The 67,651-nt window shown below is 38.7% G+C and overlaps 3 protein-coding genes and 1 long non-coding RNA gene across 5 annotated transcripts in view; 2 read left to right on the plus strand and 2 right to left on the minus strand.

Moving 5' to 3' along the window:
- Nucleotides 1–11,235: 11,235 nt before the first annotated feature.
- On the minus strand, nt 11,236–15,270 carry LOC122872094. Its single transcript, XR_006377014.1, has 3 exons — nt 15,134–15,270; nt 14,406–14,459; nt 11,236–12,030 (listed from the first exon to the last, which is right to left on the minus strand). It is a non-coding gene; the product is annotated as an uncharacterized LOC122872094 (long non-coding RNA).
- Nucleotides 15,271–25,660: 10,390 nt separating this feature from the next.
- atp1b1b (ATPase Na+/K+ transporting subunit beta 1b) lies at nt 25,661–34,960 on the plus strand. The gene is made up of 6 exons (XM_044187905.1): nt 25,661–25,904; nt 29,601–29,729; nt 31,648–31,803; nt 32,279–32,463; nt 33,016–33,099; nt 33,291–34,960. Exons 1-6 carry the CDS (start codon nt 25,814–25,816, stop codon nt 33,549–33,551), a joined length of 906 nt encoding a protein of 301 aa, XP_044043840.1. The 5' UTR covers nt 25,661–25,813; the 3' UTR covers nt 33,552–34,960.
- An 18,438-nt stretch (nt 34,961–53,398) lies between these two features.
- Nucleotides 53,399–62,405, plus strand: LOC122872129 (cyclic nucleotide-gated channel cone photoreceptor subunit alpha-like). Its single transcript, XM_044187908.1, has 8 exons — nt 53,399–53,633; nt 55,412–55,465; nt 55,681–55,779; nt 57,134–57,190; nt 58,864–58,956; nt 59,876–59,977; nt 60,060–60,166; nt 60,262–62,405. Exons 2-8 carry the CDS (start codon nt 55,416–55,418, stop codon nt 61,617–61,619), a joined length of 1,866 nt encoding a protein of 621 aa, XP_044043843.1. The 5' UTR covers nt 53,399–53,633; nt 55,412–55,415; the 3' UTR covers nt 61,620–62,405.
- A 1,408-nt stretch (nt 62,406–63,813) lies between these two features.
- The window catches only part of LOC122872128 (ubiquitin-protein ligase E3A), a 24,302-nt gene continuing 20,464 nt past the window's right edge, over nt 63,814–67,651 (minus strand). For both annotated transcript variants that reach the window (XM_044187907.1, XM_044187906.1), the window contains exon 11: nt 63,814–67,651. This exon is cut by the window's right edge and continues 750 nt beyond it. The gene's annotated coding sequence lies outside the window, so the exon portion shown is untranslated.

The raw sequence follows: 67,651 nt of genomic DNA on the forward strand, positions 1-67,651 counted from the left end.
AAGAATAGCCAACATTTCCCCTGTGAATACTGAAAGGTTGTTACTTACTCTTTTATTTGACATTACATTTAACTCTGGGATTATGAATGCAATTCCTATTCTACTATTTCCTGCTTTTGACGCATCAGTATATATTTTCGTATACTCAGCATATTTTTCCTCTATATATCTGTAAACTTGTGTCCTATCTATGTTCCTTTCTTTCTTCCTTTCCAGAAGGTGCATGTCCACCATTATCTCTCCAAATAACCAAGGTGGGACTACGGAGACCGGCACCGTGGGACTTAACACTATATCCTCTATCCCTATTCCATTGGCTGCCTTTCCTATTGTCCAACCGAAGCTCTTGTTCTGCCGTTTTCCTTTCTCTTGGCATGGTCTCAACACCTTCTGAGTAGGGTGATTTTCCTTGTGGCCCTTTAAGTTTGCCCAGTATGTTAATGCTAATTGGTTTCTCCTGATTTCCAGTGGCATTTCATTCCCAGCTCATTACTTCTTCTTCTTCTTCTTCTTCTTCTTCTTCTTCTTCTTCTTCTTCTTCTTCTTCTTCTTCTTCTGTATGTGTATTGGCGGATCGCAAACCAACTTTATAGGTGCATACCGCCACCTACTGTGTCGGAGGGTACATATTCATGGCATATCATCTGAAACTATTTGTTCTAAAGAAAAAAAAACAAAAAACAAAATAACCTAACAAATAATAAAAAGTGAAAGGTCACACCATAATTCCTAATCCTGCCTGTATTATATAGCCTATCAACCCCTTTTTGATTTCCCTGAAGTCCTGTCCTGTGCTCAGTAGTGATTTTAAGCTCCATTCCTAGCCTGTCTTATGTACTATATTTCTTAATATCTCTCTTTCTAAATACTATTTCCTACAATGCATGATAATGTGTTCTACATCTGTGTTACATTTATGACAGTGTTACACCACTGACATAAATTTGATAGGCTATTCTACATATATAACGTGGTGTGAACACCTGCATACCCTAACCTTAGTCGTGTGATGATTACCTCCTCTCTGTGGTTATGATATCCTCCTTTAAGCTGTTTAACATGAACTGACTTCTGTATATTATAATAATGTCTCCCTTTATTGTCTGTATCCCATTCCTTCTGCCAGACGTGGCTGTTGTAATTAAAGACTTTGCCTCTCCCTTACCATAAACTACTTTAATCACTTTGTTGTCATATACTTTAAGAGACTTCTTTGCCAATTTATCTGCCTGTTCATTACCTTTAACACCCATATGTGCAAGGACCCAACAAAACTGCACTTCTATGCCCATCCATTGTAATCTTAAAAGCATAATGTGAATCCTATCATTACATCTTCTCTGACCATTTGCCTCGATGACAGACCTCTGAGAGCTGCTGCTAAATCTGAGCAAATGACTGTTTTTACTGGCTGTACTTGCTCTATCCACTGAAGGCCAAAAATGATTGCAATAATTTCTGCTGAAAATACTGACAATTTATTAACATTAACATTAAATTCTGGTATATATACCTATTCTCACATGTCTATCATCAGGATTCTTTCTTTAACAATGTGCTGAATGTCTGACCAATTCTTCTTGTCTTCTAAGTGCTGAAAATTAACATATGGATCATATGAATAACATATGAATCCATGGGGGAACATTACTTAAAACAACAGATGGACTGTAGTCTAAGTCTTTTAGACCCTTCTTTTCTGCAGTCTTACCTATATTCCATCCAAACCCTCTGCCATTGATCTTAGTATACTCCAAGCATTCACTTAAAACCTCAGTGGTGGGGTGTTACGTTCCACATCCTTGAAGTCGCACCCAGTATGCTACTGATAGTTTCCCTCATCTAAGATGTAACAGTAACTCACCAGCTCACGTTCTACTACGTGCATCTATTAGAGTTGTTCTCATAGCCCCTAAGCATAGTCTTCTCTGTTCTCCTGTCTAATCTTTGTAAGATTGTTTTATATGCTTTTCCATATACTATACATCCATAATCAATAGTGGATCTTACCACATCCATTCCACATCCATTCCTCATGAGGTTTATAGCTTTCTTACATTTTGTTTCTATGTGCTTAGAATTTTACGTGTTCTTTTCATCAAACCATAACCCTAAATATTTGAATTCTGGCACTCTCTCGAAAGGTTATCCATATAGAAATAAGTCACTGGTGATTGGTGCGTTCTTTCGTGTAAACAACATGTAACATGATTTAGCAACTGATTCCTTGAAACCCCAGTTATATGACCAATTTTCAACAATCTGTAAAGCACTCTGCATATTTTCAATCATATGATTAACATTTCTACCTCTTTTCCAGATTGCCCCATCATCTGCGTATAATGAAGCACTTATATCTCTATTGACATCCCTAAATATATTGTTTATCATAACATTGAAAAGGATAGGGCTAATTACATTCCTTGAGGAATTCCATTTTCTATATCTGATCCCACTTTAACCCTGAAAGTACGATGTGATAGAAAATCTAATATCCAGTTAGACATCCTTCCTCCAATGCCAAGCTGACTTATTTTAATTACTAGCCCTTCATTCCACATGGAATCATATGCCTTTTCAATATCTAAGTAAATAACTGCCATTACTTCTTTCATATGAAGAAATCTTTCAACATCATTACTCATCTTCACTAAAGCATCTAATGTGGATCTACCTCTACGGAATCTGCTTTGACATGGGCTTAGCAATCCTTTATGTCCCTGTAGTAGCTGGATCCTTACCTGGTTTAACAAAAGGAAGTTATCAACGCACTTGTCCACCCACTAGGGAGTTTTCCTTCATTCCAGATTTTGTTGAACAAATCTAAATTAACATTCAAAATATTATCAGACAAGTGTTTAAGTTTTGCATAACATACTTTATCTTGTCCAGGAGCAGTATAACCACTACCAGCCAGTTCCCTTTTCAGTTCAGTAAATTCTAAATCTAGGCAAGAATCCATTCTATCTCTGATCCCATTCACTTCAGAGTTTTCTCTTAATATCTTCCTTTTCCTCTGTCTATGCTTGCACACTTGCAAACATTTTCCCACGCAAATGAGCTTTTTCCCCATTAGTTTTCGCTAATTGTTTACCATCAACTAGAACAGGAATTTGCAATGATGTTCTTTTCACACTCATTGTCTTTAACATTGTCCGTACTTTTAGTTGGATTTCCCCTCTTATGCTTGAGCAAAATTGCCTCCATGCATTTCTCATTGTTGATTTGATTTTAATTCTCCTAACTTTAGCTCTCTTTCTTTGGTAATTCGTTCTCACCATTTTAAAAGCTTGATTTCGTTCTTCTATAGCCTTGCTACACTCATCATTCTACCATGGTACAACTTTCCTTTTATCACATATTTTACTTATTGGAACATACATTGATGCTGTATTTATTATCATATTTGTAATTGTATCTGTGCATTCATCTATATTACCTTCTCCTTTCTAATTCTGCACTAATTCTTTTAATTCATTCTATTTAGCTTTAAGAATGCACCATCTACTGTGAGGATTACCTTTTTCAGTAAATGCCTTTATATTTACAGAGCATAAAATTGGGAAGTGATCGCTACCAACTGTGGATATGGTTGAGACTTTCCATTCACTTGATCTTGCTAAATGAGCACTCACTAGTGTAAGATCTAAGCTTGTGATCACATTCCTTACTTAGTCTATCATATATCAGGTCTTCAATCACTGTATTACTGTTTCCCCATAAACTGTTATGAGCACCACAGTCTCCACATCATATTTCTCTTTTACTGTTCTCTCCTGCTATTTCATGGAACATTTCCAATGTTAGTGACTGGCATGGATTATATAAATTAACCAGTTTAGTATTTCCTTTTCATCTGCATATTTCAATAACCACACGTTCATATTTATTTAGACAAGATCATTTCCTAAATGCCAGACCTTCCTTAATGAATGTTGCACCTCCCCCTACCTTATTTAATGTTTCTATCATATCTCTAAAGTATATCCTGGTATTATAAAGTCTAAGTGTGGATTTAGCCAGGTTTCTTGAACACAGATTGCATATGGTAAAACATCTAGTTCATGAACATTCTTGTTTACCTCTTGACCAAATGTTATTAAACTTCTAGCATTCCCCTGGAGAATGTGGATTACCGTTATGATATAGATCAGAAGTTATCACAGTTCAGTGGACTCAGCATTTTGTGTATTGTCTCCCTCAGTGCCTGTGATCCCTAGATAGTTCCTTGCTGCATTAACAATTGTGTCTATTCTTGCCCTTCCATCTTCTTGTTGGAGAGCTGTATAAGCCGTTACAACAATGTAGTGATGTGTCATGCGCAAAAGATGCGGCTCTGAGAGCCGATGCTTTGTAGTGAATCAGAAGAGCTGGCTCGCAGTTTTTTTCCTTTTGCTGCTTACCTCAGTGCTCAGCCTGAGCTCTGCTCAAGGCAGAACTTTGTTTTGATTGGTCAGCAATGGCATCTAGGCCAATCAGATGTGAGGATATGCAACATACTATTATGTAAAAACAGAGAGGGGGGACGTGGAGCAGCGCTCCACTCAGTGTCGTTAACTTGCAGTGGACTCCACTGCAAGTTAGGGTTAGTTAGGGTTACAGAATAAATGCACAAATTTAGGCAATTTGAAGGATTCTCATAAAAACACTGCACATGAAAGGGTTTTCAACACACAAACCATTAATTTTTGCAAAGTTATGGTAAAATAAAGGCCTACAAAAAAATCCTAAATTAAGAGCCGTTCAGGAGTCGAAAGAGCCGGCTCTTCTTTGGGAGCTGAGCCAAAAGAGCCGGCTATCTGAAAAGAGCCGAACTTCCCATCACTACAACAATGTCAATAGTGGAGGTCATGGAGGTCTGTGTTCTTCTTTGTGTTTATTGGCGGATCGCAGACCATCGCAGAAGGTGCTTACCGTCACCTACTGCATTGGAGTGTGTAGAATCATGGCATTAAATAATCTGAATGTTGATTGTTGTAAAAAAAAACAACAACAAAAAAAAAACTCCTACACCAAATGTCATCAAATATCATGATTTGTCTTCATCCTAGACCTGCTCTCTTTCTTTTCATAAATAGGCCTAGTTGGCAGCCAGTTTATAGTAATTGCATTACCGCCACATGCTGGTTGGTGTAGAACATGGACAGGTAGATTTGGAGGAAAAGCTGAAAAGCAAGAAATCTCTCATAGATCTGTTTTCTATGATGCCTTCACTTGCAGTTTTCTGACGAAATATTTTACTTCTTCAAAAATCATTATGCTTTGGAGCAATCTAAGTCAAGTGTTTTCAAATGCAAGGATACAAAATATATGCAAAATATACAGTACCTTGAAGATTGAGAATTCTAAGTAGCATTTTGGTCCTACATCAGCATTTTTTATTAATAAAAAAGTATTTAAATTACCAAAAATAATGCCGTCTCTGCAGATTGGAGATCTAATTCAGCAAGCAAAGCAGTTTGTCATGCTTCCAGGTAACATGCAGTGCAGTTTGACACTCACTAGGTGGTAGACACGCTGCCTCTGCAGGCATCACCACAACTGCTGATTATGACACAGTAATATGTATGTGTATTGCTTGAACAGCCTTAAGAAACCATCCTCTCTCTCTCTCTCTCTCTCTCACACACACACACACACACCCTCATCCATCAAGTCAGAAGGAAGGTCATATTCACAGCACTGCGCTCTCCATAATGAATTACGCCTGAAAGCATCATCCACTACTCGGGATTATACAGAATCTAAATACTGAAACTACTGTAATAATACAAATACAACTGCAACCATAAAAACAAAAGGCCATCTTGCTCTGGTCAAACACAATCATTTATGTAGAGAATGAACATAGGCGCTGGCTTAAACCTTAGAGTCATGTGGACATACTACATTAAAGATAAGTAAAGGTATAACCAGATTAACCTGCTGCTGGGTCCGTATGAATCCCTCTGTTCTCCTGCTTTCTGTGCGATGTATACAGTTTGACTGTGCTACACCACTACCTGGGCCCAGGTTTGTTGTGGGGTTATTTGAACACATTAATTAAGTAACATTTAAACAATAATGAATAATGAAGGTTATAAAACTAGATTTTGACACAGGGCCCCTCCAAACAGGGCCTCAAGAGCAGGTAATACAGCTGTGGTTGAAAAAGTACCAATACAACAAGTTTTGCATTCAAAATCCTACTTAAGTAAAAGCACACTAGTTTTAACAACAAAATGTACTTACTACATCAATAATAAAAGTACTTGTTCTGCGGTAAATTTGCCCCTGTGACTGATATATTATTCTATATGACATCACTAGATTATAATGCAGATACATTAATGTGTTAGGAGCATTTTACTGCTGTAGCTGCTTGAGGTGGAGCTGGTTTTAAGTACTTCATATACAGTTATAATTGTTCTAATCTTTGCGTTTTTGTAAAATATTGCATATTTTTAGACTTATCGGAACCGCTAAAAACTCATCGACATCTGAAACGTGACAAGGACTCCCAACTACACACTGATTTTATGTGAGAGGTTACAAGTCAAAAAGGTTGGTTTAATCTTTGATAATGCATTGTATTTTGTAATCTTACCAAATGTTTTTTAATGTAAAATTTTAATTTGAAAAGTAACTTTGGCTGTCAAATAAATGAAGTAGAGTGAAAAGTATCACATTTCCCTCTGAAATAAGGAAATGCTTCACTGAAGAGCAAGTACCTCAAAATTGTACTTATTTTTCACCACTGTAATAAAGCCCTCATGATATCAACTGACCTTGTGCTTTAGTGTTGTATACTCCATGTTATATAACAAATTAAATTTAACTTAAATTACCACAAAGCAGTTGACCCAATAAGCCAGGAGCTTTTGGGGCCCCTGGAGTTCTGGGGCCTGGTTGGTTCTCCTGGTTGGTACTCCAGCTTTTACTGAAGGGAATTATCATAACTCAACAATGAAATATGTTTTCATGTAACAAGAAGAAGGATTTTTATAAGTAATGTCCTTATACACTGATGAAAAATAAGCTTATGGTTCGTGTGTTTTGCGGGCCCCTCTGTCAGCTGGGGCTGCAGGGAAGGGTCCACCACTCTCAGGGTACCACTGCCAGGAAAAACTAAACAAACACAAAATGAAAAACTACTATGAAAGTATGAGCATGAAAGGTAAGGTCATTCTTAACTTTGGAAATTGTAGTTTAACAAAATAAACTTCATTCAAGGTCTGCTTACTTGCCCTTTCCAGAGCTTTCAAAAGCATCTCTTGGTCTTCATCAGCAAGTTGAAGGTGGCTCAGTTGTCATGCCAACTTCAGCGACAACTGAGCCACCTTCAGCTTGCTGATGAAGACCAAGAGATGCTTTTGAAATTTGAAGCCTGTGTTACAAACTGGAGGTGTGTAGTTTGAAAGACATGGCCTTTTATCAGATATTGATGGTATTGTAGTGTTTTTAAAGCTTCACCCATACTAGGGACTAAAAGTCAGGATGTCTTGATTCCTGCTGCACAGATTTTTTTTTCTTTTTTCTTCTGTATCTCACAAGCACCCTGACATGATAAAAGTGCAACACTGAATCACTTGACTCCTTTAATGACAGTGCTTTCTATACAAAAACCTGGAGTCAACTGTGTTTATTAATGGGTGTGTGTTCAGTTTTGTAAAAATTATTAAACAAATGTGAAGTTTGAGTGAGAAGAGACAAACAGTGCTGATGTGTTTGATAATAAGGGCCCTTTGGATGCCAGTGTGACTGAATGAAGATGTCATAGAGCGTATTGAGTACATCATGACACAATGTGGAATAGTAAAGTGCAATGAACTCATTCGCTGCTCGTGCAGCAGCTGAAAGAATGTCCCAGTCAGCAGTTTTCTCAGTCAGAGAACAGCAGCAGAATGTAAGAACAGGAGAGAAGAGCGTGAAAGTGAGGACAAGCTAATCATTTAATCCTCTCTCCCGCAGAAGGATGTGATGCTCCGCTGGGTACTTTTCCGTCACCAGTGACATCTGGAGGACACAGCCTCCTTCTGGAGCACCCACTGCAATCTGATACTCTCTCTCTCTCTCTCTCTCTCTCTCTCTCTCTCTGTTTCTGTATGTGTGTGTGTGTGTGTGTGTGTGTGTGTGTGTGTGTGTGTGTGTGTGTGTATATATATATATATATATATATATTCTGTCTTGTATGTGGAAATGTTTTGTTGCTAGTAATAACACTTTTTATGCTGGTAAAAAGACCAGTGTGTGTGTGTGTGTGTGTGTGGCTGCAGGATCTTTAATCCAGTGATTACAATGACAGTGCAGTATGTCCTCAAATTTACTGCCTGAGCCGACACGTGTCAATATGATGAGGAGCTGTAGAGAGATGAATTCCACTCGTCTTTTATTTTCTTCTTCTGTCTTTTCACACCCAACAGCAGACCTCTGCTCTGTATTGTGTTTCACTGCGAATTGTAAATGTGTCTCTGCTTACAGATAAGCATGATTGAATTTGGTCATTGAACTGATTCTTATTATAATCTACCTGTCAGATGCTATCTTATGGTATGCAAAGAATGTATGCATGACTGAGACGGTCTAAAGTTGAAGGTGAGCATTCGAAGGACACTACACTTGCCGCAGTCCTTATTTCCTGGTTCACCACTCAGGTGATCTACAGGGGGTGGAGATTACTGCAGCTCCTCTTGTGGGACGGCCTTGCAGAGGAAAACTGCAATAAACTGTACAGTAGAGAAGTAGCTGTGGGAGCATAACTGATGTACCCTGTTTCTATGTCAAACCTCCAGAGGTCAGTGTGGCCTCAATCCCACGTGAAGGGAGCAGAGCCAGGATCAGTTCAGCCAGTCAGCAGACTGCAGGTGTAGTAGTGCTGATGTTGTCATGCAGATACATAGAGGAAGTAGTAGTAAGGAGGGGGCTGGACAGAGAGGCAGGAAGAGGAAGACAGGAAAAGCTGCAATGTTCTGCAGGGACAAGGTGACTCCTCTGCAGGACAGGTCTGTTCATGAGTGAAACCTGAACAAATTCCACATTTCACCTGCAGAGTTAGAGGGAATGTTTGTATCACGCACTACACATAGTTTTAAGATGAACAGTTCACCAGATTAATTACTAATTTCCTAGCAACACAAAATGGTCAGATGAAACACAAAGGTAAGTACATTAGTAATACTTTGTTACAAATTTTATTGACCTCATGATGTGATTGGCCTTCTAATGAGGAACAGTAACTCAAGATATTCCTATACTACATCTCTATATGTATCACTCTGCCTGATTTACACAACATGGCCAAATGTATGTCAGCACTCAAATATTATAGCTGTATGTGATTGTTGAACATGTCACTCCAAAACCTTGGGCCCTAAAGGAAAGGATCCTTAACAAGTATTGTGTGTGTATCTAAAGCCTGATATCTTATTCCTCTGTGCCATAGAGCTCCATTGTTTTCTAGAAACTATTAAAAACCCATAAATGTGCTACAGAGTTGCACTGGGTGACATGTTCCCTCAATACCATGAACACACAGTGGTTTATTTTTCACTCAGTCATACATACACTGTCCTGCTGCCCCAAATACTCACTAGAGCACCAAATGTGGATTAATCCACCGCTGAAAATAGTCCCCAACAAATGCACTATTTTCTCATGTTTGAGCAACATTTGATAAAACATTATGAAATGCTTAGTAAACAAATCTATTGTCTGCCTCTCTGTGGCCTGGTTAGATGACGTGCAAGGACCACATGGCCTGAAGATAAAAGCTGAAGGTTTAATGCAGTGTGATGGAGAAATATTATGAGTATGGTTTCAAAGCCTCACCACAAACATTCAGTCACAGCAGATTAGTCAGAGCATGCTGGGAACATTAGTCTTCACTCTCTGCACACATGAAACACTGACAGACCATTGTATGATGGTAGATGTGAGCTTGGCCATAAAGAAAGAGGTCTGTGAACAAATTGGTAGTATATATACTGTATATGTCACTGACCTGAGTAGGTATGAAATAATCAAAATATCCACAGATATAGTCAATTTTATATATATAGCCCCAATTCATAACAGAAGTTATCTCATTGCACTTTTCCTATAGAGCAGGTCTAGACCGTACTCTTTATAATATTATTTACAGAGACCCAACAAATCCCACCCTGAGCAAGCATTTGGCGACAGTGGCAAGGAAAAACTTCCTTTTAAGAGGCAGACTCAATGGTGGGCGGCCATCCGCTGCTGCTGTGTTAGATTTTGAGAGAGAGAGAGAGACAAAGACAGAGATAGAGATAAAGATAGAGAGAGAGTAATAATGTAATGGTAGTGGTAATGTTAATATTAATAAGTTAATAGTAATAGGAATGACAGTCATAGGAATAATAATGACAGTGATAGTAACAGTGCCAATAACAACAACTGTAGTAGCAGTTGTCGAGCAGGAACACGGGGGCAGCAAGTGGCCCACAACCACAGATCCAGACTCTGCAACTCTGGAGGCAGAAATACCTGCTGAAAGTGACAGAAGGAGAGAGGATTGTTTTAATCCTGTTTTGTGAAACATATTTGTATGAAAGGTTCTATTCAAATAGAGTTATTATTATTATTAGGATTGGGTGTCTGCCAATAAGTCAGTATCAGTGCCGATGCCACTCCAGTGTAACAGATTTGTGCACCCCCACTCTCTATACAAATACTGTGAAATACACACTGTGTGTTAATATTGACAGTGCCCTGTTTGGTGCTTAGTTTACAAGAAATTTAGGTACTACACTATTTTGTAACAGGATCAATTAACAGCACAACTAACAGAGCTTTTTCTGGAATTGTGTAATAAAATAATCTAAGCATCTCATGGTCTCCTTCAGTGAGTAAAGTAAGCTTAGGTGTCATCACATGACTTAAGTGTGAAGCTTGTTATCACGTGACCAAATTGACGATGATGAAGACTGTGACATGGGGCTCAAAAAACCCTGAAAAGCTAGCAGGGGGTGGTCTAATTGAAGACCTGACAACTGATCCAACCACATGCTGCCAGAGACAGGTGAGAGCAAACAGGTGAAGGGCAGGCCAGAGGGAGATTTTCCTCCTCTAAAAACACACTTTGTTGACACTGTGTGCAACTGACTGGTGATCCATAACAATGAGTTTGTTGTCGTCACAATAGAAGCTGATGACGTCCACTTTACTACTCTGATTCATCTACAACTCTTATGTTGGGTAAACAGATAGATAGACAGACAGACAGACAAACAGACAGACAGATATATACTTTATTTATCCCTCTTTGATGGCCAACGGAGGAGATTTAGTCTACAATCAGGTCCCTCGTCTTATGTTCAGCTGCAGATGGTTCAATCTGCACCACACAACAAAGTCATCCACCAAGCCTCTGTATTCCTCCTCCTGTTGTCCACTGATACACCGTACAATGGCAGAGTCATCAGAGAACTTCTGCAGGTGGCATGACTCCCGAGTTGTAGCTTAAGTCAGAGGTGTATAGAGTAAACAGGAAGGGGGAGAGAACAGTGCCATGGGGGCCCCCTTGTTGCTCATCACACTTTCTCAGTCTTACAAATTGTGGGCTGCCGGTCAGGTAATCCAGTTATCCAGGACACAAGTGGAGTGTTCACCTGCATGGCACTGAGCTTGTCTCCCAACAAGAGCGGCTGTATGGTGTTAAAAGCACTGGAGAAATCAAAGAATACGATCCTCACTGTGCTCCCAGCTTTGTCCAGGTGGGAATAAGCCCAGTGTAGCAGGTAAATGATGGCGTTGTCCACTCTGATGTTCTCCTGGTAGGCAAACTGCAGGGGTCCAGCGCTGGTCTGACCAGGGGCCTGAGGTGGGAGAGTCTCACAAGGGTCTTCATCACGTGGGATGTCAGGGCCACTGGTCTGTTGTCTTTGGGGTGCCCAGTCTTGGGTACCAGGACCACGCATGATGTCTTTCAGTGTGGGGACCTTTTCCAGTGTCAGGCTAAGGTTGAAGATGTGCTGCAGGACTCCACACAGCTGCTCAGCACATGCCTTGAGCACCTTCGTGCTATCAAATCTGTTAAAAAGCAGGTTCAGCTGATCATAGAGCTCAGATACGCTTCATCATCACTGATTTCATGAAGTGAAATTTCATGCAAAAGCTATTTCAGGCTGATACCATCATGACAACTTTGGTTGTGCTGCCTTATAATAAAAACATTTCAATGTGTTTTTCATTGTAATAAACAATAGTGAGTACAAGATTGTATGTAAATGAGTACTGGAGGACTGTGAGTGAGCAGGACTCAGTTTGACTGTTCTTATTTACAGCATAACATTCCCTTATCAATCCACCTGAGAGTCTGTTAATGGTTGTGTGTTTTATATGACTGCAGGTCAGATCGGCTGTGACAGGATGTGTAGTGTTACTTTCACCTTGTGTTTCAAGGACATCATGGCTTCACTTAGATTCACAGTGTTTCCTTTGTCTCTCATGTTCGGCCAAATACTCTGCTCTACCTTTCAACAGGTGTTAATAAAAGGTCACACTGCTACAGTGTGAGTCTGCTACAGAGGACTGGGATCACTGTGCTTTACCTGTATGAGATGGAGAGGAAACACTCCAAGCAATGTCATGAAGTCAAGGTTAGGACTCCATTACCCACCCATCCTCCCACCCAGTAAAAAGCAATGGGAAAATTATCTTTTTTCAAAATTCCGGCAGTAATAACAGAAAACTGACCACACTGTTGTTATTATGAGTTTTCCTAGACAGTTGAGATGCCCAATTAGAGCAAAAGTGCCCTTCAACAATCTGCATAGATTAATCTCCATTACAGTGAAATACAAGACATTTCACATTCCTTTTTATGGACAAGAGAAATGTGTAAAACCCAAGAAATTTTAAACATATAACATAAACATGACACATATTTTTAATAAAAATAAATAAAAGAAAATAAAAAATGACCAATGTCCACAACTGCTTAATTTAGTCTTTGTTTTATCATTATTAGCAATATGAGCAGTATCACCATGGATTTACCTGGTTACTGACTGTATCTTTTTATATCATCTGTATCATCTATAAAATGTCCAAAAGATCATACTGATACATACAATACAATAATACAATGGAATAGCATTTATCATATTGACAACATCTGGTATTCCATGGCAATATTCAGTTTTATTAAAACAATGTTAGCAATACCACCTTTACCATTAATGGACATTTCTTCTGATTGGTTGAGCAAGTTTTTAAAAAATCATTAACTTTTTTGGTGTATTTATTTAGCTCTCTGAAACTAAATAAAAAATATGGTAACATTTGAAAACTCCGCCATAAACATGACATATTCTGAGAGAGTTTTTTGGAAGAAAAACACCTGAAAAGGTCTGGATTTTGCCACTACAGTGTGGGAAATTTAGGCCTAATGTACTTCAAACACGCGCCATAGATGGCTCAACCAAGTTGGGTAAAGTACAATAAATTTTCCAAAAAGATATCCCAACTCAAAATGTCCTTAGAGAGAAAAGCATTGAAAGGATCAGGTAAAGGGAGAGCCTCAGAGTGTAGACAGAGCTCAAACCTGGCAACAACACTATGAGGACAAGTAGCTCCAATGTTACCTGTTGCTAAAACCACAATCACGTGACTTTGGGTAAAATTGCAAACAAGCAGATTTTCCAAAAATGCTGAATTGTTGCCTTCTTAGAAGAGTTTCCTCTTTGAAACAACTCTGAACTGTGATTGAGCACTGGGCCTTTACCTCGACAAGACAAGTTTCATAACCTTCATAGTGTGACCGCATAGCGCTAAATTGCTCCCAGTTCAAAGAGCCTGAGTCTAATTCTGTAGATCAGGTTATCTATCTGGCTCAAATATTAACCATCACATGAATTATTGGATGGAATGAGTACTAAACTTTGTACTTGGGTAAGCAGCAGCTAAATATGAGTGAGATGTGGATTAATTTGTAACCAGTGCAAAGTTTCGCAAGAGCATATATTTCACCACAGCATCACGAGATTGGCCATTCAGGATGTGTGATCTTCATCGCACAGGTTTGGAGCATTGTGACAGCTCAGACAAGAGAGAAAAACAATGAAAGTTTAATAGGGAGGGTGTTTATTACACAGTCGACATCAGCAGCTGGCCATGTACACCTTCTGCTTTAGATTGTACTGGCAGAAGCAGAGGCTATTGGCATATGGCTACTAGCAAAAAGGACTTTATAAGACAATAGTCTTAGCTTCAAATAGGTGTTTTGTGGTGTATTTGAATGTTTATCATACAGGCAAACTCACTTCTAGATTCCACTTTGCACCCACTTAACTTCCCACTGTTACATTTCCTTCATATCCTCTGTATCCCATTTATTTCCAAATATGCATATTGATGACAGTGAAGGAGCTGATGAAATGCAAGTAGCCCTATCTAGTTCCCACCTTCACTCTGTCGTGACATCATGTCCTGCCCTCAGGGGATTGGGTAACAGAGTCCTACAAAGAAAAACATTCACTTGAGTGTATCAGCAACAGAGCGACACAAATGCAAGCAAATCAGTAACACAGAAAGAGATCACACACAGATTCAGTTCTGTGTATGTTTTGCAATATTGTAATAATAATAAGAGTTGAAAATGTATTAATTTATCTATTCAATGCAGTCATGTTTAATATGTAGGCTAGACATATGTTTTGTTATTCAGCTATATCACTAAATAGCAAAACCAGTATTTCACTCAATACTGTTTAGACAGAGAAGGAACACACACAGATATTTTGTTTAAAGGTCTGCTGTTGTTCTGTGTTTCTTATTGCCAACAAATTCCATTAAAAGACACAAACCAACCATATGTTAGTTCATCTGTCAATACTCTGACTTCCCTACCCTGTCTGTGGCACTCAAACCAATTGGTTCCTACTGAAGACATAAAGCTTTATCTTATCTAAATATTTTGCTTTTCAGAATGGGATATGTTGACAAGAAGAAAAATATATAATATCACCAGACTTATCCTAATACATATGTCAGATTCAGTATTGACCTCTCATTTAGCATTGTCATCAAATCAAAACCAACACTTTGACAAGGCATTCAGAACTGTACTATATGTTTCAAGACACACTCAATACTCTGCTCTTCAATACTGATTTGGTTTGTCAGGTCATACCTGTTTGATTGTTGAGGCTGTTGATGTCTAACTACATCACTTATATTCATGTTCAGTCAGTCAGTGATCTTTTCCACTGCAAACCAACAAAACTAATCTGAGATACGATCATAAACACACTAGATATCTGTCATCTTTGCTGTACTTTGACCATACAGGAAGCTACAGATTGAAGGTCGGTAGTTCGATCCCGGCTTCCCCCAGCCCACATGTCGAAGTGTCCTTCGGCAAGACACCGAACCCCAAATTGCTCCAGAGGGCTGTGCCTTCAGTGTGTGAGTGTGTGTGTGAATAATTAGTTAGTTTCTTTGGTCTAATAAGCAATTAGCATCTACCATCATTGTATGAATGTGTGTGAATGAGATATGTAGTGTATGAAGCGCTTTGCATGGTCGGAAGACTAGAAAGGTGCTATACAAGTACAGCCCATTTACCATTGACTGATGGACTTTAACCATCAATTATCATTATTGTTCTTACTGAAATTATCCTTTGTATTTAATTGTTCACAAAAGTACAAATGCTTGTTTTCTTTTTGTTCACTTCACTTATGAATTGTGAGGTTCTGGCAGTTGGGAGCTTGGTTGAATAAGTTAAATGTAACTACAGATTCTTTATACAACTCTGACACATTAACCAGTGCCACTGAGAGAGGACATTAAACTTTCCATAATGATCTCTGTCAATTATTGACCTCTGGGGCATTATGGTGTGGCCTTGGGTTGTGACTGACAAAAGGACTTCAGACAGTCTTTATGGCAAAGTTAAAGGGAAGTACAGAGAGGCTTTACTATTGACATGGTCGTGTCGAGGTGTAGAAGGAAAAACATTACTACTGTGTCAGTACTCTGTGCCCTTTATCCTCAGCCTGAACTCACACAACACACAAAAATAAACAAATGTTCTCATTGACCAAACTAACTTTTCTGTCAAACCTTTACAATCCGTCCTCCATCTTGTCCACGCACACACACACACACCACGAAGCCCCTCAATAAACACACACACACACACACACACACACACACACACACACACACACACACACACACACACACACACACACACACATACATTCTCTATTTTCCTTTTAGAGGATGAAGAATGGAAATACACATTAGGACTGTATCTCCAATGATGAATATGATTTGAGCACGACTGTCACTTCTTTCTTTGTTGCCGAACGTGATTTCTTGCCCTCGGGGCAGCGCTACTTCTTCATCCTCTTATGTTGGACGATAGGGCAGACTGGATGCTACAGTGACTCACTATCGCCGCTTGAGGTACAAAGTGGTATTACGAGACCGGACGGGTCGGGAACAGGCCAGGGCTAGATCGTTAGCATGCTAATCAGGAGCACATTGACCATACTTGGTCCAGACATGTATGGTCCAATACATCATGAATCAATCTATCTATCTATCTATCTATCTATCTATCTATCTATCTATCTATCTATCTATCTATCTATCTATCTATCTATCTATCTATCTATCTATCTATCTATCTATCTATCTATCTATCTATCTATCTATCTATCTATCTATCTCTATGCCAACTGAACAAACTATATTCCCTGAGGAAGACCATAAAATGTGGTTGAAAGCTCAGGAAAGGGCCAGTAAGTGGATCAGAAGTTAAAATTTTCTTTTACTGTTTCAAGAATGAACAATCAGTTCTAAGAGGGTTGATGCAGCTTGTAATACACACATGTGATTAATTCAGAATCAGAATCAGAAATACTTTATTGATCCCCAAGGGGAAACTCTTTTGCACACAGGGATAGAAGTTCTAAGCAAATCAGAATATAATACACTATAATACAGGCAAGATAAATTAAGTACCAAGTGGCTATAAGTATAAAATTAAAATAAGTGTAAAGTGCAAAATGGATTTACTGGTTGATGATAAGTATGTATGGTATAATAATACAATGTAATAATAATAATAATAATAAAAATAATAATAATAATAATAATAATTAGATAACAAGTGAGTCAGATGAGATCAAGACATCATATACAGAATTATAAAATATGAAAATGCTTTCACAAGTTATCAACTGATAACTTCGCCAACCAATAACCAGTGAAGTCCACAGAATAAATCATGTTGTTTAATGGTCCCATATTTTGAAAATCCCACCACTGTAAATCTTGTAATGTTAATTTTTGGTGACCCTGTTTTAAATACATGTTAATTCAACACTATGATAATTTTTGAGGTTTTAGTCAGTGGTTGTGTTTTTTTTAACTGCATTATATTAAAAGGTGTTTCTAATATCTTGACCACCGCATTTATTCAAATTAGGGTTTTGTAGTTAGTAAATGTTAGTGAATACTTTGAGTGTCCAGAAGACTTGATAGGCACTATACAAGTAATACAAATTAAATTTATTTTATTTATATAGCGCCAGTTCATAACAGAAGTTATCTCATTGCACTTTTCCTATAGAGCAGGTCTAGATCATACTCTTTATGATATTATTTACAGAGACCCAACAAATCCCACCATGAGCAAGCATTTGGAGACAGCGGCAAGGAAAAACTTCCTTCAAGAGGCAGAAACCTTGGACAGAACCTGACTCAATGGTGGGCGGCCATCTCGCCCACTGCCATGTTAGGTTTTGAGAGAGAGAGAGAGAGAGAGAGAGAGAGGGAGAGGTTTAGAGAGAGAGAGAGAGAGAGAGAGAGAGGGGAGGGGAGAGGTTTAGAAAGACAGGTTGAGAGAGAGAGAGGTTTTGGGGGGCACAATGCAAATACCACCTAGAATTGTTTTTAAATAATAGAAGTGTAATTGTAGCGTTAATGTTGATAAATTAATAATAATAGGAATGACAGCTAAAGGAAAAATAATGTCAGCATTAGTAACCAATAACAACAACTGTAGTAGAAGTTGTCGAGCAGGAACACGGGGGCAGCAAGTGGCCCACAACCACAGATCCAGACTCTGCAGCTCCGGAGGCAGAAATACCTGCTGAAAGCAACAGAAGGAGAGAGGAGAGAAACGAGAAAGCACAGAACTACGGGAGAGAGATGTTGAGTGAGTAACAAGTACAGTCCATTTACAATGTACTGTATATGTACATAATTTTACCACTTCATGTTTTTTAAATAAGTGTTATTATTCTTAATTTCAGGAGATGTCTGCTGTGTGAACTACATAATAATCACATCTATTTTACTTCTGGTTTTTATGCTGATATATGTGTGCAAAATAAAATAAAGTATATTCTCAAATTACTTCTCACATTAAAGTCTGGTGATATTTTATATTTTCTTTTAGTTAACAAACAAAAAACTGTCCAAAAACTATTAAAAACACATCAATGAGCCCTGATGTTGCACTGGATGATATGTTTCTTCATTACCGTGAGAACACACACTGTAGTTTATTTTGTCTCAATCTCACATACACCATCCTGCTACCCCAAATACACACTAGAGCACCAAATATGGATTAATCCTCCACTGAAAATAGTCCCTAACAAATGCACTATTATACACTTGTTTGAGTAATGTTTGATAAAAACTACTGTGACCAGCTGTTTGGAGAAATTAATGAATATTTTGTAAAAATGAAACAGTATTTGTGAGACATTTTTAAAGATTAACATCCTCAGTAGAAACCAGTGGCCTTGGGGCTGAGAGCCACATAGAGGGTACGGAAGTCAGAGAGTACTGAGAGACGGATTAACACATTATTGGTTTTAGTCTTTTTGTTTTGGGATTTGTTGATGATAAGAAAAATATAGAATAATATCACACTGATGCTGTAAGGGAATTTCTTAAAGAAAGGTGTACTGTAATCTACAACATAATTTGCTGTTTCATATTTAATGTAAAAAATGCCGTCTATCCCACTCTTTAGTTCATGTTGGCTGAAAACAAACCACAGCTAGTGAATTCAACCCCATCCCTCAGCTCTACACTCCTGCTAAAATGCCATGCACCAATATCCTGCAACAAAACGTACAAAGGCATTCCTCTCAGTGTTTCACCTATAAACAGCTGCACAGTACACTCTGCCATCAGAGTGCATGATATGGTCAAGGTCAGGAGCTTTGTTTGTGGACACAGATACACAGGCGGAAATTAGCCTGAAACATGATCCTTTTATATTTGGTCTATATTCTAAACGATGGCTATCTACTATTGTATTTGTTAAAGATATAAGTTATTAAGATGTAACCAGGATTTTGTAAGCATTCAGCAACAGCTTGTGTCTCACAGTATCAAATTCTCACTGGCAGTGCAGTTGCTCAATGCTAACAAAATCATCAGTTTGTTACAATGACTTTGGGTGCCCATGTGTAAAGAGTAGATACAGTAACAGTGAAATGAACAGAGCAGTTCAGGTTCATGTTGAAGCTTTTCAGTAAAACACTGTAGAATGGAGTCTAATGCAACAGGAGGCAGGATTTCAGCTCTCTCTAACTCAGTGTAAGTGAAGCAAAATAAACAGCCCTATCTCACTCCCATGAAAACACAATGGTTAGCAGCTTAGGCAAGGGGTTACCATGATGTTAATAAACTCTTCTGGTTAAGTGTTTAGGTGTTACAAAATTGCAGTCAAACTTCACTGAGCTTGAGCTCAGATATTTTATCCATCCCTTCCTTCTAAGTAAATTAAACATTAAAGTATAGTAACCGTCCTTCAAGACGCATGTTCCATGTTCAGCATTCAACATTCAACATTTTGGGGAATAAACTTATTTGCTTTGATGAATATCAATCTCATGTCTGTGCATTAAGCTTGGAGCTGTTGTCAGGATGTGAACTAGCTTAGCATAAAAACTGGAAGCAGGTGGAAATAGCGAGCCTGGCTCTGTCCAAACTTCAAAAATACTCTTGCTAACACCTCTAAAGCTCACTGATTAACACGTTGTACCTTGGTTGTTATATCCGTATTTAAACAGAACTGAACAAGTAACCATCCGCCACATAGGCTACTTCTGTGCAGAGACTCTGGCTATAGCACGGGTTGCCAGATGTGATCGATGAGCAAAGGTTATGGTTTTGGTCTCTGGGCAGGCACAATGGTAACAAACATGACAACCTCACTGAGATGACAAGACTTCACAGTGAATTACAATCAATCAAACAAATGACAACAAACAAAACAATTAGAGAGCTTTAGATGAGTTGATAGGTGTATTTTTGAACTTTGGACAGAGCCAAGCTAGCTGTATAAGTCTTTAGGCTAGGCTAACCGTGTTCTAACTCCAGCTCTGTACCTTTTCCTTGTTCACATCATATGGAATGGATGGTAGAAGTCAAGGAAACTCAAAAAGAAGAAAGGACCATTACATCATGCCAATGTTCTAATGCTCTGCATGGTGTCCGACTTTGGTGCCACTTCTATTGAAGCCTATGGGAGATGCATGGAGAAGCATACTAAAACTCAACATATCTACATCATATGACCTTTGATGAAGAAATTCCTCTATTCCTCTATCTGTCTTCAAGAGACACTTCACTTTCAACTTTGTTTTCATTTTCCATTTCAATTTGACTAAATTAATTGATTTAGTATGCCTATAATCATCTTTGGATACTATTTGGAGACCAACAGCAAATAAATTAATGCGCACATTTGAAAAAAATGATGTTTATGTTTGTGATGTTTGTTTGGTTTTCAGGCACTTTCATACTATTAAGAGCCAAGTCGGATATATCAGAGCTTCTCAGTCGTAATTACGACTAGAATGATGCTGGTAATTATGGTAACACCATTATGACATGAACACAACATTAACACACAGACATAAGTTTGATATCAATTTTCTCATCTCACTCTAAGGAAGAAAGAGAACAAGTGTATTTCCCAACATGTTAAACTATTCCTTCAATAACAAAGTAAATCATAATATGCAATTTACAAACAAGCAATTTAATAAGAGTAATGTAGAGACACCCTGGCATAGTAACACTGATCATACTGAAGCTACATCAGTAATGTGTGTGGAAGTGACAGTAATCAGGTTCAACTCTTTCATTCACCTGTGAAACTGAGAGGAAGCCAACAGGAAATAGAATGTTGTAATCCACAGCTCTTCACTTAATCAGTAATTAACTTCTTTGACCCTGTCAGACACAGCAGTGGGTCAGTTTTTGCAATCTCACGTGAAGTGGACAAGTTGCATTCAAACACACCTATTTTACATTCTAGAGGAGGTTCGAAAGTTTCTAACATGTTGGGCTAAATATTTGGGGAATAAATGCACAAATGATGCATAAGACTTGTAGAATATTTCTGTTGGATGTAACTGTGAAGCCAAATAACCCATCATGTCTTGGGTTTGAATATTTCGTACAGTTTAAACATGACAGTAGATCAAGTGAATACAGAATGTACATTATCATACAATGATTGGATAACTTAACCACTGCGATAGAATCACTTGATGAGATCCAGAGATGAATTGATTCAATTAAGAGGAAGCCAGCAGGCAACAGAATGTAATAATCTATAGCACCTGAATTAATTAAGAATGATCTCATTAATTTTGTGCATGTGCCATAGGCCATCATAAAGCATTATGGGTTGGGTCTGCTTATCAGTGCTACAGAAGCTCAGCTGAAGACAAGTCTTCATTTACACTTTCAACTCAACCAGCTACAAGCCTCCACTTTACGTTTTCTGTAGACTCTTTGGTGTACTTTCCCTAAATGTGAATGTAGAAATTGTTTGGGTTAAAATAATAAGTCAACATTGACTTTTGGTTTATAGATGGGTGAAAGTCCTTTGTTTAGGTAAATGACTCCCACGTGCACAACGCACACATTGAAGAAACAACGTGTACAAATCTCACAAACAGCTACATGTTTCAAACAGCTACAACACTGTTTCATCAGTGTGACACATCCACGTCAATTATGAACACCATTGAAGGCCAGAGTAGGTGAAAATGTTGGTGAGAGTTGATCAGATTTAGAAACTTGCATTTGTGTAAATGGTAGCATGTGACCTATGCAGGCCTCAAACAGGAAGACTCACTTTCACCTTGAGTCCACCCTCCCCCACACACCCTTACGCAGTACTCATGTTTATTGTGTACACAAGCTGACAAAAGGCTGGAGATGTCTAGGTGTGGTCGCTGTCAGACACCAAGCTGTATCATTAGTAAAATGGCAGGCTTTATCTCACTGGCTGCTTCACAAACCCTGCCTCTGTGATTCTAGCCTGATGGTTACCTTCACATTAGCTCCATTATATAAACAAAGGAAATGAGCATTGTAGTCGTGCAAATTATGACCAATTTTGGATCAGGACAAGTATATAGTAGCAGCATGGTTCTCAGCAATTAGTAGAGCTTGTCTCATCATGTTTGGAGCAGTAGATTGGTGGGATTCAGCACTATGACTACGGCTGCTAGAAAGTCACAGGAAAATTAAAATTAAAATCAGTGTAGCTCTCAAATACTTTTTTTTATTGTAGCTGGTGTAGCAAAACACCACCAACCTGCCACTGCTGATTAACACTGAATTTTCAAATGATTTGCAGCTGTTTGATCAATACGTAAATACAATGCAACAGTATTTCCTTCCTTTACATTTTTGCAGTTATTAGAGAATACTGTTACACTTGTATTTTTAAAATATATTTTGAAGGTAATACAATGCCACATGGATTGCTTTTGTTTCAGTGTATCAGACACATTTATGTTCATATATATTCACTGTCGTTTTTAACAAAATTAACTAAACAAACAGGAGGAAATAGTGCATTTATTGCAGACTATTTTCAGATGAATCCACATTTGGTGCTCTAATGAGTATTATAGTAAACTATAGCATGTGTTCATGATAATGAAGGAACATGTCAACCACTGCAACAGTGTGGCTCATTGATGTGATTTAAAATGTTTTTGGACAACAGTGGAGCTCTGTGGCACAGAAGAATGAGATATATCAGGCTTTGGATACACACACAATACTTGTTAGTAGGATACATGCATTGTTGGTTTGAGTCTCAAGGCAAAATTGTTTATAGCTATTCAGAATGGCCACACTCAAAGAAAAAGCCTGCCTTCGTAGAGAGGGGCTCGATGCGATAACAGTTCAAACTGGCACACGCTTTGGGATCATCTCTTCTCGAGGGCAGTCATGGTGTTGCACTTGAAAAGTGATGTAAGTTTTTTATGTAAGGAATGCCTAATTTCTCACCTCCGCACACCTGACCAATCGTTACATGAAGTGGGCATGCTTGTTGGATTGTAGGTTTCTAATTCTATTTGATGATCCAACAAGCACTTTTTAAAATCCTTTAAGGTGTTGAATGGTTTGTTTAAGTGATGACTCCTTGTAACTTGAAGACTGGCTAGATATTCAGAAAAATCAGCCACATGAGGGACTTCCACTGGGATGCTTCTGGTGGGCCCCGATGATTTAGCAGTGTCTATTTAAAGTCAGGCCAGGTTTCTCATCATCCGCTCCTTGTACCTGTTGTACCTTGTACCCATATCTGGTATATGGGTGACACATGTCAGGTGGTTAGAAGTTGTTGTCAAACTGTTCAAGTTAGCTACAGTCAAGGAGATGGGTGACCCTACGGCTGCTCTTTAGTTTCCTTGTAAAAAATTCCCTGAAATATGTAGTGTCAGGACAAAATTTCTACTAGTCTTTTTTTTTTCAAACTGCTATTTTCAAGGTCAATAATGACCCTTCAAGCTCAGCCTATATATATTCTAAATATCCACAATATATTATGTTTTTTCATCCATATGTGCACAGATATCTGCAGTAATCCTCCCTATGCGACTGGATGTCAAGACTTGAGCAGGAGGTCAGGTGAGTCTTTTCTTCAGGATGGCATTACATAGATCTGGAAAACATCAGTGATTTGACTCCTCTTGTCCTTGAGGTGATATTTAAAGGTCAAAACCCTCATGTGTGTAATCCAGACCAATCACACCTACACACACACATGTTTACATTTAAACAAATGTACACAGCTCAAGAAACCCTTATGGCAGCACATTGCTGAGCGATTTCACACATGCATGCATGAACACACACATTACACACAGCTCACATAGCCTGACAAGAATGTAAAGTTGAAGGATGTACACGTGTTTGTATAGTGGGCATGTGCATGTGCTTGTAAGTGTATTGGGTGGGCAAGGAGCAGGTTGATTAGGCAGTGGTTGTTCTAGTAATTTCTTGCAAATCAAATTTGAAACCGTTTTCAAAATTAATCCAGAGGAGGCGTTTAAGAGGTATAGTCATTTAGTACTTGGTAACACAGTATAAATTAAAAGCCTCTTATTTCGAGCTTAGATAGAAAATTGGGCCATCATGTGGCCCCTGGCACTGGCAGCAGAAATGCCCTTGGAGCCGACTTGAGAGAGGGTTTATAGGATGTAGAAGGCAGGATATATATACAGGTTTCAACTATGTGTATACTTGGCAATGCTGTGTAACTAGAGCTTAATATCCCTGTGGTGTGAGGAGGGTGGCTGTGAAGAGGGGTCCACTGTACACAACAACGCAGGACACCCACCGAGTTAAAATGGGAACAGATACGAGTGTGAGCCACACAGGCTTCAGCTAAATCAACTCCATTCTGTTAGTAAAGGGGATGAAATGATTGCATTGTTTGTGCCATAATTAGTGTTTTCATTCAGAATTGTAGGTTGGTGCACTGTAATCTGGCATTCTGCATGTGCCTTGTTGTAATTGTTGGAATGCAGTGACTTAACCTGAACAGTCATGCTGAATTACAAGTCTTTAGCTATACATAGACCATTAGAATTATAAAAGAGCTCATATTTTCTAAAACTTTGATTTACAGTCTTATCTGCACCCACTATTCATGACAAGTGGCTGATGGATCTATATGAAGTCCAGGGCCCCTGGCCCCAGGTTCACTGTGTGTCATTTGTATGTTAGTGATGTAATTCATTGCAGTTTCATTCTCCAAACTTTGTAATATACAAATATTCAAGAGCTTGTTTTTCCCAGGGGCACCATAGTGTGTTATTTCGGGCTTGGTAGATAGATAGATAGATAGATAGATAGATAGATAGATAGATAGATAGATAGATAGATAGATAGATAGATAGATAGATAGATAGATAGATAGATAGATAGATAGATAGATAGATAGATAGATAGATAGATAGATAGATAGATAGATAGATGTCCACATGTTTGCCTTTCACAATACCCTACAATAACCTTTGTATATCTGTGCATGTATGTTGGCCTATGTCCTGTATGTAAACACGTGTACATACACTTTGTATAGCTATATATATGGCATATTGTGAACCACTTTTTGTAGTGAAAAATCTGGAACTCAGGGCTGACAGAGGTTTGGCCTATGCCATAATACCTGAAGACAATGAATAACTTTGTACCTACACAGACATAACTGCAAAGCTCAGGCAAGATATGTATAGCGCTAAATGTCTGCCTCTATAGGCTTTCTGTCCGTCTTCCTGACGTCAGAGCTACGCACGTCTTATCCGCTCCCTAATTGGCCGGCGCTGCTCCGCCCTCCTACTAGGTAACTTATTGAGAGTTTCGGGCGGAGTCGCGGAGGAACGGTTTATATTGGGGAGCATTCCGGCGGACAGAGCTGGGTTCCTCTGCGACTGGTCGGGAGTTGGTTACCACACGGAGGGAGTCCGCCGAGGAACGACTAAAGGAACACCTTTACAGGAAGTAAATCAAAATGCCTTCAAATAAAGACGATGGCGGATGGAAGAAGTTGCTGTGGGATTCGGAGAAAGGAGAGCTGCTCGGTCGTACCGGTAGCAGTTGGTGTAAGTATGGTTGCTATCTGGCCGGTTCATGGTAAAATGGTAAGCGCGCGCTCACAGTTGTAGGAGCGCGCGCCGGTCACCTCGTGTTTCTTACCACCTGTTTGATTTGACTTTACTGCATTCAGTAACAAACTATTGTAACTAATATATCTACCAAGTTTCACTTGATTTCTATGTCCCCACGTTTGACCTCGGAAATGCACATTCCGCCAAATGAGTTGGCTTTAGTTTTATAAAATAGCTTCATGACGGTTAAAACAAGGTCCTGATGTGTGGAATTCCAAGTTCTCTAACTTGCATTCAGAGAGCGTAGACGCTGCGGTGCGGTCTGCAGTGCAGACGGTGGCAAGCTAACGTTAGCTGATTGGACTTCCAGTTGTTTTGACCTTTCGTTGTTGGGGGGGAAACGTCAAGTTGTCTTTTAGCAGTTGTGGAATGGGTAATTAAAGGGTTAAAAATGCATCACGGTCCAAGGTGAGTCAAAGTGATAGTGCCTGCTTAGAAATGGAGAGAGGACTATCGATCCGTGTCGGGTTCTACTGATCAGATGTCACTGTAATCTAACGAACAATACAACTGATTAACTTGTTCGACCTTTCTTCTCTTGTTTCTCAAGCAGCGGCTTGATATGTCCTTGTTCCTCCTTTCAATGTCACACAGCTGTTCAGTCCTGTCTAGACACTAACACCTGGGTAAAAAAAATCATGTTTCAGTGACACCATGTCTGCTCAGCTTAGATCAGAGCTCAGGAACAGAGAGGCAGCTCGGCTACTGCAGGAGCTCCAGTTGAGTGAGGCTGATGTGTGGCGCTTTGGGGCTCATATTTGTCCTTCTGAGGTCATCTGAAAATGTTGATGCATTTGGGAAGTGTGCCATGCGCAGTGCCGTGTTGAAGGTTGTGATGAAAGGACATCCGGTCGGCTATGGGACCACCTTTTTTTAACAAATGAGTTTGAACCACAAGATATCGGATATGTTTTTACTCATGTCTACAATTTTAATTGGCAGAATGCCATGAGTGGAATGTTAATTGTTCTTATGCTGTGGCTCATCTGTCGCTAAGATACAGTGCTACAGATATCTAGGAATGTCGGATTTACAATGCCCAGAGGACACAAGCTTTGATCTTATGTACTTAGTATCTAACAAGCTCAAGTGATGTGTCATGTATTAATTGGTTCATGCTGTTGTGACCTTCTAACATTGCTTCATGCAGCAAAAAGACTGACTAGATGAATGTATAGCTTGCTAGCTGCAAGGTTAACTTCAGTCCTGCATTGTAATGCTGTTACCTGTAATTCTACAGCATCAATGGCTGCCACTGTTGGATTGTTTTTCATTATGAATGGTGGCTTTGTAGTTCCTTACAAGACACTAGCTCTGTTTGCTTGTTCGTGTCTGACAGACATCCTTGGAGCTGGAGCAGCTTAAGGAAAAACTACTTCATGTTGAAGAGACTTGAACTAATGTGGATGACTTTGAGTTTTGTGGACGATGTGTTTATACTCAGAAATATGACGTATCAGAAGAGTAATTTTGGTATCGTGGCAATATCGTAAAGCCTTTAATCTAATAAAATGCTGAAGAATTAAATGTTATTTGAAAGTTTTTAGTTGTTGGTTTTTTGTTTTCTTTTTGGCAAATCTCTACAAATCGATGTAAGTTTAAGCACAGAAGTATTTACCCCCTAAAGAGGTTAGTAATTTCTAGAGGCCCCATTAGCAGCAGTTAGAACCTTGAATATATATCAGCTTTGCTCATCTGCACACTGCAGTTTTTCCTCCCTTTATCTCTGTGCAACTATTCAAGCTCCGTCACATTACATAGGGGCCTGTGAATAGGCCTGTCACAATAATTACGTTATCGACTTATCGTACAATATGTGATATGTAATGGTCACCTGTCATGATATGTCTATTGACTATGGACATGACCTTGATCCTTTTTTGCTGACCTCGGTATTACCCATTGTGTTTACATGCGTGTTTTATTTATTTTTTTTTTTTTTACATAAGAATGTCACCAACATTTTAGCCACCATGATGCCAGAATTATTGACTCTCTAGTTGTCTTATTTATTGTTTTGGTTGTTTTTGATTTTATTTGTTTTTATTTAGGATTTTTTTTTTTCTTCCACATTCCAATGTCTGAATATTCTTAAGAATTTTAATTTAAAGTTTGTACTTGCATTATTATGCTTATCATTACATCAGTGGCATAAAATGGTCTTAAAATGACAATATTATTATTTATCGGAATTTTTTTGTGGGACAATACATTGTCCAAAAAAAGTAGTTATCAATTCAATTTTATTTAAATAGCGCCAATTCATAACAGAAGCTATCTCATTGCACTTTTTCTATAGAGCAGGTCTAGACCGTACTCGTTATAATATTATCATGACAGGCCTAACTGTGAGTGAACAGCCTTTTTTTTTTTTTTTTTTTTTTTTAAAGTCGTGCTACAAATACTGGATTAGATTTAGGTCTGGACCCTGGTCACTCCAGAAGTTAACTTTGTGGTTCCTGTGTAGCTGTGTTCCTGTGGGTCGGTTCTCTTGCAGAGTGCTAGAGTTCACCTCTTTAGTTTGCTGCATTCTTTTGACCCCTAACCTTTAACATCCTTCATGTCCTTCATATCCCCACAGCATGTTGTGTTTCCCCTGATGTGTGGTGTTTAGCATAAACCAATCATAGCTCTAGCTTAACAGCCAAAAAGCTTAATTGAATTATTTACGGTCTATAATTTTATGTTCTCATGAGACCATAAAGCCTTCTTCCACTTTGTCTCAGTCTCCTACATGCCTTCTGGCAAACACAAGCTGAGATGTTATGTGAGGCTTTTCTTTTCAACAGCTGTGATGGCGAAGCACATGTTACTGTGTACATACTCCCTTCTCCCACCTCAGCCACGGAGCCCTGCTGCAGCTCAACTGGTTCGAATGTGCACAGATATCTAGGTGGCCTTTGAGGGTGGTTATTTGTTAAATACAGTTTGTTTGTCCATTAACACCCCAACATAGAATCACCTGTCCCACATTAATTACACACAGATTATCTCCAACTTTTATAAGTGACTTCTAAAACAATTGGCCGCCACCAGTGGTGATTAGAATAAAGGGGGTGAATATTTAGGCAATTGTAGGCAGTCAGTTATTTGTTTTACAGTTGTTTTCACTTTGTAAGTTTTTGTCCAGTGTTTGTTTTTTTGTTTTTTTTTTTAAATTAAAAATCACAAAAACATCTATCATGACTTAATTTTGTACAACCATTGCAAGTCCAAGGAGGTGGTGAATACTTTTTGAATTTTTTTTAATATATAAATCTACAATTGTGTGTAACTGTTATCAGTTGTCATGGTGTTATTAAATGGTAATGTAGGTCTTGTAAAGTTTACCTGTTACAGAATGAATACCTCAGTCTTCGTTCTTTGTCTATTTCCATTTTGACAGCTCATAACAGTGAGAACAAGTGATCCATGCAGTTTAAACTGTAGCGATATTATCTAGAGTTGGCTTAGGTGATAATATTATGGCTTATGGCTTATGGCTATGGCTTTGGAACGGTATCTGATATGATCGTACTGTTACTTTTTGACTAAATTTGACACTAAGATGGCAATAGAAAACCTTACTGTTTTACCTTCTGTCTCTCTCTATACAGCTGTACTGACACATTAATTTTTTCTCCTCCGCAGTCAAAATTCTGTTGTTCTATGTCATTTTCTACGGGTGCCTGGCTGGGATCTTCGTCGGAACCATCCAAGCCATGCTGCTCACCCTGAGTGACTACAAGCCCACCTGGCAGGACAGAGTCGCACCCCCTGGTAAGAAGTGTCACCCACTTCCTGTCTGTTAAAATGCTAGCATGCAGATCAGTCTCTTGAGTCTAAAGGTCATTTGTAGACACTCGGAAAGGGAAAAAAAGAATAATCACACTGCTTAGTAACAGTTAAATAAATAAAGTAGCAAATGGGGTCATGTATGCTTAAAAGAGAATCCTCTAAGCAATTTTTCTCTAAATAAAAATGGCAGCTAAACCTTCCTGAATGGGTCTGTGGGAGGAGTTCCTCAGAAGAGATATGACCTCTTGGTGCTTACTCAGTGGATCAGTGACGTTTTTGACATGACAAGATTGTTTTTCACGACAGCCTCAGGATGAATACATGTGTGAAACATTCTGGTCAAGTGACTGTATTATTATGTATGATGTTGAGTTGTAAACAAGGTTAGATGTGTGATGTCATATCTATCTTTGGAGAAAAATACACAAATTACACAATTTATTTTGGCAGCCCACATAAATAGATGTAACCCTACCCAAAAATAATTGTATGTATTTAATTTCTGAAGTCTTTTTCTTAAAGTCTGCCTGAATGATGCATTCATGTACAGTCACATGGATTGTTTTGTTTTGTTTTTTTTAATTCATTCTTCTTTCTCCATTACTTGTTAGCTTGTGAACATGGGGCTGTTTTGCAGTTGCAAAAGCAAGTGTTGGATGGTGGAGTTTCTCTTATGTTGAATTCAACACATAAATGTAATTATACATTTGAGAAAATCAAAAGCTCCAGAACAGCTACTAAATGGATCCCTTTGTGAGATTGTTTGCTCAACTGCTATATCAAAGGAAAAGCATGAACTATGAATAGAAATCATGCAAAACTGGGGCACACCAGTGGCTTAACTGGTAGAGCACGCACCCCATGTAAGGCTGAGTCCTTACTGTAGCGGCCCAGGTTCAAATCCAGCCCTTTGCTGCATGTCATCCCCTCTCTCTCTCTCCCACATTTCCTTTCATCTTTTCAGCGGTTCCTATCAAATAAAGGCAAAAATCGTTTTTTAAAAATCATGCACAATCTTATTCAAGTATAATAAAGATGTAATATCTAAAGACAAATTCATGATCACACTGTTTGTCATACTTTTTAGTGACAAAATGCAAGGTGACTTGGTCAAAGAGACACCTGTACAAACAGTAATCAGAAACATATTGTTTGTAAATGAACTCTTTATATATCATGGGCCCAGTACAGTGCCTGCACTGACAGCAAGCCTCCCCTGTGTACACACCACAGCCTGGTTTCCATGGCAGGGAAGGCTGGTGGCTGCCAGCTACTGATTGCTGTTCCACAGTAAACTTGTAGAGGTTAAACAGGAGGCATGTCAGTGAGCATTGTGATCATTTGAGGTCACCCAAATACAGTTGTGTCACAAGGAAATCTGCTGTCAATGACCTGATCTCTGGTCAACTGATTAGAGTTGACACAGTTTTCTAAACATGCAGTTAATAGCCTAGATTAAGTTAAAATAACACAGATCAGGAGTTCAAATGAGCTCCCTAATGTGTGGTGTTACTGGCCTAGTCACATGAGATCTATCAGTTTCATCCAGTCCAGTACAGAGACACTGCAGGTCCAGACTGTATTCAGCTTATTTTAGCACAAAGACTGAAGCAGGAGGAAACAGTATCTGTATCCTGGATGCGCAGACGTGACATTGATATTGATCATCTTATTTGAATCTGCAGAAGTTGGCAAAAATGTGTATTTAACACATAGTCAGTGTTCCTGATTGTGTTACAGTAACTCTTGAGACATCTAAACTCAAATGTCTCATTTCAGACTTTCAAAGCTTGTGTAATTATCTGTTCTTATTCAAGATATGAGGGCTCTGGGATCAGGACGCAAACGTTAAATATAGTATTACTGCTGATAACAAGCGGCTTATCTGTTGTTCCTGCAGGCCTTACACACACTCCACGATCAGACAAATCTGAAGTGTCCTTCAACGTCAATGAAATGGAGACCTACCTGCCTTACACCAGGGCCTTGAAGGACTTCCTGGCCAAGTATGATGATGAAAACCAGAGGGACCAGATGAAGTTCGAGGACTGTGGAGGTAGGTTTTTACTGCCGTCTCACTGGCTCCTCCTACTTCCCTTTGGAAAGTTCCAGAGCTGAACAGCTGCCTCCAGAAATATGATGAGAATAGAGCATCAGCAATGATGACGCAGCTTCAACTCTTCACTGAAGCTTTATGATGCTACATGGAGTGAAACCTAAAATCCAAGATGCTATGTTTTTATGGCTGCGTCATAAACATCGAATGCAGATATTCTAGATGTCTTGTGCATAATTTTATACCTTCCCCCAAAACTTACCGTGACATTTGGTATCCATGGCAAATTTGGAATCTCTAAGAGGTTAAAGATATCTATTCTTTGCTCTGGGCAAACATTTGCGTAATTGCAACACTGCAAACATCTTGGCTGAAGCCTAATCTAAACTTGATAGGAATGGACATAATGTAATATTGTTACTTGACATTTAGACACTGGCTATAACCCAAGTTAACTCTTCACTCCCCCCTCCAGATGAGCCTGCAGAGTACAAGAACCGGGGCGACTTGGAGAGCGATGTGGGCGTCAGGAAGGCCTGTCGTTTCTCCAGGACCTTGCTGGGACCCTGCTCTGGCATCGAGGACCGCGAGTTTGGTTTTAAGGAGGGCAAGCCCTGCCTGATTGTAAAGCTCAACAGGATTGTCAACTTCCGTCCAAGGGTAATTTTCAATGAATAAGTCTGTTTGCAAATGGAGTCATGTTTTGTTGGAGACAAAGTCCAAATGTCCTAAATTGTTGGATGCTGCAAGAAACTGAGCACCAGACTGAAAATGTAATTTGGCTAGTCATCATCAGAGCCAGTGGAGCAGCTTGCTAGCACTAGCACTAGTGCTAGTTCAGCTACCCCCATCAGTCACATGACCCTCATCTTGCACATCATCTAGCAGTCCCTCTAGAGACTCCTAAGAAATGCTGCTGTATGAGCCTGACTTATTTTTCCTCTGCAGCTTGAGATAATAAGAAGAGACAGAGTGACCTTTCAACTTGTTGATTGGAATGGCTTTTTATTTTATTTTTCAGAATGTGTCCAAACTGTACAGATGATGACATCTGTACAGTTTGGACACCTGCTGAGATCTGATTACAATGAGCCAGATCTTCAGCTGTGGTCTGGTTGATCCAATCACAATATGCTCTGCGTGCATCTACACCTGTATTAATGTGTTTTGTTTTTTTTTACTCCACCACCTAACTACTTCTTCTTTTTTCAGCCTCCTACCTCTAATGAAAGTATCCCTGAAGAGGCTCAACCCAAGGTGCAGCCCAATGTCATCCCGATCTTCTGCACCCACAAGGTTCCCCCCCTTTTTTTGTTTTTTGTATTTCAGTTTAGACCTCAGTACAAATTTGTGATTTCCTTTGTGTGTCCTCAAAATAAATCCTGAATATAACAATTCTGTCCCAGTTCTTTGAAACTTGCTCTGTAGTTTTGTCATTGTCTTTTTTTTTTTTTTTTTTTTTTTTTTTTTTTTTTTCTTCCTTCCAGAAAGAGGAGGATGCTGGTAAAATTGGGGAGATTAAGTACTACGGTATTGGTGGCGGCTTTCCCCTGCAGTATTACCCCTACTACGGCAAGCTGCTGCACCCTCAGTACTTGCAGCCGCTGGTGGCACTGCACTTCACCAACCTGACCCTGAACACCGAACTGCGCATTGAATGCAAAGTGTTTGGAGACAACATCGACTACAGCGACAAGGACCGCTACCAGGGACGCTTTGACATCAAGCTCCAGGTTAACAGTTTATGACCGTCATCAGGACCATAGCACTTTCCCTGACAGCCCCTCCCCCCTCTGCCCCCTTTTGTCCTTAACTAAATACCAATCTAATGTAGGAGATAATAAGTGAGGGGGTTAGGCTGTAGCGGTTAAGTCAATCACAACTAGTCTTGAATAAATGAGAGAAAAATCCGGATAGGGGACCGATGTGTAATCTGTCTGCTTTCATCACTAGCTTCTACACTTCTGTTTAGCGTTAGAATGTAATTTTAGAGGAAAAGTAGCAATAGACCTAATGAAAATATTTATTCTGCTGTAAATGAGACTTTTCCACAAGCCATGGGACATTGTTCATTGATGACTGTGAAGTTTAATTCCATCTCTGACACGTAGCGAGCTGTGTTTGTCCCCTCTGCATATCGCTGCCTTGTGTGGTTTCAGTAGATATTTTTGGAGTTTGCAGTAGTCGCAAAATCGGGTCCTTCCAAACCACGCTGTTCTCATTTTCTTCTGTGAGCAAGCTTTAGCTGTTCTAGGCATGTGTGTGTCAGACAAACACACACTCCCACTTACTTGATTGAAATTGTTTGACATGGTACACTCTTGTGATCTGTGTAAGGAAAAGGCTGCACTCCAGGGAACTTCTTTCCTCTTTTTATTTGTCTTTTACATCTGATCATGGGAGACTTTATTTTCTTTTTGTGCTTCGTTAAATCTCTTAAACGTGTGAAGGAGTTTTATTACTTGGTATCATGCCTTCTACTTTTGATTTTGCCTTGAATTTAGAGTTGTGTGTCCAGCCTGTTAGACACTTTGTCCTGCTGTAATGGTGTGGCGACGGTGCTAACTTTAGTTTTTAAGATTTTCTTTGTTTTTTTTTTTTTTTTTTTTTTTGTTTTTTTGCTGGATTCTTCACAGCATTGTGGTGTAACTCTTGAGTGTTTAGCCATTAAACATGGTGGAAGAATTTTATATTTATGCAGTTGTACATTTTTGTTTCTTTGCAGAATATTGTAATGTATAAATGCAATACCAAAGTGACGAGTTTAAGCGACGGGTCTTTATCAGAAGCAATGCAGTACTCGTTTTTAGGATCTCATGTTGAGTGCTAAAGTCATGTCATGTCTTGCCTTGCAACCTTTCAATGGTTAACTCTTGATTTGTGTTTTGGCCATGAATGTAGTTAGGTGTAGAATGAACAGGTAACGGGCAGTTTAATTCCACAATGACCTGATGTTCATGCATTTAAAAAAATAAATTAGAGTTCTTACAGAGCTCAGTGGCTTTAGCTGATCAATGATGTTTGCTTTAATATTCTATAAGATCTCATGTTAATGTGAAACACTTGACTTGAACTTTAACATCAGTCAACTTTCCATCAGTTCATCCACCTTGTCATTAATCAAAGATAGAAACCAATAAAGTCAAAATGGACGTTTCTCTTGTTTTCTTTTTCTGTGACATTTTCACAAATCTACATCCTGAACCCCAACATCTGATCATAATGTGCGGGTCCAGGGCCTCTTCACAGCATATGCTGCATGGCAGACAGGGAGCAGAGCTCTCAGAATCTGTCTGAAATCCCTCCCTATTTACTGTATAGTACTCCATATTTACATTCCACCATTTTATTTGAGTGCCTGAATTCTGAGTGCAAATGTATCCACTATATAGTGCCCTCAAAAATTCCTACAGTGAAACAAAAATGGTTGTGTCCATGATATGTACAATACTTTCTGCTAACAATCCCACAACGAGTTAATGAGTGAACAACGGAATGATTTTGGACACACCCTTTAATGTTGCTGAAAATTTGTACCCAGCCTGAAATGACCCACAACGTTTTAGCAGCTTCAGCAGCAGTTATGGTTGGCTGTGGCTGATTTACTGGATTACTGATAATCTTCATAGACAAATCTCTTAACACAATAAAGACACTCATGTCAGTGATTAGTTGTGTTTTGATTAGTTGACCAACGATGCAACTTGTGTTGATCATAAATCTGTTCTTGGGCACAATCGCAATTATTACACACACCTGAGACCCTTAGTATTTGTAGTCAGATCTAAGGTGGACCAGCAACCATAGACCCAAGACCCAGATAGGCTCAGGTCAGGATGGAGGGTCTGCCCAAGTACCTTTAGCTGGGGAACACCCTGACAGGTGTCCATCCATCACACACCTACCACAGATATCAAACTTAAAAAACAAAAGGTAATTTTGAAGCTGCATTCATGTGATTGGCAGGAAACTGAGAACGTAAATTCTTGAACACTCCTGGATGTGAGGGCACAGTGCTAAACAATGAACTACCTGACATCCCTTTTATTTTCTGTATACTGCTCAATATGAAACATTTCCTGTGCTATTGTATCACTGGTCAGGGTACTGGAGCCTATCCCAGCATGCAGGTCTTCTATTAAACCTACAAGTTGAAATATTGGTCACTGAGAAACACCAGAACTAAATGTGACATAAACATTTAAAAACATACTCAAATGACTTTACTGGTAATCAGTTTGAATCTAAAGCTCTAAGTAGGCCTGCAATTGAAATATGCTCAACAAATCTAGACCAGTTTTTCTTATTAATCATGTTGTGGCCCCTCAGACACCACCAGGTTGGGCATCACTGATCTAGATCATCTGCATTTGAAGGTGTAGCCAAAATAACCATGAAAACATGGCATCCTGGATTTGAATATTTCACTCAGTGTAGAGCTATGATGATACTGTACATTATCTACCAGCAGATAATGTACAGTATATGGGCTATACAATGTGAAAATATTTCCTGTAACTTTAAAGCTACTAAATGAGGAGCGGCATTTGAGGGTACAACTCAGTGAAAGTCCACAGCTGAGTTTCAAAACTTGCTGGCAAGAATTTATAGGGCTTGGAGGAGCTGGTGGGAATGTCCGGGATTGAGACGTCCAAGAGTGAAACTCATTTTGAATGGTACAGCAGCCCTGGCCAACACGGTACTGTATCTGAGTCAAACTACACACAGTTTTCTCTAAACAGCCCTGCATAATCCAATGACAAATGGAGACTCATGCAGGAGTAATAATCTATAAATATGAATATACTATTTCCTAACTTTGTCCTTCTTTTCTCTGTCTGTGTGATAGACTTTAACCCTTCACCCTCTTCCTTTTTGACCTCAGAGATGAATGAATAAACTGTTGTTGGCTCAGGAGGAGGAGCAGAGTGACTGGACGATTTCTGTTATTCGTCGTTCAGCTCTCAGAGTGCAGGCAGGAGGAGGCTGCTGGATCAGTTGCAGACACATGGCGCTGTAATTATAGGAGGTAGCTGCTGTGTAGCAGCTAACAGAGGAATGTTGTTTCAGGCACCACCAGAGAGCAGGTATTCACCAGGAGCCACAGGGGCCAACAGAGCCAGCCAAGCAGGCCGACAGCCGGCCAATCAGCAGCTGCTTATTAAACCAGGTTCCTTCAATTACCTCCACCCAAGAACATGTGTGTTCAGCCTATTTTTTGTTTGTTTGTTAGCAGGATATCTCAAAAACTAAATCTTAACACAATGTCGGCTTTTTAGCTTTTCTTCTGGAGCTTTCAATCACATCTCTTTGTCTTCATCAGCAGATAGAGTTTGAATGAATGAGAACTTTCACACTCAAGTTAGGCCATAGCTCAAGAGACAAGTGATTAGATTAGATGAGTTTCAGGTCTTTTTTAAAATGATTTGCGAGATTGGGACATTTTTTATGAACTATTGTGGACAAAAAATGGAAAACAAAAGAGAAAAGAAAGTTAAGTTTTCCTCTTCCGTAACATGCCTGACAGATCAAGTCAAAATAATCCACAAATAAAGAAATGAAGTGTTTGTAGTCAGGAATGTAGCTCAGAAAGGCCAAGAAAAGTCACACAAAAAATTTGGTAGATTTTCTCTCATGAAATGTAATATTGAAAGAAATATGAATACAGTCATTCATATATGGAACAAAACTGACCAAACACTGTAGACCCTTTCCTCTCTGAGACCAAGACATTGTCCAGTGCTGTGGAAGTTGCTTGGTATAAAAGAATATTTTTAATTTAATAACTAACTAAATCACTAACTGATCTTATTGATGTAGACGTAGCAGCACGACCTGAGGTGATCGGATGATCTTTGCAGCAGTGGTCTCTGGGACTTGTAATAACTGTTATTGAATGAAGAATTACAGTATTTTCTCCACAGTGTCTCGTGTTTAGAACCATGTTAATCTTTACAAACAGACAAGGAAATTGACCAGTTGTCAGTACTTTTGTACACAGTACTGTTAATTCACCTTGAATAGGACTGTTGCTGCAGGAACCCTGGACACCTGATATAATCCTGCCCACTTTACCATTACTACCTCAGTAGTAGACAAACATATCAAGTCAATTTTATTTATATAGCACAAAATCACAAATTTGCCACAAATCACAAATGTGTTGTATAGCATACATACACCCTCTGTCCTGCTTCAGACACGGAACAACAACCAAAAATAAATGAAAGAAACCTCAGGAGGAGCAACAGCGGAGGAATCTTTTTTCCAGTACAAATAGACATGCAGCATGTCATACATACAGAGTAGATAGCAATAACATCAGCAATCAGAATCAGAATCAGAAATACTTTATTGATCCCCGAAGGGAAACTCTTTGTTACAGTAGCTCGCCTTTATGTCAGTGCACACAGGAAAAATATAATACAATACACTATAAAACATTATGAAACAGGTCAGAAAATAAAATAAGTACCAGGTGGGTATAAGTATAAGATAAAATAAGTGTGACATACCAAGTGGGTTTACCGGTTGATGATGATAATACAGTATAATAATACAATGTAATAATATAAGTAATAAGTAGTGGTGCATGTACTGTGGAGTTAAGTGTAGTTTATTGAGATTATTACAGAGCAGTAATGCACAGCAGTAATGGAGGTATATAATATCAATATCAATAAGTAGGAAAAACTAACATAGGAAAACTAAATATTGCACGGGAGTAATACACAGAATATTGCACAATTATTCAAGTATGGCAGAGATGTAATGATCAATGTCCAGTTTAGTGACCTAGGGTCATACAGACTAACACTACAATTACAATATGGAGCAGAAGAATGACAATATTAAGTAAATGTATAGAAGTGTAAACATATATGAAAAATATGGATCAGAGAAGACAGCAAGTGACTTCCAGGTGGTGGGACCTTTAAATGCCAACAATGAACTGTAACAGTCTGAAGGCTGAAATGTCCAGATCCATTTTGACTTCATGTGCTAACCCATCACATGCTGCCCTTCTTTTGTCTTTATTAAAGCAAGTAAAAGCCTCATTAAAGAGTTTTAAATTTGTTTTTCAACAGTGATCTGACCAAGAAGGCAGCATAATACACTGTTACAAATGAAACATACTACTAGGATATTCTGTCCTTATTCTAAGTGGAACAGTTGCTAAATCTGTACTTGACTCTGAGCTTTGATTAATCTGGCCACATATAACAACAGTTATTCTGAGGATGAGGCATATGTGTGCTGTCACATTCTAATGGGATCAAAGGATATAAGGCGTACACATGCCTATTAAAGTCTCCAACCATCTATGACCCTGAACAGGATGAGAAAATGGATGGATGGGTAAATATATGATGCTTAGATTACAGCTATGTGTGACAGTGTGGGCAGAGAGGAAGAGAGAGAGACAGAGACAAGCAGGGAGTCTGTTCACAGGGCTTCAGATAACAGTAATGGAGCAGAGAGATAGCATCACACTGCCAGGACACAGTGCCTCCAATAAACACTGTGGAACACAGTTAACATGAAGCACAACTTCATCCACGACAACCACCTCTGACCCCCTGGGAACCTGCTGGCTCAATCTGCTGTTATGGATAATTCATCCTCTCCTCACAGAACACTGGAACATGTGATTGATTGATTTCAGAGTTGTTTAAGTCAAATAGCAACAGATTCAGTTTAAAGTCATGGCACATGTAGTGTAAAGTCATGACAGGTCAAAGGTCACCTTTGTTTTCTGGGAACAGTCTCCTTTCACACAGAAAATGTATGCAAAAACATTGGATTGATTGTCCACAGAGCTGAAACATGTTTGTGTGTCTCTATCATGAGATAAAACTGTAGGTAAGTACACTTTTGAGGTAATCAAATTTCTATTTTCTGCTATTTTATACCTCTACTCCTGGACATTTTTCGAGTGAAAGGAGAAGAGAAGAACTACTTTATTAATCCCCATGGGGAAATTGAAATTCACAAATCACTCCGTTGTTATTTTGAATATATATAAAATATAAATATAAAATATGGTACTCTACACCACTACATTCATCTGACAGCTATAATTGCTAGTTACTTTACAGATTCAGATTTTACATACAAAACATACAGTATGATCATCTCAGAAAATATGTTACATTGTTAAGGTTGAAGTACCTAACAGTATATAAAGTAGTTAAAATTAGGTCTTCATCGACCAGCTACAGCATTACAATTTTGCTTAATCAGTAATAATAAACCAATAGTATATATAATAACACTCTAAAAGGAACCATTCTGCATAAGTCATTTTACATTTGATACATTTTGCTGCTAATACTTCTATATGTTTACTCAATTCATTTTGAATGCAAGAATATCATTAGATTGCGGTATTGCAACTATTAAGGATCAGGCTGGTGATATTCTACATTTTCATTATTGTCAACAAATCCCATGCGCAGACTCAAACCAACAATGAATGTATTCTACTAACAAGTACTGTGTGTGTATCCAAAGCCTGATATATCTTATTCCTCTGTGCCATAGAGCGCCATTGTTGTCCAAACACTGTTAAAACACATCAATGAGCCACACTGTTGTATTGGGTTCCATACCATGAACACACACACTGTATATTTTTACTCAATCCCACATACATCGTCCTGCTGCCCCAAATACTCACTATAGGACCAAATGTGGATCCTCCTGAGACCAAACCAGAGCTAAAAGAGAATGAATATTGGACTTGCATCCATCAGGTGGACACAAACACCACTCTTAAATGAATGATAATGTTGCTCTGTGTCTGCTGATGTGCAAATGGGCAACTATTTGCTAACAGGTTAGCCTTATAAACTTATAAGCTGATAATATCTCCATGTTTCTGCTCCTTATGCTCAAAATCAGTGAATGCAGCTTTAGGTAAAGGACTAACTATACTTCTTTCACCACTAGATCTATGTTTCCCATTTGAAATTTCAGATTCTGAATCAATTTTGGATCATTTCCCACTATGGTGCAGTGTTTTGTTCCTGATGGTGGCAATGAAGTGTTCTGAAATGTTAAAACTCATATTTCACATCTAACTAGAATTTTCTTCATAGCTTTAGTACCCATGAGATCACCATAGTATCATTGGATTAACCAGGACACACCTGTGTGTCTGTGTTGAGGAACACTGAGGTTATCTTTTAAAGAAATGCAGATGCAAAGGGACTTCACCCACCTTTACACTTGAAACAAGTAACCTCCTATGGACACAGCCTGTCATCAGAGAAGACATGCTTATCATTCTGTAGTAGACAAACAGGTGGAATTCTTTCCCTTTTGTCCTGGTTTTGAGAGGCAGCACAGAAGATGTCAATCATGAACAGTTACCACTACTTTGGTTGGCTGAGTCTCCAGTTTCCTTCACATTGTTGAATGTGGAAATGCATGGTAATGAGCTTATGTTCACACACGAACACACATGCACACACACTCAGAAGAAATCAATTAAAAGCATACAGCTCTGCTTTCTACAGAGATAAAGATACAATTCGTTCCCACCTTTTGGTTAATTCGTGTGCTTGGAGACTCCAAATTTATAACAGACAGCCTGTGTTACGGGCTAGAGGTGTGGAGTTTCAAAAATGTGAGTACGGAATGTCTATTGACAAGATGCTGTAGAGCTGCATTATGGGAAATGTAGGATCCAGTGTTTTGGGACTAAAAGTCAGAATATCTCTACCTCTGCTGCACAGATTTTGACCTTTCCGTTTTTTAATCTGTCTCTTGTGAGTTCCTCAATGTTATGGAAATGCAATAATAAATCACTGGCGTATCCCTTTATTCAACATAAACCTAACCAGTGCTAATCAGTCTGTACTTCTGCTGGTGGCGAGGACTGTTACTGTTAACATGTAGTGAGCAACAGCTCAGAAATTCCAGCTGATTTAGTCTTTCTGGTTCAGCACACAGTAATGAATCGCCCACACATGACACTAAGAGGTATGAAAAAGCCAGCAAGCATAAGACAACGAATTACGCCCAACATTTTACAGCTCATTATCACTGCTAAGCAGATCAACAGAACATGTCCATCTTGAGCCATAAGAGTCAACAAGTTAACAGGTTTGGGGCAACAAGTCATAATAAAACAGTATGAAAAACATGGTATCTGTAAGTTATCTCATTGCACTTTTCCTATAGAGCAGGACAAGACTGTACTCTTTATAATATTATTTACAGAGACCCAACAAATCCCACCATGAAAAAAAGCAAAAAAAGTTAATAAAAGTTAATAAAAAAAAGAAAGCTCTATTTGTTGGCAGGATTCCGTGAAATTTACTGAGTTCCCTGCTCCCAGGAGAATAAATCCTTTAGATTTGAATGACTGAGCTCTCCTGTGGTGATGCCATCAAGAAAAACTTTTTAGCTCCACTACTGGTAAGGCTCTGAGAAAATCATCAGGATGTTGTTTGTTCAATCCAGCTCGGTGGGGATGTAAATACATTTATTACCTTGGACCTTGTTCCATCCCAGCAACATAATGTTTGGATGCATCCTTTAATGTAAAGATTTATAAAACTCCCCCTCCCTTTATTAATCCATTTGAGTAGGAGCCTGAGTGCTATAGATGAGGATGAATATTTTTGTCTGTCCATGTTAGGTATGTTTATTGTGAATAATCATCTGTTCTTTATATCTATCTTAGTGCTGTCTTGAACATAAGAGTAGCACCACTGCACTGTTTAGTCCTGGCAGATAGACCGGCACAGAGATAACACAAGAGCTTCACTGCAGCTGCTATATACAGCAGTCTGGAGCTGAGGAAACAGGACACAACAGCTTCACAGACAGGCCTCCGTAAGAGCCAGTCAGGCCTGGACTGATGATGAGGAGGGATTTTTTCAGGGGTTTTTTTGCAGTGAACATGTATGATACAGTATTTTGTGCCACTGCATGTCTCCATTTTGTTTATATAATTCATATATCACTTGTAATTTACAGACAGTATGGCTCTCATTGTTTCATTAGCACTTCAAATTATTTACAGTAAGTTGTACAGCAAACACATAATAGGAAGAATGTCAATAGAAATAAAAAGAAACGTTTTTGTCTTTTATGTAAGTTTTTTTTTCTTCTTCACAGTCTGTGAAACCTTAGTGTGTGATATACTGGAAGAGACCCTAGATCTGTTTGAAATAACTTTATAGACACCTGCTCTTAGCAGTAAACATATTGAAATGATATGCTATTTTTTGTATTCTTTATTTTTTGTTGTGTAATACACCAGTGATGAGCCCCTAAGCTCAGACATGTGAAAGGTACCCCTCTTACATGACAGAGCACCACACAGCCTGTGCATTATTCATTTATCCTCTTCTGCCATGATATTTTGCAGGTTAACCAGAACTCTAAAGATCTCTTGTTTCTTGAAACCATTGTTTTATGCTGGAGATGAGGAGAGGCTGTTCATATCATTTCCAAAGCTTCCTGCCACAGGAGATAGGATGTAAGTAACTAAGAGTATTTTAAGAGAAAAATCACCTAGTGTTTCATTACACTTTACAAAACAGCAAAATAAGAAACAAAAACCAAAACAACAAATACTTTTACAGCCATAGATATTCTAGGTACTAGAGTGAAAATAAAAAGGTCTTCAGTCTTGATTTTAAAGTCTTGGCAGGGTTTGCTTTCATCGATCATCAAAAGTTATTTGTTCAGGTAAGAAAATGCTCTGCCTCCAACAGATTGCTTATTTCTCTTTAGAATAATGAGACAGTTGGAATCCTGTGATCTAAATGTATGTGGAGCAGTGTAAGATCTAAGGAGTTCTGCCAGGTGAGGAGGTACTAATCCATGAAGAATTTAGTAGGTAATAATTAGCAGCTGTATAGCCTGAACTGGACGAGCTGCTGAAATTAAGACAGAATCAGTGTAATGTGTTAAGATTTTGGCTGAATATTGGACTAGTTGGAGTCTTTGAATGCTACAGAGAGGAAGGCCTGAGACAAGCACATTATAATCGTCAAGTCTAGATGAAATAATGATGAGAATTTCTGTCATCTGACTGAGGTAGAAATAAGCAAACTTGGCAGGAATGTGGCAGAAGTGGAAGAAGGCTTTGGATGGACGCTCACCCAGCACACCCTGCTGGTAGATATGACCAATGCTCCAGCTCATTCACCAGCACACCTCAGCTCACACCTGTGTGAAATAAACACAAATAAACAAGCCCCATGGAAACAAGTCAGGCCCACCACAAATGTAACAGGAGTGTTTTGAACAGGAGTCACACACTGAGGGGTGACTCCAGCCTGGTGATGACATCACAGCCCTAGTGTTGGGAGTGGAAGGTGATTGTAGCAGAGGAGCTAAGAAAATAACTAATATGCTAATGGAGATGAAACACACTGAAGGAACCATAAACCATAAATCATACAAATTAAATTATGAAAATAAACATGAACATGTTGAAGTGTTTTTATCATTTTAATTCATATTCAAACACATCCACATGTTTTGTACTGTGAGGATTTGGCTAATGTCAGCAGAGTCACAGTCACACTCCATAATCTGATGAGTTGGAGGCAGGGAGTTGTCTGACCCCTATCTCATTCACACATTGTCAACCGTCACAAGGTCATCTTTACTGATTACACGTTATCATGTGATGCACAGATGCTGGTTGGCTGGCAGGTGGAGGGGAGGGGTGTTTCATCTGCAGACAGAGCGGGAATGTCCCTGTGTCATCTAGACTCTGATGGTTTTGTTCCTGTCACACTCTGATGTCATGCACATGATGAGCTGCATCCTGTGGGAACACACACCGCTAAATCACTAGCACACACTGTCTTAGTGACAGACAGTCACTGACAAGTTATTTAGCATTTCTTTAAAAAGAAACTCAAAAGGTAATGTTTTTTCACTTTTGTAATACCACCCTTATAACGGAGCGTTATTCTCTCTTTTCTAATTTGACCTCTATGGTTATTTCTCCTGAGTTCACTCTAAAACTGCTGGGGATGGTATGGTGGTCCTGAGAGGCAAGTGAGAGAGAAAAGATTCTGGTGATCCATTTTCTAAGTCTGATCTAAATTGTTTTCTCCCCTGTGGTTATGACTTAAGAACAGGTGAAAAAAAAGGTTTTCCAGGATAATCTCTCTGAATTCCTTAATTTTTTACAGGTGAAAAAAAAGTTTTGTAATACTCATTTTGACCACAAGAGGCTGAAGTGCAACACTTCCCCATGTTCTGAATAGGACTAAAAGCATTCATGTTTTCTTCCAGATGAGTTTTAATTTCTCTATGCACTCTAAACACACGGTACATATATTGTGTCAGCAAGTTATGTAACATTAACGTCATGTCTTTTTATGACTAGAAATCGGTGCTTCACCTGGAAGAAAACATGAATGCTTTTAGTTATCTATTTTTCATCTGTGAAAACAGGTGCAAAAAAGTTTTGGCAAGTGCAAGTAGGTTTTGTCAGGATAATTTTTCTGTGTTTGTTGTTGTAATACTCATTTCGGCCACAAAAAGCTGAACCACTACTAGATAGTTCTAAATAGGAATAAAAGCAGGCTGTTTTCTCTCTCTTCTATCCACTTTCTATTTATTTATTTATTAACTAAAGTGGGAATGTGAAGAGAAACTCAAAAGAGTTTCCCCTCGGGGATCAATAAAGTATTTCTGAGGATCACACTCAGTGGTTTCACACCAAACAACGCCGGATTCTACCACGGAGTTACACCCGGACGCGGAAGCAGGCAAAGCCATGCGACACGCCCCATGGTGAACTTCTATCACCCTTGGCTGCCCCAACACACCCCGCTGCTTCCCACCGACAACGCCGGATTCCACAGGGAGGCTACACCTGAGCGCATAAGTGGGTCGTGCCACGTAATACACCGTCGGTGTGCTTGATGACTGCCAGAGCCTCAATAACCTGCAAATGAGAGGCGACAGCAATCCGGAGAGGAGGCGAACACCAGCTCTCATTTGCGCAGGACAGTGGTTACATTTCTGTCTATCTTGTAAGCAGATCCCTTATTATTCTCTTTTCTTTTCTGTCTTTACACTTCTGAGACCCTCTTCTTGGAATGCTCAGTGGAGATTTAAGAATCTGAGTGATCACACACACAATCCCATGCATGCCAGTACTACTGGTGTGTTTTAAATAATTATCCACATCATCTGTCAGGTAGGGACATTCCCCATACATATGGAATATGTAGCTGGGTGGAGAGATCGTCTCAATACGATAGTGAATCTTTTTTTCACCTGTTCTTAAGTCATAGACACAGGAGAGAAAACAAGAGAAAAGCCTCTCAGGGCTTCCGTAGGATACTGCAATGACATGTCAAAATGAAAATCTTTGGGCCCATCCATCCGTCCATAGATAAGCACTGTTGTCTCACAGTAAGAAGGCCTGAGTTCGATTCCAACAGCTGCCCATTGGACCTCTCTGTATGCTCTCTCTGGTTTCTTCCCAAAGCTCAAAGTCATGCAGGTTAGGTTAACTGGAGACACTAAATTACCTAAAGGTGTGAGCATGAATGGTTGTCTGTCTATATACATTATACACTGTATGTGCCTGTGATAGACCTCAACCCTTTCCCCAGGATTCTTTATTTTCTATCAACAAAAAATGTGTACCAACACATTACACAAGCCTTTACAGGACATACATTTATTCTTGATACATTTACATCACATTTACAGCTCTAAAAAACTACTCAAATCAAATTTTGTAATATAAAACTCATATAAAGCTTTCTCTTCCCTGATGAAATTAAATGCGGCTTGAAATGGCAATAATAATTTGCATCCTACTTGTCTGTCCTCCCCACCTCCTTTTTCCAGAGACAGGTAATTAACTAAATATATATTTTTTTTTATTACTTCTGAACACACCTGAGCACAAGAGGGCAGCAGTGCTGCATCAGATATATCAAATGACATGAACCTGGTGACTGCTGACAATAGTAGCTGACAGGAGTGTAGAAAGGATCTACCTCTCCAGCTGGAAGGATTTTCAAACCCATGAAAAAACAAGACAAACTCATGTCTCAGTTATTATTGTGCTGTTATATGTCATATGTGTCATGTCTCTGTGGGATGTTTAGTTGAACAGATTTGTTTAATGGAGCAGTCAGGCAATCCTTATAAAATATTTAAAATCAGGAAATATCATGTGACTTCTTTGTATTTACCAAGTGTTTGCATTAGGTGGTCATTAGTTACTCATAAATATCAAGTGAATTAGATAAATGAAAAGGTCACTGCTGGATGTGAATAATTCAAAATTCAATACTTTTAATTTTAATAAAGTTGGATTTTTCCCCTTGAGCAATGTTTCACATATTTTATCACCTTCCACTACTACAAGGCACTTGCTTTTATCTTTGACACAGTCGTGTTCAAAGTAATCCCAAATGGGACTCTGGTGCTTTCTCACGACTTTCGCCGCTGCCATGTTGCCAGCCGTGGCAGGGACGGGTGGCAACAAGTCATGGACCATGAGGTGCCGACAGCTGGTGTAAAACTGGCACAGCAAAAAAAAAAAAAGGAATATAGATTTCATATCCACCTAAAATACTAAGCTTGTGTGGTATGAAATAAATTGACAAAGACGTAAACTAAGGGCATTTAGTTTAGTTTTGTAAACACATAATACAGTTAGTTATCGTTTTTTTTGTAAAGCCTCGTTTTTATTTTTATTTCAGTTAACTAATTTATTTTACACATTTAGTTTTCGTTATTTCGTTAGTTTTCGTTAACGATAATAACCTTGCAGTGAAGACATAAAACAAGTGGTAAAAAACATTAAATGACCACAGTCAATCAGTAAAAACTTGTGCTTACAAAATGGTAAACTAAAATAAATAAACCGGCCTTCCCTGCTTTATAAACAGAAAGTCAAAGTTAAAAAAAACGCACTCAATGAACAGAGGTGGTCTTTGGAGTTAAAGGCCATGGCAGCTGTAAACAAAAGAAAAAAATTCAAGGCACTCTAAGTATAATAAAAAGCCTTCAGTATTACATGGCTGACAGACATGTAGACTCTATCCTTTTATTCTTCTCAGGACCTAAGTTTTTCCTTTTGATGGTACAGTAGCTCAGAACAGAAGAAGGGTTTTCCACCTGTTGAATTTCCTGACCATTTCTGAGTAGATGACCACTGTGGCTCTTACTGGAAGCCAGGCACTCTTTGTTCTTAGTAGCACAACTTGTCTGTGTTTACCTCTGGTGTTTCCACCTTGTCAGCTGTTCGAGTGCGTTGCCTTGGCGATCACTTGGATTTTTTTCCCAATTTGAAAGCTGATGATGAGCACTTGAATGCACCATTAGTTTGGTCCTAGACTGTCTCATTTTTTGGAGGTGAACTGAACTGACCTGGGGCACACCATGTGTCTGAGGTGGAGGAGGAAGGAGAGGTGGGTGATACAGGAGCCACCACCACACAATGCTCCTCTGAGAAGGCAGACAGAGCTGCCACTGAGGCTGTAATGAATTTAATTGGTGTGTTGAATCCGTGCTGTCAGCAGCTTGTTAACACATCAGCAGCATTGGGAATTGATAACACATTGATGTCACAGTTTGATCTACTGATGTGAATCTCCAGCATTCAATCCTGATCCTGGTTTTACACTACACGGCTGTCTGTTAATTAATTCCCATGCTTTTCACTCAGTTTATCTATATGCAGAATAACAGATTTTTAACTAATTCTTATTCCATTTTAGTTTCAGTATTTCATTCACATTGTTACTGGTACCTGGTAGAACGGCTGGAGATATCACACGTTTTTGTAAGCACATTATTTACTTGTGTATTCTCCTCTAAGTCTGGTCTAAAGTCCCCTATTGTAGTTTTCATTACAACCCACAATACAAGTGTTTCAGTGTAATTCTTCATATCGAAGAATGTCACAGTCATGCAAGCAGTTACTTACATATACTGTTCTATTAGACCTATGTTTTCTGAGGAGAAGAGCTTTAGGTCTCATGGTTCAAAGGAGTGAATCATACTGCTGAAATGCCTAATGATAATATCCAGAGAGCGGTGTGATTCAGTGAGCAGTGCAACCTGGGAGAAACTGGAAACAACAAGCTGAATCCAGAGCAGCTTACCAATTATAAATGCACATGGGGCCAGTGATTATCTATGGACGACCTCCAGTGTCATGAAATGAGTGTTGCAGCTTGGAGACCAGCTCCAACAGGTCTGATCCCTGCAGAAGAGACTCACTGAGGCTGGAGACAGCAGCACACCAGTATTCATCGACAAAATGAATGGAGTACATGTCTGAGTTGAGTTTTCATTGTAATTTAAAGAGCAACTTAACACTAAATCAATTTTTTGATTTAGTACATGTAAATTAAGTTGCTCTTTAAATACCACTGAAAACACTGAAAGTATGACTGAAATTAAATGAATGCTAACACTATAGCTTTGAGATAAAATTATATACATGATACTGTAGTAACAATAATAATAATAACAGTAATCCAAACTAATCCAAACTAAACTTCTGGAGCTTTCAATCATATCACATGATCTACATCAGCAGATTGACATGGTCCTTAGAAAAAATAAAAAATTTGAACATCTGCTGGGAAATCTTCATCTGCTGAGGAAGATCATGAGATATGACTGAAAGACCCAGAACAGCTATTAAGAGGTGAGATTGTTTTGTCCGCTGCTGTTTCCAAGCTCCAGAATGAACTTTGAAACTAAACAGAAGCTGAAATAAAAATCATCCTCCAACATCATTTGGATCAACAGAAAAAAAAACTGTATGGTTTACAAAACTGTAACACAATACTGTAGTTGTGCCATTTGAGTTTTTCATAACCCTTAAAACGGTGGGGTATGCGATTCTGGAGAAATCCAATACCAGGACAAATACCATGATATAGAGCGAACAACGACACAGTAAGTAATGTATCTAACGTTAGCTAGGTTGTGGCTTGGCAAACTGTAGCTACAGTTGCTGCTGTGAAGCTAACCGTCAGAGAGGACGTGACAGTTTCCCAGAGCGAGCACAGCAGCTCCAGACAGCGATACTCACAACTCTCCTGCTACTATAGCTAACATCACAACAACAGCATATCACACACAGACAGGACAGCTAGCGGACTGTGAGGAGATATTTGCTGAATTTGACAAAACGACATGTATTGGATTGGAATTGCATACCCCACATTTAATGGGTCCTTATTTTTTCTTCTTAGTGCCTACCTTAAATCTGGAGTCACAGTGACGATATTTGATCCATGAGTACTGAGGTATAAACAATGCGTAATAAAGTAAGTATGAAGTCAAGACATGCATGAGTTATGTTATGTGACTTCTGAATACAAGATGGTATTTCTTCACTTTCATGGCAACCACTTCAAATTTAACACAGATTACCCCTACACACTTTTTTCTGAACAACAAGTGACTGATGAACATTTCCATGTAGGCTGGATTCTGAGATTAAACATCAACAGTTTGAGAACAGAGCACCACAAACATTACAATGCAGTCTGTCAGGCAAAGCTCATACCTGTCATTAGGCTTAAGAGTTTTTGATGTACTCTAAATTTCATTAAAAAGATATTTGCTTGTAACAGATTTCCCTCCACACCAGCCACATTAGGAAGTGTTCATCAGTGTGAATTGTGATACATCACTTCATCTCTGTCTGCTCACCGAGAAGTATCAACAGATTAACTATAATCTCATTTACAGCAGCTAATCTGACTCTGCAGTCCAACCTCACAGACACACACTCTCAACATGAACACAAGTTGCTCATTAAACACATTATAAACATGACAGACACACATTTCATGTTAATGCAAATGTTATTGTGATGTCAAAGAGGTCAGTCTGTGTAAGCTATTAGAGAGAAAGCTGTTTGATTTGATGTGTGATGACTTTATTGGTTGGACCAGTAGGTAGCAATTTTCCAGGTTGCACTCATGGTACAGTGATCTGCTTTATTTTACAAGTTCAATTATTTTCTAATAATTTCCAAGAAGTTTTTGGGAAAGAACTTCAAGAATTTCAATTCAATTAATTCCACATAAGTGGTAGATGAGAGAGTCTTTAACTCAGAGCCCGGCAGGTCAGCTGAACATGCAAAAATTTGTCTACAGGGAAGAAAACAATTCAGCGTATATGAAGAATAAAGTTTCCAATAATAAATAAATTATAAATATTTACTTGAAGGACATTCATGTTTTCCTTATAGTTCGTACCAAATGTCGTGACAAAAGTTCTTTCCAGGTAACATTGAGTGTTACCACACAGCTTAACTCTTCAAATATGCTGGACCCTCCGGTGCCTCCATTGAAACAAATTCATGTTGTTCAGCCAAGCACTGTCTAAACCAACAACACTTAGTTTTAAAGGCCCTGCACACCTGCACAGGTGTTTTGAGTTCTTCTGATTGATTGGGAATTACTCTACATGAGGACTCCATGTACCAATAGGTGCAACATAGTTAACGGGAGGAAAAATCTGTGTGGGTGAAGCAAGGGTGTGCAGGTTTTTAAACTCAAGTTGAGATCCCAAGTTACCAAAGATCCCAAATATCTCAGGTTGATTTTTGGGAAATGTGTATAAAAATGATGCATAAGACATCTAGAACATTTCTATTTGATGGAATGTTTTTAAAGCCCTAGAAATTTAAGGAGAAAACCAACACTTGATACAACATTGATAAAGTATGCAGTACAGTAACTTTCAAAACATTATGAAGTACATTAAATTTTATTTATATAATGCCAATTCATAACAGAAGTTAACTCATTGCACTTTTCCTATAGAGCAGGTCTAGGCCATATGCTTTATAATATTATTAAAACAATACATTTTTTAATTAGATTTCTAGATTTTAAGATTGATTTTTAAGATTTTTTATTTTGTTTTTAAAATCTTCCAAATACATTCTCTGAACTAACCTGAACAATCAAAATGACCAGTATTAATAGTAATAAGACAATCGGAAGACTTATGGCATTGAGCTTTCCATTATCTGTATTTTCACATTGTACTAAGACATACTGATACTCAGGTTGTGTGTAGAAGGTATATTTGGTCAGAGCAGGGTCTGTCACTCCCTCACTGATATCAGATTGTGTGTCATCTCAGTGACACTGTAATATCTGCCCTTCAGCCTCTCACTAAAGTGCTTGCATGTAACATGTTGGCAGCTCCACTTTACATGCCAGATGCCATTAATGTGCAATAAAACAAACAAAAAAACATAAACATAACTGCAGATCTGCACTTGTAAACAGATTGAAAAAGGACAATTACAATGTGTTTAGTGTGTAGTTGAAATAAGCGTAGTTGAAATAAGGGCTTTTCTAAATCTTTGGCTGACATTAGACAAAATGAGAGGAAGTCATAGGATTGACTGGTGACTGTGATGTATTCTCTGCCTGTGGTTTGTTATGTTTACTGTGTTTGATCAGCTGTTCTCACTTTCACAGCAGCAAGGGTTCTCTGAGCTCCCAGCTGTCAAAAATGAGCTCAGAGTCCAGGGGGATGAGGGAAGCAGTGGAAGCAGAGCTGAGATTAGCTGAGGCTGCTCGGGGATTGTCCTGCTCCTCTCTGAGAGCTGGAGGTGGAGTCTGATGTCTCACTTTAGCTGTCCACACACTAAGAGGATTTACTCAGACTGGAAGAGCTATAAATAAAGAGGTGTCTCTGACTCCAATCAGTCCTGTTTATCTACCCAGCAATACAACAAAAATATGCTAAATACGTCGTGTGTACTTATGTAAGCACTGCATTGTTTTCTTGTGCTTGTATGGGGTGATATCATATATGCTGTCATTGGTATTGGGGTGTCTGTCATGTGTGGACTATGTCACTGATTTCTTGTTTTTGCATATTGTTCTTTTTCTATGCCTACACTTCAAATCACTTTCCTTTTGGATAAGTTGAATCAAGTCAAGACTTGAAAGAATATTAAATCTGTTTAATACAAATCACATCTACCTAAATTACCGTGAAAACAGTTTTTCAGCCAATGGTTTCCATTCATTTTACTACTTTATGAAAATTAAATTGCAGACAATTGTAACCTGTTCATCATGTTATGGTCAAAATTAATATTGAGTGGTATGCTTCTAATCTCAGCAAAATTATTTTTTATATTTTATTTTTATATTAAAACAATGATATCTACTATTATTATTTTGTTACTGAGACATTCTGCAGTTAGATACAGAGCGAGGTTTGGTCTCTGCAAACATTTTGGAGATTGAGATATGGTTAGTTTTCTTTACAGTTTATCTACACACTTGAAAAAATTGACACAGTGACAAAAGTGGTGTTGAACAGTCAAATAAGCTTATAAATCATATAGCAACATTTACAATCCAACAAAGGCTAATTTTATTTAATAAATCTAATTTAAAAAAATATCCAAAATTTGGGACCATATATTGTTTGGTGTCATGATACTGATAAACTGTATCATTAATATCTATTTCCTGTCCATTCACGCTGGCTGATTCTCAGGTACTTTTGTTTAAAGGCATAGAAAATGATTATTTCCTCCGTCCTCCTCCTCCTCCCACTCCCTTCATCCTCTGTTAGGAGGTGGTGCAGAGTGGATGAACAGAAGGAACTCCTCCACAACAGGGGAAGATCTTGGCCATAGAAAAGCACGAGTGTTATTTGCTTCTGTGACTTGTGTTAGAAGACAGATATTAACTCCTTCACAGCAGGATCTATATAGGAAGAGAAGGAAGATCAAACAAGGAGCAATATGGGATTCATTCAGAGCTCACCCTGACGTCTCCTCACTGTCTGTCTATCATCATCACTCACTCATTCAGGTAAACTAAGTTTACACAGTAGATAGTGATTGTTGTAAATGTTATAGTGTGATTGCAAGAAAGAAAGAACGTCCTGAGCTTAACAAGTCACACCAGGTTGAAAATCTAATTTTAGCCAATGTAATCTGGGAGAGAAGGATTTGAGTTAACAGTGCTGAAGAAGAAACAGTCAGTTAGCCGTCACTTTATCACAGTCTGCTGTATATAACAGGATTAATATTGAATCTTCCTTTTGACTGGTATGGATGTAGGCCTATACTGAAGTGTCTGTATGTGCAATGTGTACGCATGTGATTACTGAGATTTCATATATAATTTACAAGGGAAACCGGGCCAGTCAGTAGCATTGACATGTAGTTACAGACAGGACAGAAGATGTGTTTCTTCGAGACCGGAATGTAAAATTGAAAAAACACAAAGGTTTATGGGTGAATCAAAATCTGAGGGTAAAAATCAAAACCAGTATGCCCAGTCCACTGGAGTAATTACCAGGTTAGGCTCATGTTCTGGGAGTGGAACCACTCAACCTCTGGTTACAAGCTCAATTCTCTACATAGAGATACATGCTTGTCAAACGCAGGCGTCATAAAAACATTTATTAATCACTGCATTGCACTGCAATAATTACTGGAATGGTACATCATTAATGTTAATAGTTCCACCTGTGCTTTGCATGTTATGACAAGTCAACATCTCTGACTGTGACACACTCGGTTGCAAAATCGGCAAAGCAGATTCAGCATGTACATATTGAATGAGCAAGTGACATGCTCATTCAATATGTACGCATTCAATGTGTTCAGAGCATGTGGAAGGTGCACCCTTGTTGAAGTCACTGCTCACACTGAATGTTGGCACTGAGAATGTGAACACAGGTCTCACAGAGACTGTGTAGGGAGTTTGTGTTCTAAGTCAAGATAAACACTATTTCTAGGTGACTGACAAGAAAAACAGATGTCAGTTTGAACCCTTTCTAAAAAATGGTGAGTGGCATGGCTGAATTATCCTGTTAGGGGGGCCCTATCAGTCAGTTTCAACCAACACTCCTGTGCTGGAATAATATGTAACTTGTGTTAAACATAACTTTATTAGAAAGATGCATCATGTGAGCAGAATATAACCTAAAACAGTAAGCTATTGAAGCTCTTCAAACTACATTTTGACACAGTGTTCCTCTACAAAACATTAAATTAACTTAATCAAATTAACAACCAATTGACATGCAGTGAACCTGGGGCTTTCGGGGCCCCTCAGACACTTTGCCCAGTTAGTAACCTTGGTGAACGGTTTTGTGTTTTGTGTCTCTGACGTGACCTGTGTATACAGTGTGCAGCATTTATAAAAGAGCTCCCTGAGTCCCTGCCTCTGTGATCATGTTTAATGTCTAATACTGAGCATGCAGTGTTAGAGGCTACTGACAGCAAGACAACTCTGCCTGGTTAACATGGACACCAAAGTGAAGCTTATTAAACACTAAATCAACAGTTTCCCAACAGCCAACATGCTCTGTTTTGAAATCCATAATTGTCAAAACACTTGTGCCTCTAAGGAAAGAGCAAATCACTACAAACAAAAGAAACAAATTAATCTGGCAAAACCTTCTGAAAATGTTGAACACATTTTAGTAGACATTTAGTAGACAAAATAGACATTTTTCCTTCTAAATAATTCATCCACAGACCCAAACTTTTTGATTATCACTGGTCAAGAGATATGCTTACTGCCTGTATTTTATTGTGACTGTGAGCTGATCTTACTGTCCTGCTCCATGTCTCCAGGCTGATGGACACCCAGGATAAGACATCTTTAGTGGGGACAGGACTGCTGTCCAGGTGAGTCTCACTAATGACTCAGATCAGAGAAAGTATCCATTCACTGCAGATAATGTATATATTGATGGGAACTGACATTAAATTGAGTCCAGACCTGGTTCAACCTATCAACTCAAATGTGCTAACCTACCAACTCAAAATTATGTCCACCTTTTCCTACCCAGCATGTGTATCTGCTGATAAATTAATACAGTCATTTTGATCTCTTTTCCAAGGCTGTCACACATGATGCACCTTGGGAGGAGCAGTGTTGGCCCTGCAGAGTTCAGCCTCAGCAGCCAGAGCACTGAGGACAACATGAAGAACAAGAGCAGGTGAGCTGTGTAACTGCACATCCCAGTGCTTGGAGGACCACACTGCTGGAGGACAATATAACGAGTGTCTGAAGGTTAAGGAAAAACTCAGATGTTTTGGGAAATTGGTTTGTTTCAAAAATGTGATGCATGACACCTGGACTGGCAACAGACATGGCAAAACTCAGTCAGTATTCAAAACATATTAAGGTTTCACACCCAGCCTGTTGTTGTGGTCACCAAAAAGATTTAGCTGAAGCTGAAAAGGAACATTATTATACTGAATGACATTAAATGAGATCTGTATAAACTGCCTGGACTCAAGTAATTTTGCTATTACCAAAAGAGGGCTAAATTTAAGTTAAAATGTTTCACTTGGGTACAGACATTTTTCTAAACCTGGCAAGCCTGTTCTGTGTTTACATTTATTCATGTGGCAGGCACTTCTGTCCAAAGCAGTGTACAAATTAGGGACAGTCAAGCCACAGTAGATCAAGGAGAAGAAAAAGGGAATCAGTGCCATGTTCTCCCTGACACAAGTGCCACAAGGTTGCAGGTGCAAGAAGTAATGTAAGTGCATAGCAAGTGACAATTTTTTGAGAGAGATTTAGAGAAGGATGGAGATAGAGAGAAAGATCATATTAAGAACATATTACATCAACCTGCCATACTCTATTGTACTGTACCTGGGCTGAGCCTGGAGATGGTTTGGCATACTGTGGCACTGGATTGAGGTTCTTTAATTTTGGTATTGACTAGAACCAATGTAATGCAAGGAAATATATAAGGAGTAAAAGTATGGGAGAAGCCTGGAAAAAAAGGCAATTCAAAGAAGCCCCTCCTTTTAATGGGCAGGAGTGCAGTTGCAGAGTCAGAAATGGTAAATTACCATGACACCATTTGTAACATTTAGGAGAAACACAAGACTCTACAAGAGTAGAAACACTTTCAGACAGTCTCTCCTGGAAGACATTCTTTATGTTACTTAGTTGTTGACATGAAAAGTGACAGAAGTGTAAAGAATGAAGATCTGAGAGAGAAGCTCCTTTCTCACCTCCGCACAGCTGACCAATCACAATCACTCAGTGGGACACGGTCATTTCTCATAGCTTATTAGATTTGTTTGTTGAAAAATATCAGGTGTAGTGATGACTAGCAAAACATCAGAACTGATTACTAATTGATTGCTGGCAGATATGTTTGACTGATGCCCAAACTATGCATTGCCCTCAACTAAGTCTATCTGAGAAACATACAGTACTGTGACAGAACAGCTTAATAAAATGCACATCACACACATACATATTGTCATGGTATATATTCCAGCTGTCCAGAATCGTTTTTACATTTATGCAATTATTTGTTCCTTTGACAGTGATAGTCGGTGGACCCTGGCTGCACAAAACATGAACAACTGCAATAACAATGATGGGTAAGATGATATATGGATCCTTTCACAAGCCTCTTAATCACACTACTAGATACACTCGAGATAGTGTTGCATCTGCTCCAGTAGATTTATATACTATGTAAAGAGTTTAGAGCCAATTCAATTCCATGATATATGATTTTCTTGTCACATCAAAGTGTTAATTTGTTGAATACATGTATTCAGTTTTTGCTACTGAGTGTAATTTGTCTTTCCAGGAGTGGGCCAAAAAATGTAAAGTTAATTTTTAGGGTGATTCATAAGGAAAGGCCATAGGTCGATAAAATTCAAAGCGTTTATCTTATGAATGTTCTCAGCAAATGTCAGATCAGGAGGGTCACTAACACCAGCAGGATTAAATATCTAAAATAAGATAAATAAGCATCCAAAGAAAAATAGTTCTGAGATTTTGAGATACTTTGTTATGGACTAAAAGAGTTGGTCAAAGGAAAATCTTGACCTTCCGGTAGTAACAGAAGATCATAGGATCACCAGAACTGTTAGGGTTCATGGTCAGGGGGACAACATATATCAACAGCAACTTTTCATGATAATCTGTTCAGTAATACATGACATCTCACTCTGGATCAAAGTGTTGGACTGATAATCAGATCGACCTTGCCATCAGTGGGCCTGTAACTGTAATTTCAAAGTCCAGATTCAAGTTAACTTCTGAACTAACTAAAGCCAGTGCATTCAAATTGAAATGGTCTGAAATTACATTTTTATTCAGTTGATTCACTATGTGCATGACAATTTAAACTAAAGGGGCACTCCACTGATTTGAAGCTCACTTCACCAGTGATAAAACAGTTGTATAATGTCTTCTGTGGCCCTGGAGCATCTTCTTCTCAAGTCTGAGAAAATAACTCTGATGATGTCATCAGATTTCACTTGGCCTTGAGACTTCATATTTGTAACAAAAAACCTGTATCACAAACTTTGGGTGTGGAGTTTGAAAGATGTGGACATTTACCAGGCAGAGAGAATTAAAATTAATTAAACTAATTAAAATATACTAATAAGTTGCATTTTGGAACAACAGTGTTTTAGGAGCTCAGCCTTGCTGCTTTGATTGTGACAATTCCATTATTCCTTTATCTCTATCTCTCTTTCCTTTATCTCTCTCCTGCCAATCGTCCAACTGTATGTAAGTGAAATATCAAATTGCAGCAGTACTGCTTTGATGAAATTTAAAGTTTCATACATGTTACTGATGCAATGAAATAAGGGGCGACACAGGAACACTGAGAGCTGGCAAAAACTTTACATGTACATAGTAGCAAGTACTGTGTCTAGTTCTTTGTTATATGATTGTATTTATTTGATTTAAATGATATATAGCCTATTATTTTGATTAAAAAAAATTAGGAACCAACATGAACCTTACACTTAACTGGCTACAGAAGTGACTCTTTCCAGGTGATGTGACTTCACTAAAAGCTGTCCCATTCCTCACACAGCATGCTCCTGCTGATCACACAGGCAATGCCAATTAAAGTCAGTGATGATGCAGTGCACAGAGCATTGGGACTGCTCCTTGTTTTAACACCTGCAATATACAGTAACATGACTGTACTATGTCACAGTGCCACCCTCAGACTCTCTGACACTACTGTATGACAACAAGATTAAACATATTTACCTCACCTGCCTCTGTTTATGGATATTTACAGCAAAAAAGATGACAAGACAACGGACCCCAAAAAGAAAGATGACAAAAAAGATGACAAAAAGGATGATAAAAAAGATGATAAAAAGGAAGAACCGTAAGTACCACATACTATTCTATGGCTGCAACTTTCCATCGAATATTCTAGATGTCTTCACTTCATAATTTTCTATACATTTCCTCAAAATTCTGCCTGACAGATTTGGTATCTTTGGGAACTTTGAAATCTCCACTCCATTTAAAATAAAGTTCTGTGGGTTTGAACAAAGTTTGTTCATACATGAGTTTGCAGCAGAGCTAAAAAGGTTGAAATAAAAATTGCATATCAAGAGCTCTTTCTAAAAATATAAAAAATGTTGCATGAATGCTGTTAGCTGAAGTTCTTTGTCAATACTTAAACGCTCAAAAATGACTCCACATGCAAAAAATCTTTAGGACAAAATTTCTGAAGTTGAGTCATAATTCATTTTATATAGTTTTATATAATAACATATAATAATAGTTTTGGAAACAGCTGTAATTTCTCAATATTTTTAAAAAGTTTTTAACATAATATTATCAAACATGAAGTTAGTATGTTAAGCAGTGATAACAGTGGCAGCAGCAGCACTAGCTTTAGAAACATTAAAAGTAATTGTATTCTTGTATTCTTGCCTCTACAGCTTGTTCAGCTATCTGAGGTGCAATTGATTTGTCATTCTTAAATATTTAATATTAAAAATCAATATACCTAGTGTGATAAAGGTAAAAATAATGATCCAAATCTGTTCCATGATACAAAAATCACATTTTCATTTGGAAAGATAAATGACTCTAACCCTTGCCAGAAGGTCATCTTTTTTAAACTGGATCATATATAGACAGTAGTTTCCAGTACAAGTAGGAATGGACATAGTTTGAAATTCTTCTATATTGATACCAATATAATACTTGAATCTCAGTACTGATACAATGTTTGTCAGTACCTGAGTGTAAACATGCTTTTTAACAAAAAAATACCTCCTTTTCTTATTCAGCAAGGAGGTATGGATCATGGACCCTGCCACAGATATGTACTATTACTGGCTGTGGACAATATCCATCCCAGTGTTCTACAACCTGATGTTCCTGGTGGCCAGGTCTGAATTCATGGCACTTTATATTTCCTCTTTACCTTATTGTTGTTTCAGACTTCTTTGTCATGGTTTTGCTTCCCTGTAGGGCTTGTTTTAATGAACTGCAGTACACAAATTCAACACTGTGGATGGTTCTAGACTACACTTCAGATGTTCTCTACTACATTGACACCTTTGTGAGAGCCAGAACAGGTTGGTGATGGGAACTTTGCTGAATGTGTAAAGTCTGTGATTAGAGGAAACTTTGAGTATATGGTAATGCTAATCATATTCTAATGTGTCAACAGGTTTTCTGGAGCAAGGACTGCTTGTAAAGGATGAGAAGGTCCTCAAAGAAAAGTACATGAAGACACACCAGTTCAGATTAGACATCATATCAATAATTCCTACTGATATTGTATTTCTCAAAATTGGAATCAACAACCCAGAGTGGAGGTTCAACCGTCTTTTTAGGTTAGCCCGACTCTTTGAGTTCTTTGACCGGACTGAAACTCGAACCAATTTCCCCAACATCTTCCGAATTGCTAATCTTGTACTTTACATCATCATCATTATCCACTGGAATGGTTGCCTCTACTTTGCCATCTCCAAGACAATCGGCTTTGGCTCAGACACCTGGGTATATCCAAACATGAAGAATCCTGAGTTTGCTCGCCTGGCCAGGCAGTACATCTACTGCTTTTACTGGTCCACTCTTACCCTGACCACTATTGGTGAGACACCACCCCCAGTCCGAGACATTGAATACTTTTTTGTGGTAGTTGACTTCCTCACTGGAGTTCTGATCTTTGCTACGATTGTAGGCAATGTTGGTGCCATGATTTCCAACATGAATGCTGCACGTGTAGAGTTCCAGGCTAAGATTGACTCTATCAAGCAGTACATGCAATTTCGGAAGGTCACCAAAGACCTGGAGGCAAGGGTGGTGAAGTGGTTTGACTACCTGTGGACAGAGGAGAAAACCTGTGATGAGAAGCAGGTGCTGAAGAACCTGCCAGACAAGCTAAAGGCTGAAATAGCCATCAACGTACATCTGGAGACCCTAAGAAAAGTGCGCATCTTTCAAGACTGTGAAGCAGGTTTGCTTGTTGAGTTGGTCCTTAAACTTCAGCCTCAAGTTTTCAGTCCTGGAGACTACATCTGTAAGAAGGGGGACATTGGCAGGGAAATGTATATTATCAAAGAAGGAAAGCTGGCTGTAGTTGCAGATGATGGTGTTACCCAGTTTGTGGTCCTCAGTGATGGGGCATACTTCGGTGAAATCAGCATCCTCGGTATCAAGGGCAGTAAGGCAGGAAACCGAAGAACAGCCAACATCCGTAGTGTGGGCTACTCTGATCTGTTTGCCCTGTCCAAAGACGATCTGATGGAGGCACTCATTGAGTATCCTGATGCTAAAAATATGTTGGAGGAGAAGGGAAGGTCTATCTTGATGAAAGATAATCTCATAGATGAGTCGCTAGTCGCTGCTACTGACGCCAAAGACTTGGAGGATAAAGTCAACCAGATTGAAGCCAGTTTGGAGATCATGACGGCCAAATTTCGAAAGCTGACAGATCAGTATGAATCCTCCCAGCGTAAACTCAAGCAACGGCTCAGTAATATGTCGAACCAGGTCAGAACCCTCAGAATAGACAATGAGTAGAGCTACTACTGCCAGGCTTAGGGACTCTTCCACTTCAGGACATTCCTTCTGAGGTCATCCCATGGTACACACCAAATGGCATATGACAAGCAGCTGGACAGTGACTGTCTCCATTCATTATTCCCATATCTGGTAAAATAGTAAGGTTGCGTTGAAAGTTGACCATTCTAATAAAGACAGATATGCATAGGGCTGGGTACCTCAATGTTTTACGAGTGCCAACAGAATATCAAAAAACTGTCCAGTACTGTAGTATTGAATGCTTGGTCAGATTCTCAGTCTTGTTTACTTGTCCTTTAAACAGATTTTCTCTGTTTTACATCATAATTTATTTCGTTTTGTACTGATATCTGTAGGCAAAATTCCATTACAGCTGTTTGTGTGATGCAATTGAGAAATTTGGCTTATTTTGTTACATTAAAATTAAATGTTTGTTTTTTATACAAAAATATTTCGTACTGAGTAACAAAAGGCATATTTGCACCTGTAATGAAGTCATTTGAATGATGCCCAGCCCTAGCAATGCATCAATTACAAAACATAGGTCAATGCTACATGTTTATTTAACCCAATCAGGAAAATTACTGATACCACTACTACTTTGCCTAGATCTTCTGTAAATGCAGTTTTGAACAGTTTGAAATAAATATATTTGAAGTCACAGTAAACATGGAGGAAGCCTTTTTGCAGTTACAACATTCTTCTGCGGATGACATGCAAAAATGCTCAGTTGTAAAATGATTTTCATAAGTTCATAATAAAAGTTGCATGAATGCTTTTACTATATATGGCACAGTCTTACTGGATACTGACACAACATTTACCGTACATCGATTTGAGCATGTAACCACAATCGCTTTACTTTAGAGTTGGGTGATAATCAGTTGAGATTTTGAGCAAGAGTTACATTTTACCATCTATTCAAGAAACATCTGTATCTGTCTGTATCTAAAGCATAAAGAAACCAACAGCGAGTCTATTTAGGAAGTAAAATTCAAGTCAACATGAATTATGGGACACTTAATATAGGGGAAGATAAGTCAAATGTTGATATATTCTATAAAATTTGTAGCTGGTAAGTTCGTAAGTTCGTAATTTTCCTAAAGACCTTGTTGGTCGAAACACTGCATCACTACATCTTTGGGAGCTTGCAAAATTCAGTGTGAGGACTACGTTTCCATTTCCTTTGTATGCTGCTTTTGTCCTGCACATGTACTCAACTGGGGTTGGATGTCCACACTACCCATCTTCTTTGCTTTAAGTGTTGATAACAGCAGCCACCAGCCTTTATTCTATTTTCAGAGTAGACTAAAAGTGCATAGCTACTTTTTAGCCATGCTAGTCTGGCTTTATTTCAGTTTTTACAAATATTCAAGTTCCCAAAAGGATGAATCCTAATGACTTTAGTAATCCCCTGACTTTTTATCTAGTGCCACCAGCAGGTCACAGTTTTCATTTATCTAGTGTTAATATTGTAACATCTATTGGTTGTTGGACAGGCACACAATTTTGTATAGACACATAGGATGAATCCTGCTGACTTTGGTGATCCTCTCAATTTTTCTCTAGCACCACCAGCAGGTCAACACTGTTGGTTCAGATAGAAATGTCTCAACAACTACTGGATGGACTTTGACATTTGGTATGGATATCCATGTCACCCTCAGGATGAATTGTAATAAGTCAAGTGATACCCTGACTTTTCATCTAGTGCCATCATCAGGTAAAAATTTCAATTTGGTTTATGATCAAATACCTGTAAAACTACTGACATGCCCATAAGCCTCAGCTGCACTTTGTGTTTAGTACTATTTAGCAAATATTAGCATGCTAAGATGGTAACCATAGTAAACAATAACTGCTAGATGTCAGCATGATAACACTGTTATTGTTAGCACTTTGCCATTCTCAAGTTAGCCTTAAGCACAGCATCACAGAACCACTAGCTCGGCCTTGTTAAAACCATAAACAACTGAAAGTGGTCCAAAAAGGTTCGCTTCTTAATGTGACAATGTGAGTGTATTCAACAGAAAGAATTTAATGACAGAAATAGTGTCAGAGGGTAATTCTGTGTTGACAGACTGTGGTCAAAGCTAAATTGACTTGGATCAACTATAAACAGCTGAACATGAGTGAGATTCATTGTCATGACACCAAAGGACCTGTGGACTCAAATCAGGATTATAAGGCAATACACGTTGGAAAAAAGCAGTCATCTTTATTTAGCATGTTTTCACAACACTGAATACTTTTAGCCTTTCATCAGTTTGTATCTTTTAGAATGTAACTGTTGAGTCAAACCAATTGATGAAAACTGCTTCCCTTTCCAAGATCAGGTTGACCTTTCACCTTTTACCTTCACTTGGCTCTAGAGCCCTTTCACATGTCCAGGTGAGCAGCATCTTCAGCATTACAAAACAGAGGTACAGAGTAATGTTAAACAGCTAAAACCAGACCTGGGCTCAATAACCGTTGTAAGTAATCCTTAACTTTTCTTTTAAAATGCCAGGGGGTCTATATGATTGAGGTTTACTGCAGTATAACAATGCCAGCTAAGTTGTTAAATCGCACAAACATATTGTATGCTGTAGTGACACAGTCCAGTGTTTGTCCACATTTTCAGGCACTCTTTGTACTGTCCAAAGTGACTCCAATGAATTCTCCAACATAATTTTGCCCAGGTCTGGCTGAAACCATGAAGATGAGAAAGTAAAGCAATGGAACAGAAAGAATGGCTCAGGGTTGCTGTGTACTGCTGTGGTGAGAGCACAGTGGTTTAGTGGCATGTTGTGGGCACCATGACGCTCACAGGCTGAGCAGCGTTTCAAAAAAAAAAATTAAAAAAAATTAGATAGTCCTCTTGCAGACACATCACTAAGACGGCCTCAGCTACAGATTCAACTTCCTACAATACAACAACCACCACTAAAGTGCCCATGACAGCACACAAAACACCCACCTGTCTGAACAACTGGTCAGTGATCATCAGCAGACTGTTGTAGTCACTGACACCTTGTAGCTTTCAAAGTATCAATGCAGATAAAACTCTCGCTGTATCACTACGCTGTTACTTTCAACAAGGATTTATACTGTCTGTAATAGTCCTGGTTTAAGGAAAACCATTTATGTTAATAATCTGGGTCTTGACAAAAAATCTTCCACTTCTTGTGATCTTTTGGTTTTCATCAGTAGATGGTGTTTGCTCAGGTGTTATCATGTGACCAAAGAAAATAACTTTGGTTACATGATAGGAGATGGCTGTATATGTGGAGAGATGGTAACCCCGGTCTCTGTTCAAAGATGGTCTCTGGTGTCAGATGTCAATGTCCTCCTTGATCTTTCTCCGGTCATCCACTGACTCCTGGTCCATGACCTTTGACCTCTTCCCAGTGGATGCTGTGAGTGGTTTTGGTCTGGTCTTCACAGACAGTTGATGTTGTCTGTTTCTGGTGTTCATTCAGTCTCTTGATGGTCCTTGACGCCAAACACCATCTTTGAACAGAGACAGGGGTTACCACACCAACGCCCCATGTACGACCACTTAGTATCCTGCGACTTTAGTTCCATACATAGGGCACGTGATGACACCTGAGCCAGCGCCATTTACTGATTAGGACTATGAGATATGGCTGAAAGCTCAGAAAAGCTAGTAATCAGACTTTGACACAACTACTATACCATTTAATACCAAATTTGAAGATGAGGGGAAACTGTAAGATCAGCTTTACAGCACTGTGCATGGTTAAAAGTGGTCAAACAAGTTTTTGTCCAGAGTTTACCCAAATTATCTCAACCACTTATTTGGAAGTAAAACAAAAGTTAAAGTAAATGTTAAAGGACCAGTGTGTTTGCAAGTGTTACATTTGATGACTGTGTTCAAATGTATGCTATACATGTATTTTTCACACTGTTCAAGGTTCCCATTGGCCGCCATTCATTCACATCCAATATGAAAATCTATCAGCAGACTCTTGCTTGAGTTGTTTAATCCATCACAATGAACATCAAGTCTGCGTTGATTTATGTCAGTGTTAAAATATCTTTGTCTGGTAGTGAAATTTAAGTAAAGCTTGGCTTGAAAAGTCTACACTGCACTATGTTAGAATGATAATCTAAGTTGGACAAAAAGTAATGCAGACTTGATGTTCACCGTGATGGTTTACAAAACTTAACCAAGTTTCAAGAGTCTGTTAATTGATTTTCATATTATACTGAAATGACTGGAACCCAATGGATGAATTGAATGGTAGAAATAATTCAAATTTCTAAAAAACAGCACATGGTTTGCAAAAGGGTTGGCTGTAATGTATGTGTGTATACATGATTTTTAGTAAATGGGCTAAAACCACTGGTATGTCCTTTAAAAGGAGATTACACACAGTGTATGGTAAACAACTAACTTTTGCTTTCTTGGATCACCTTTGACCTACCATACTTAACAAAGTTACTGGATGTGTACAATGCAATGAACTGTTAAAAGGACATTTCAGGTGTGTCCATTTCGTTTTCACTTTCAAGTAAGTGGTTTAAATAATAATGATGACGAATAATGCAATCTATCGAGTTAGAAAATGAAAAGAATCATAGCCAAAACTACAAAAAAGACCCAGGTTGTTTAAAAAAAAAAAAACAAACATTTAAACCAGTGAATTGAGCCTGTGCGCAAGAACATCATACAGATATTACTCAAGTCCTTAACAAGTACAGCCATTTCAACTGAACAAAAAAGATTTACAAAAAACAAAGATCTGCCTAGTCTGTGGGGGGATGGTTTCACAGTTGATATTCCAATTAAAATTAACAGAACAAGTGCTATTAAACTTTTTTTTAGACTTTTCCATAGACAGTGGCTACACCTGTTTCCATTCTCATTGAATGTGACAGATCCAAATATCAATCTGATCAGTGATGTGTCCATACAGCACTGTCTCCCCCAGAGTCAGAGAAGACAATCAATAACAATGTTACGAGGTACGCAGGTCGAGGACATGTGTAGCTTAGCTTAGAACAACGACTGAAAGCAGGGGGGCACAATTAGCCTAGCCTTTCTACATACGTTAAACTAAAAGATACAATATGACAACTATGGAGTTTTTGACAGGTGGATTTTTTTTTGCTCTACAGAGCTAGGTTAATTGTTTCTGCCTGCTTCCAGTCTTTGAGGATAGGAACGTATCAGGGGCTTCTCAGAGACTTGGGTTGCAGCTTTGACTTAATCAGTTTGTTCAAATTGTGCTTAGACTGCTGTCCTTACTTGCCCAGTATCCGACACAGTGCCAGCCGGCTCACATTGGGATCTGGCCTGGCGTTGTGAATTCAACCACTTAGACATTAGATCAGGTTATTTGTCGTGTTGTCGGAGGATACATGTATTAAAATGACAGGTGTAACCACAGACAGAGACTTAAGTCCAATGGATTAAAGATAACAAGGTACCAAAGCTTTGTCAGTGAAAATGTCTGTGGAGACTTTCTTTAGTACACACTGCCTTCTGGACTCTACATGTGGAGGTTCCACATAAACTGGGTTTACATTAAACAGAGACTCTGCACTGTGAGCTGTCTATTCATCCCAAGCCAGAAATATATAACACAAAGTGCTTAATGGGGTTTCACCTATCAACTGACTGTATAGGTTGGCACAAGAAGAGCTCTATGTCTATCTGAGAACATCATCAGTGACTGGTCTACATGTGTACATCCTCCAAAACATGCACAATACGGTATTGTAGTTCCAACCGCACTGATATATAAATACTGTTTTTATTTAGAATCATCAACACAGGAAGACATGGAAATAAAATGCTTCAAACAATCATGGCAACATGTGGCCAAAAAACAAACATTCTGAAAATGTCTAAGTGCACTTACACAGCTCTGACAAGATTTTAGTCTAACCTGCGGACCCCCCCCCCACACACACAAAGGAGGAAAAAAGGCCCAAAAACAAAAGAGAAAAACAGCTATTTGATAATGTGCCATTTTGGACCAAATGACTAACTTTCCAAAATGCTTACCTTGATCAAAAATGGA

This window comes from Siniperca chuatsi, linkage group LG24 (assembly GCF_020085105.1).
Source record: "Siniperca chuatsi isolate FFG_IHB_CAS linkage group LG24, ASM2008510v1, whole genome shotgun sequence".
Lineage (NCBI taxonomy): Eukaryota > Metazoa > Chordata > Actinopteri > Centrarchiformes > Sinipercidae > Siniperca > Siniperca chuatsi.

Bases quoted from the DNA above. Each gene is read 5' to 3' on its own strand.
- LOC122872129 (XM_044187908.1), top strand. From the start codon at position 55,416: ATGGACACCCAGGATAAGACATCTTTAGTGGGGACAGGACTGCTGTCC. The intron at 58,957-59,875 runs GTAAGTACCACA...TTTCTTATTCAG, and splicing joins GATGATAAAAAGGAAGAACC to CAAGGAGGTATGGATCATGG. The intron at 60,167-60,261 runs GTTGGTGATGGG...ATGTGTCAACAG, and splicing joins CTTTGTGAGAGCCAGAACAG to GTTTTCTGGAGCAAGGACTG.
- atp1b1b (XM_044187905.1), top strand. From the start codon at position 25,814: ATGCCTTCAAATAAAGACGATGGCGGATGGAAGAAGTTGCTGTGGGAT. The intron at 29,730-31,647 runs GTAAGAAGTGTC...TTGTTCCTGCAG, and splicing joins GGACAGAGTCGCACCCCCTG to GCCTTACACACACTCCACGA. The intron at 31,804-32,278 runs GTAGGTTTTTAC...TCCCCCCTCCAG, and splicing joins GAAGTTCGAGGACTGTGGAG to ATGAGCCTGCAGAGTACAAG.